The 72,089-nt window shown below is 41.2% G+C and overlaps 1 protein-coding gene and 1 pseudogene across 1 annotated transcript; both read right to left on the reverse strand.

Annotated features, from left to right (window-relative positions):
- Nucleotides 1-9,047: 9,047 nt before the first annotated feature.
- On the reverse strand, nucleotides 9,048-25,822 carry LOC110545705 (uncharacterized protein C2orf78 homolog; annotated as a pseudogene).
- A 1,285-nt stretch (nucleotides 25,823-27,107) lies between these two features.
- LOC110545707 (uncharacterized protein C2orf78 homolog) lies at nucleotides 27,108-35,912 on the reverse strand. The gene is made up of 3 exons (XM_021632006.1): nucleotides 35,906-35,912; nucleotides 30,132-30,887; nucleotides 27,108-28,996 (listed from the first exon to the last, which is right to left on the reverse strand). The coding sequence occupies exons 1-3, from the start codon at nucleotides 35,910-35,912 to the stop codon at nucleotides 27,108-27,110; spliced, it is 2,652 nt and encodes an 883-aa protein (XP_021487681.1).
- Between the last annotated feature and the right edge of the window lie 36,177 nt (nucleotides 35,913-72,089).

The following is a 72,089-nucleotide window of genomic DNA, read 5'->3' on the forward strand; positions in this document are numbered from 1 at the left end:
TAGCTTATGAGGTGAGCAGTGCTTTTTTTTGTCTCTGCCAGTCAGCATACCTGCCATAAACCCAAATCAGGGGGAATGTGGGACCGTGGCCCCTTCCTGACTTTCCTTGCTTTGTAGCTTATGAGGTGAGCAGTGCTTTTTTTTTTCTCTGCCAGTCAGTATACCTGCCATAAACCCAAATCAGGGGGTCGGCCTGACCTGGAATAAGAACCATGTGCTAGAAAATGAGATCAGACATATTATCTCCACTATTTACTTTTTTCTTTGTGTGTTTGTATGGTGTGTGTGTTTGTGTGCATATATATATATATATATATATATAATTATATATATAATTTATTTATTTATACATACCATACATTCCCATAAACACACATTTAGAGTGTTTTTAGAGTGTTTTTACTGCATGTATACAAGTGTACCATGAATGTACCTGGTGCCCATAGAGGCCAAAAGAGGATGTTGGATCCCTTGAAACTTGACTTACAGAGAGTTGTGAGTTGCCACACAGGTGCTGAAAACTGAACCCAGGTCCTTTCCAAGAGCAACCAGTGCTCTCAACTTCTGAGCCATCTCTTCAGTACTGTTTATATTTTTATCAGCACATATTATATACATAGAATAGCTCTCATACTGAAATTAAAATTTTTGCTTTGCATAACTGAAAAGGATGTTACAGTTGGAGAGCTATATACAACTGTGTGGTAATATGAAATCAAATACTTTATCTGGAAGGCAGCAAAAGTACATTGTGATATATAAATCCACGGGCTTGTGGATGGTCTCTGTAGGATTATTGGTTTTCTAGTATTACACATTATCATCTCAGAAAGATAAACAAAATCCTCATGATTAAAGGAAAAATCCAAATCTGACACCATTAGGCCAGTACTGTAGAATCCTTTGCATTTTGTTAGACTATGGAGGGTTAGTGCTTTCCCACATATCTGACCTGGAGATCCCTGCTTATGCAAGGCCTTTTTATTACCCTTTAGTTGATGAGCACAGAAGAAGGAATTTGAAAATGCATGGTGTTTTGCAAATCCTTATAGGACCTGCCACTGCCTGGAAGAGACTCTCAAGGGTGTGTCTGACACAGAGATGCAATATCTACTGCTTTGGATTCCTTGACTCAGGGCTAGCAGGGCTCTGGCCATGTACAGTCTTTGGGCTTTCACATCCTGATGGGTCAATGTGCTTTTTTCTCCTCTTCTGGGACTCATTAGCTTTTTTCTCCTCTTCTGGGACTCATTACAACACATGTGACACTTGGCATAGTACCGGGGCAATTGAGTACATTTACACTGTGGTATTTTGTTGTTTTTTTGCTGTGTAAATTGGATTGTTTTTCTGATTTGATGCTTAGTATGTTTACTCCTGGCATATAGAAAGATTATATATTTTGCATGTTGATTTTATGTCTTACTTCCTTGCTGAAAATGTTTATCAGTTCTGAGAGCTTCCTGGTATAGTTTTTACCTCCTACATAGCTATTATGCTAACTGAAAGCAGGGTCAGACTTCTCCCTTTCTGTTAATTTTATTATATTTTCTTTTCTTAGTGTTTTAAAGCTTCACATGTTATATTGAAAAAGAATGTTATGTAAGAAGTGGGAAATAGTAAGATCTGGAGAGGACAGGAACCCCACAAGGAGAGCAACAGAACAAGAAAATTTGAACACAGGGGTCTTCCCAGAGACTCATACTCCAACCAAGTACCAGGTATGGAGATAACCTAGAACCCCTGCACGGATATAGTCCATGGCAGCTTAATGTCCAAGTGGGTTACATAGTAATGGGAAGAGGGACTGCCTCTGACATAATCTGATTGGCCTGTTCTTTGATCACCTCCCCCTGAGGGGGGAGCAGCCTTACCAGGCCATAGACAATGTAGCCATTCCTGATGTGATCTGATAGACTAAGATCAGAAGGAAGGAGAGGAGGACCTCCCCTATCAGTGGACTTGGGGAGGGGCATTCGTGAAGAAGGGGGAGGGAGGATGGGACCGGGAGAGGGGGAGGGAGGGCCTTATGGGGGATACAAAATGAATAAAGTGTAATTAATAAAAATAAATAAATTAAAAAAAGAAAAAGAATGAACAGTGTAGGCAATCTCGTCAAAGTGGTGACTTTAGTGAAAAAGCTATTTTTCCTATTTAGTATACTTTTGTAACCTTTATTTATGTTGAGATATATTCCTTTTAGTTCTAGGCTCTTAAGTATTTTTTTTAAAATCATGAATGGATGTTTTATTTTGACATTGTTTTGCATATGTTGAACCAACCTCGTATCTCTGAAGTGAAGACAGTTTGATAATGGTGGATGATCTTTTTAACATATCATTAAATTTGATTTGCCTGCTTAGTGAGAATTTTACTTTCTGTGTATTAGGGAGACTGACCAGTGATTTTTTTCTTGAGACAGGGTTTCTCTGTGTAGCCTTGGCTGTTAAAAAACTCATGCTATATGTTACGCTAGCCTCAAACTTACAGAGCTCTGTCTGCCTTTGCCTCCTAAGAGCTAGGATTAAAGGCATGCACCATCACTGCCCAGCCAAATGTTTTTATTTATTGTGTTATTATTTGGTTTTTGAATCAGGATACAACTGGATTTGTGAGATGTCCTCACAATGGTGGAGCAAGCATTCTTAATCACAGAGCCATCTCTCCTGCCCCTCAAGACACACAGTTTCAAAAACTCTCCCACTGAGTCAGAGGCTTGCCAGCTCCAGACTCTCAATGAACTATTTTCTTGTTAAATTGGGAGCAATAAGTAATGTGACTGTGGGTTGAGACCTGGTCAACAAAGTGTCTAGATTTTACAGGAAAGGAGCTCTGCATCTCAGTGCTGGGGTATTCAGTGAGGTAGAAACCTGGTCAGAGACAGAGTCTTCAAGGAAACACAGATGAAGGTTCTCAGTGACATGGGAAGGGCTACCCAGAGGCAGGGCTGACATGTACAACCAGAATTCTGAAGAACCACCTGGTGATGACAATCATATCTGTGACCTAAATGATGAAGGACTGATCACCAATGGGAACAGTATCTATGACCTGACCTTAACCCCACAGAGAATTACTCACAGGCAAAAAAGGCATTTGCAGTCCAGCCTCTGAAGGACCACCAACTGACAGGACTAGCATGTGTGACTTGGCCTCACAAAGAGCTGCTCAGGGGTGTAACAGGTATCTGGGAGTCTGAGAAGGACATTTAGGCTTCAACAAACAAACACCATCTGAGATTCTCCCATTCAGCTCTCTGTTCTTCAAATTGTTCCTCCTTTATTTAATACCTAGTGTCAATTTAATAGCCTTGCTCTGTCCTGCTATGGCTTAATATGATTGTCTCGTTGCCATTTTTGAGAACAGATTACTTTGTTCTGGTAGCCATGGCAACTAATGGAACATAACAGTATAACAATAGCTAGGTGTATGATAATGATAATGGAATTGTCAGCACTCTAGTAGAAGGAAGAAAGAACCATAAGACTCTCATCTGGGATTCCAGCCGTTATTCTCTTCTGACCTCATACTCTAACTACCAGTGATCTTTGGCGATGTTGGAGTAAATAGAATTGGAAGGTTAACTGAAATTAGGACTGCATGATGTAGCTTCCATGAGGCCAGCACCATGATGGAGTGGAACTTTGTAGTGATGAAACTATTTTGTGGTCACCCATGCTCTTATTTATAAATAAATTCATTGGCTCAACAACTGAACTTTGGTGGAAGGAATCCTTAGTTTGGTGTTTAAGAGGTGCCCTATTCTCCCCCAGGAAAAGTTAATGCAACAAATTTTTGTTCAGTGTAGAAGGAGGAAAAAAAAAAACCAATGTGATGATGATCTTCTTTCATGAACATGGTATCTGTCCTGCCAGCTAAGTGTAAAGGGGAAAGGATTTTAAGCAGAAAGTGAAAGAATCTCTTTCATCCTGGCTCGTGATACTGTGAAACACAGGGTCAGATGGGATTAGTCTGAATGCTATGGCAACATGACACCTTCAAAATTACTATTCACACAATAATGCCCTCTAGTGATAATGAATTAGATGAAATCTCAAAGAATTCAAAATAATGCTTGTATATCTGAAGAACTCAAAGAGGACCTAAATAACTTCTCAATAAAGAGACAGAAACAAACAACTGAATGAAAAAGGAGGTTAACAGAGGATATGAAAATGCAACTTAATAAAGAGAATTAGGGAATAACAACTAAACCAAGCAAAAATCTCCTTGGAAAGCCTCAGCAGGAGAATGTGCCAAGGAAGATCACTATATCAGGGCTTGAGGACGGGAGGAAGTGAGACTTCCAGACCATGATGAAGTTGGTGGGATGATAAAAACAAAACATTTGGGTTCCATGGGATAGTAAAGCAGAAAGTTTGAGGTCTATAAGTTAGTACAAATAGGACATTGGAGGTCTATGGGATGGTATGAAACAACTATTGGCTTGGTTAGGCTTATGTCAACTTGGTACAAATAAAAGTTATTGAGGAAGAGAAACCTCAACTGCGACTGGCTTTAGACATGTCCATGGGGTATTTTCTTGATTAATGGCTGATGTGGGCAGGAAGAGCTCACTATGGGCAGTGCTACTCCTTGTCTAGTGGTCCTGGGTGTTACAGTGCAGCACATTGAGTAAGCTAGTAAGCAGCATTCCCTGTGATCTTTGTTTCAGTTTCTGCTTCCAGGTTCCTGCTTTGAGTTCCTTTGATGTAGCTTCTTTCAGTGATGGACTGTGAGCTGCAAAAATGAGATAAACCCTTTTCTCCCAAAGCTGCTTTTGGTCATCGTCTTAGTTGGGGTAATTTTTTTCTATGAAGAAACACCATGACCAAAAGCAAGTTGGGGAGGAATGGGTTTATTTGGCTTACACTTTCACATCACAGTCTATCATTGAAGGATGTCAGGCCAGGAACGTGGAGGATCCTCCTCTCAGATGATTTTAGTTTGTGTCAAGTTGACATAATACTAGCTAATTCAATTCAGTTGACCCTTTGTCATCTTGACACACACACACATTATTGTAAAGCCATAACCTCTCCTTTCTTTTTCATTTCCAAGATCTCACATTAATATGAACGTCACAATATAAAATATTTCAAATTTTAAGAGTTCCACAGTCTTTACAAATCCAAAAGTTCAAAGTCTCTTTAAAATATCCAAACTTTCTTGTAAAACCCAATGTCTTTGTAAAATTCAAATATATTTAAAAGTTTAAAGTCTCAACTGTGGGCTCCTGTAAAATTAAAAATAAATTACTTTCTTACTTCAAGAGTAAAAAAATTAGGAGAAGGGTACAGTCACAACCAGATCAGAGCAAAAGCAAACTCCCATCTGTGTAAGTAACATGATGTCTAATGTTTGGGAATCTGTTGATTCCAAAGGGCTTGGATCACTCCTCTGGCTCTGCCATAACTTGTCTTCTAAGCTCAGCAAGCTCCACCTCACTGCTGCTGCTGTTTTTGTGGTGATTCTGGCATCTAAGTTGCTAGGGTCTTCTGATGCAAGTGTGCTGTGCTTTCATCAATAGCTTCTTCTGGCCTGTCTTCATTTTGCAGAGCCTTAACTTTTCTCAAGGACCACTTCATGCTTTTAAAACCAGTACCCCAGGAGACTCTTACACTACCAAGTTTGGCTGCTAGAATGAGCTATGAACTTGGTTGCCTCTGGAAGACAGTTTCTGTGTGCTGACTCTGAGGATACACTTACCCAGAGATTTCACCTCGATAATGTTAGCCTCTTGTTAATTTAATTCTAATTTTTCAGTTCCAGATAACCGGCATCAATTGTTCCAGTAGAAGAAAGGTTTTACTCTAGTGTTTTTGGTCTCTTGTTAATGATAGTAAGTGATTCTTCAGTTTTGGCTGACTAGACATTACAGATTCTTCATACAAATGGCCTGGCAGAGTCCTTATTTCCCTCTAAAACCTTACAAACCAGTCCTCTGTAGACTATACTGCTCTCAACATTCTTATTTTCTTTTTCTTTTTTTTTTTTTAAGATTTATTTATTATGCATACAGAGTTCTGCCTGAATGTACACCTGCATGACAGAATAGGAAACCAGATCTCATTATAGATGGTTGTGAGCCACCATGTCATTGCTGGGAATTGAACTCAGGACCTTTGGAAGAGCAGTCAGTGCTCTTAACCTCTGAGCCATCTCTCCAGCACCCAACATTCTTATTTTCTAAGCTCCCACAGAACAGCTAGCTGAGCTCCCAACACCCAATGGCCTTTCTAGCCCAAAGTTCCAAAGTCCTTTCACAGGCCTTTCCAAAACAACATGATCATGTACGTCATAGCAATACCCCATGATCCTGGTAGCAATTTCTGTCTTAGTGTAGGTTGCTATTGCTAGGCTGAAACACCATGACTAACAGCAAGTTGGCGGGTAAAGGGTTTATTAGGCTCACACTTCCACATCATAGTGTGCTACTGAAAGAAGGCAGGGCAGGGACCTGGAGGCAGGAGCTGATGCAGAGGCCTTGGAGGAAGGCTGCTTATTGGCTTGCTCTTCATGGCTGGCTCAGCCTGATTTCTAAGAAAACCCAAGACCAGCATCCCAGGCTATATGCTTAACAACAGTGGGCTGGGTCCTCCCCATCAATCACTAATTAAGAAAATACACTACAGCTTTCCTACAGCCGGATGGTATGGAGGCATTTTCTTAATTGAGTGAGGTTCCCTCCTCTCAGATGACCTTAGCTTGTGTGAGGTTGACATAAAACTAGCCACTACAATCAGAGTCTTTATCACAGCAATAGAAACCAAACCTAGACACCAACTCTGTGAATTTGGAGCATAGAAAAAGAGCAAGAATTTTATTCTCAAGGCATTTCCAATAAAATCATAACAAACTGCTTCTAATCTTGGAGAAGAGATTTCTGGTTATGTACAGGAGGTATTTACTATTTTGAACACCAAGCAGAGATTCAGTGAACATCTTATCCCCATGTAACCGTATATTCAAAACACTAACTACATAAAACAAATGTGACATTGAAAGATGCAAAAGAGAAATGCCTGGTGGTATATAAAGGGAGCGCCATCAGAATAACAACATTGAAAAGTCAGGAGGGCTTGGAATAATATATTTCATGCTCTGAAGGACAACTTGCAACTTATTGAACTGTAGATAGCAAGTCCCCTGCCATACTTAAGTAAACTTCCCATGATAGAAACCGACAAGATTCAATCATGGTCACTAAATTAACTGTATAGAAGATACTAGAAGACTAAAACCCACGTCATGCTTATGATGGCAAGAATTAATACTCTGAAAATGGCTATTAAGTCAGTTGCAAGTTGAACAGTAATCTCCACAAAATAGAAACTTCTTCCCAAGTGTAGGGAAAAAATCCTCAAAACTCTGAACATTCATATCGGTACACAAAGTAACCCAGATACCCTAATACTGGGCAAAAATGTTAATGTTAATGGTGATATAACCATTTATGACATAAAGTAATATTACAAAGTGACAGTAACAATCAACATAGAACTGGCACAAAAGCAGACACAAATTAATGGTTAGAGTAGAAGACTGTGATGCAAACGTACACACAGCCAACTAATTTTTTGACAAAAATAGCAAGCATAGACCTTGCAGAAAAGGCAGAATTGTTAACAATTGTTGCTGGGAAAAGTTTGATGTTTCACTTGCAGAAGAATGAAACTAGATTCCTATCTCTTACTCTGTGTAAAACTCAAGGGCTCCTGAGAATTTCACGTAATATTTGAAACTGTTAGAGGAAAAAGTAAAGAAAGCATTTCAAATCCAGGGCCAAACAAAGACTGATAAGAACCTCTGTCATTCAGGAGATGATACCAACCATTACCAAGTAGAACCTCAAGAACTCAAAATGCTTTTGCCATAGAAACAATCAGTGAAGAGGCAGCCCAGAGAAAAAGAAGAAAGTCTTTATGCCTCTACCTGTGGTAGAAAGAGGTTTAATATCTAGAGTGCAAGGAACTAAAAATTTAAGGAACAGCAACCTAATTTATAACTGGGTTCACAAATTAAAAGATATTTCACAAAAGATGAAACTCACTTGGTCACAATGACACAAAAATCATGTTCAACCTCACTGGTCATCTAAGAAGTACGAAGGGTATATTGAGGGTATATGTCACCCTAGTCAGAACAGCACCAATCAAATCAAGAAATGACAAATAATGTCAATATAAATAGAAGAAAAAACATTCTGTCACTGGTAAGGATATATACTTTTACATCATATATGAGAGTTGTACAGGCTTGCAGAACCTAGCACAACAGATGTTATGCTGGAGGCACCATGCTGACCTTAGAACTTAGCAATTAGCCCTGCAATACCTCCCCAAATGGGAACAAAGACCTAATCCATCAGAAACCTTGTCCTTAGTTTCAGGATCTAGAAAAGTCCCTAAAAGGCCTTGCCTTTTGGCCTCTATAGTTCAGCTTCTTGCTGACCGTTCTTGCTAACTGAAGTGTGTCAATCCAGGATATAGTTTTTGTGCTTAAAAGAGCAAGGCCAGGGAGGCTTGGGGCTGCCTGAGTTGCACAAGTTTCCATGCAGCTGCTAGCCAGCAGCACAGAGTTTCTATTCAGCTTTAAGAGTGTCCAAGTGTTCTTTGCTAGAATTACCACACAACAGAATCACAATAAAGGTTCTTTACAAAATTAAAAATGAATCTTCATGACCCACTTACTACCACTCCTGGGTATTTACAAAAAGAATTTCTTTTTTAAAATTTATTTATTTTTTTAAATTAAATTACAGTTTATTCACTTTGTATCCCAATTGTAGGATTTCAATTCACTATTTTAGAGACGTATTCACACGTCAATGTTGATTGCAGCACAGTTGTATTTGGCTCTTACATTGAAGAGCCATAATATCTAGTCAAGGTTCTCTAGAGGAGCAAAACTGATAAGATATATCTATTCATCTATATATAGAAAAGGGAGTTACTAGAGTGGCTTACAGGATATGGACTGGTGAGTCCAATAATAGCTGCGTACCAACAGACAGTTGGTGTCTAGTAGTTGGTCTATCCATGAGGCTATCTCAGCTGGTCTTTAGTACACTCTGTCTGGAATCCCAAAGAACTAGGATCTAATGCAAGTGAAGGAATGGACTTGCCAGCAAGAGCAAGGGAAATCGGGCACAGAGCAAAGAGCTTCCTTCTTCCATAGTCTTCATATAGGCGTCCTATGTAAAAAGAGCCAGATTAATGTTGGGTAGCCCACAGCCCACTTCAAATGATTTAATAATTTTTTTAAATTAAGAAAAATTCCTCACAGGTGTACCCAGTAACACAGCAAGTTTTAGCTAACTTCTAATGTAGTCGGGTTGACACCAGAAATAGCCATCACAACTGTTCCAGGCAGCTACATTAGGGAAATAGCCCAGTGTCAACAACAGAGAAAGGGATAAAGAAAATGTGATGTGTAAACACAATGAAACATTATTTATTTATACAAAAATGAAATTATGCCATTTACAGGGAAAAGTTCATGTGAATTAAGCAGACTTGGTTAACTATATTTTCTTTCATTTGTGGGTCCTAGGTTATACTTGCATAAGTGAAATCCTATATGTATATGTTTCATGAAATTGGAGGCAAAGCTCCTAGCAGAAAAAATGATGGCAAATGGCTGTGGTGAGCGGTGGGAAATGCGCATGACTATGGTAATGGAGGGAGAGTGTGCTTACTATTCAGTATGCACTTTAAGATATACTGTGTCCGGTGACCAAAAAACTCAAGGAGAATAATTTTAATAGAGCTATAGCATTTTTGATTGATTTAATATTAAATAAGTATTTATTGAGTACTATTTCATATAAAATATGATATTGTACTTTGAAAACATAAAAATTAAAATATCAAAGTTAACAGAAACATCAGAAGACACTTGTTAGTCACAAATAAAATAACCAACTTAACACTTTTAAGGTGCTTTTACTAAGTATTCAAATATATGTGGATATAAATATTTTGTCTATCTATCTATATCTAGTCTTCTATATTCCTACATATGTATCTGTGTCTATAAATATTTATATATTCTTTTCTGTCATTGTATACATGTGTATCTGTGTATCTTTGTATCTTTCCTTGTCTACGTTGAAAAGCGCTTTGCTGCAAAGATCTGGCCAGCTCTCCCTTTCCGTAGCCATAATATCAAGAAACTTCTATATCCTTCTCCCCACTGAAGAAAAAGCTTCGGTTTCCCAAGAGTGGTGCACTTGCCAGAATTCTCTCGCTCTTGTTGAGCCCTTCTCTTCATGGCCTCCCTCTCTGGCCTCTGCTCTTTTGTGATGGGCTGTGAGATAACTGGCCCTAGAATGTCAAATTCCTTCATGGAATTGGTTGGCGGCTGAAGTCCTGCAACAGATACTGGGTTTGAGGTTTGGGAGGTGACGGCACCCTGTTCCTGGCAGCAGAAACAAGCTCCCTCTGGAGCGAAGTATGAGATGATGCTCTGTAGGGTGCAGGCCTTGAGGCAGCTGACTGAGGCACAGTGCTAGACTGGATGGGGTTGGTTATGTTAGGTCGTGTGCCACTGTTGGAAATTTGCGGAGCTGGCTTGGCAGAGGCCATCAAAGATGTGCTGGCAGGAGGTGGTGGGGATGTCCTGTGTGGAGAAGACTGAGCTGAGTGGGAATGAGGCCATGCTGGGTAAGTTGCAGTGGGTCTGCGTGAAGCCAGTGAGAGAGGCTTTCTAGAAACAGGTCTGAGGCTTTGGGAAAGGCAAAGGTACTAACTTGACCTTCCCAGGTGAGGGCAGCTCATGTTGGGATGAAGTTGGAAATCCCTTGTGAGCACTTCTCTCTGCTCTCTGAGCCTTGCCTAAGTTTTTTTCAGGGCCCTGGCCCTCATGTGGCATGTCCAGCAGTGCTGTGGTGAGTGGGCCTGGCCTTGGATCTTTGTGGCTGCTGGAGATTCCCAGAGGCCGGGAGGAGCATGTGCCAGCTTTCCTCTCATTCTTCTTCCCCAGTGGATGAAAGACCTGCATGGACTCCATCATGTACATGTCGAGGTGGGTTCGAGGCTTTTTAAAGCTGTTGTGGCTGAGCTCAGGTGGATTCCTTTTCCTCTTGGTCTTGGGCATGGTGGATTCCTCTTCTGTCTTGACTCTGTTCCTTGACTGCTTAAGCTCCTCTGTTTTCTTGGAGTTGTTTTTTTTTCTGGTATACTTGGTCTTGTCTTGCCTGTGTCCTTTGGCTCTGTTGGGCCTGCTGGTGCTGCTTTGGTAGCTTTGCCCTCCAAGTGCTTTGCCATATTGTCAACCGTCCTGTCACTGACCCCAGCACTGCCCACAGCCCCCTCTCCCTCACTGGATTTTGGCCTGAGGAGCTCCATCAAGCAGCTTGGAGGCTTTAGACTTATTCTTCCTCACCTGGACTGAGGGGATACTCATGGCTCTGGAGCTTTCATGGGCCTGGTCTGTCTATGAGGGTTTTGAATAGTTGGGGAAGGTGCTGCCTGCCTCCGGTGGTGTCTGCAAACTCAGTGCTAGATCCCAATTCCTTCTCCAGTGCCCCTAGCTCTTCCAGACCCAGGCTGATGATTCCCAAGCTGGTATTGTCAGAAGCAGGCTTCTGCTTTAGGCTCCCAGAATCAGTGCAGTGTGGAGATTGCTTTATGTCAGGGTGTGCTAAAGGGGAAGTGATGGGCCTTGAATTTTCTTTTTTCTTTCTTTTTTTTTTATGCCTTCATGGGCATCCAGAAGTGGTTAAAGCTCATTCAAGTTTTTATCCTCTCTTTGTTCCAGGCTTGGAGCTTGAGGCGAGGCCAGGAATTCTTAGGGACTTCGGATGGGGGCTGCTAATGACCTGTCCCCATCGACATGTGGTGTCCTCATCTGGAAAACCTGGGTATGGGGTGTTGCAGAGTTCTGGAGGATAACAGATGCCTGGCTTGAAGGTGGCAATCCCAGGGATATCTCCATTTCCAACACTAAAAAAGACTCAAGGAAGAAGTCAGTGCCTGGTAAGTGAGAAGCTTCCCTCCCTTTCCCAGCACCATAGCTCTCAGGCCCTTGAAGCAGTGGGGAAGGAAGTCCTCAGAGCTCTGCTTGACAGCAGCTCTGTTCGAAGACAGGGGGTAACTGCTCTGTTTTTGCTGACCATGTTATGTCATGTTTTCTCAGATGTTTTTGTCTTCCTTTGTGTTTGTGTGAAGCTTGTAGATATTGCCTCCATGGGTAGTTTAAAAAGAAGACACAGGGATTTGAACCTTGACCCTTCAGACTTTAAGGCTGATACCTTACTGACTAAACTATTCAGGTTCTCTTGCTTTCTGGCAGCCAGGCTGCTTTCTCTGACTAATGCTTCCCACTGGGTGACAGCAGGCTGTGAAAAATGGCAAAGGCAGAAGGAAAAATTCTTGACCCTTTTCTTATTGTTGCTAAAGAGGTAGCTGGCTAGAACTTATTAACCCTCTGTGAATCAGTGGGAAGAGGGAGAAAGAAGAAAAAACTACACACACACACACAAACACTCACACACACGATGAAGTAAAGGAGCTTCAATGCCTTTATTTTTGAATTTATATTCCTTCTCAGCAAAAAGCTCTGTACATAAGAAAGATCACCTCATACCTATAAAGATAATTAATCACCAAAACAGATGAATTCAAAGATAAAACAGGAATATACATTGCATCTTTTTCTACTACATATTTCTGCTTTGTGCCCATTACATGGGCTCATTGTAAGTTCAAGGTAACAGTTATTCATGATATAGTTTGACAAGGTTTTAAGGCTGACAGAGTCCAAGGGGTTACAACAAGATAATTGTTTACATGTCTTTCCATTAAGACCGAATTACCATTTTCCAGCTATATCTTAGTTCATAGTGAGTTCAGGATAATTACATCAGCCTTTAATTCTGCAGTTAGTTGTCTACTTTCTGTTCACGGTTATCTATTATGGTGTATACTGAGACCTGTGACTTTATCTCTAGAACTAGAGGGAAAGCATACCTAGGTTGTAAGTATGTCTCAAGTCTGTTCTTCCTAGTGAAGTTCATGTGTCAATGACAGGTCAAAAAAAAAAATCACGGAATTCCTAGCAGATTTTGCTATTGTGCAGGAGGGGTTGACAAATTACTTGAATCAATTTGGGAATCATTATCAAACATTATAAAATCATTCTCATATTGATTCTGCAAGAATCTGTGTGACAGCGAAGCAGTTACATCAGAGCATAGGCAATGAAGATGTTTTTTTATAATTTTAATTTTTTATATTAATTATAGTTTATTTACTTTGTATCCCAGCTGTAGCCCCTCTCATTCCCTCCCAATACCACCCTCTCTCCCTCATCTCCTCCTTACCCCTCTCTAAGTCCACTGATAGGGGAGGTCCTCCTCCTCTTCCATCTGATCCTAGTTTATCAGCAGTGAAGATTTTTCTATGCCATGCCAGATATATACGAGGGATGCAACAATGACAAGCATGGGAAGGCACTCAGCAGCAAGAAGTAATCTGGAGAGGAAGTCTCTGGGGCCTTGCCTTCCAGGACACACCCATCTTAGATTTTGCAAAAATGGTGGTCCACCTCCAGGAAGCTCACTGGGTTGGCTCAAGTCCATTCCTGCATGACTGGCCTCTGGCAATACAGTGCCTGTCACTTCCTTGGAACTTTGCTATTAGGCAGCTTACCTGGTCCATAATTTTCAAGAACTTAACTGACTTTGCCAACTTCTTTCAGTTTATGGCATTACTCAGATGCCCCCAGAGGCGTGGCTTTTTATGTGGTGTTGGTATCTAAGCCCAGTAGATACCAACTGGGTATCAACTGTAAGGCAAGCATTTCTCAATGGAGGCTTCCCTCCACCCCATGTCTCACAGACTTCTTATAAGTGATATGGAAAATTATATAAGAAATAGATCTTTGGGCTTGAGTATAATTCCGCAGTAGAGAGCATGTCTACATGATCTTATGTTCTTGGCCATGGGTCACCTCTGAAGTACCAGAGTAAAAACAAACAAAGCAAAACAAAACAAAACAAAAGATCATCCTGAGTGAGATATCCAAGAAGCAGAAAGACACACATGGTATATACTCACTTATAAGTGGATACTAGACATATAGTATAGGATAAACATACTAAAATCTGTATACCTAAAGAAGCTAAGCAAGAAAGAGGACCCTGGGTAAGATGATCAATCCTCATTCAGAAAGGCAAACGGGATGGACACTGGAAGAGGGAGAAAACAGGGAATAGGACAGGAATTTACCACAGAGAGCCTCTGAAAGACTCTACCCAGCATGGTATTAAAGCAGATGCTGAGACTCATAGCCAAACTTTGGGCAGAGTGCAGGGAGTTTCATGAAAGAAGGGGGAGATGAAAGATTTGGAGGGGACAAGAGCTCCACAAGGAAAGCAACAGAACCAAAAATCTGGGCCCAGGGGTCTTTTCTGAGACTCATACTCCAACCAAGGACCATGTATGGAGATAACCCAGAACCCCTGCACAAATGTAGCCCATAGCAGCTCCATGTCCAAGTGGGTACCCTAGTAAGGTGAACAGGGACTGTCTCTGACATGAACTCAGTGGCTGGCTCTTTGATCACCCACTCCTTAGAGGGGAGCAGCCCTACCAGGACACAAAGGAAGACAATGAAGCCAGTCCTGATGAGACCTGATAGGCTAGGTTTAGATGGAAGGGGAGGAGGACCGCCCCTGTCAGTGGACTTGGGAGGGACATAGGAGGAGATGAGGGAGGGAGGCTGGGATTGGGAGAGGACAAGGGAAGGGGCTACATCTGGGATACAAAATGAATAAATTGTAATTAATAAAAAAGAAAGAAAGAAAGAAAAAAAGAAAGAAAGAAAGAAAAAAAAAGAATCACCTTTGGCAAGCTTACCAATGGTACATGAGGTGGACCTAACACTGTCTCTACAATTTTAAAGGTGAGAGAATGCCATGAAATGTGCTTGGAACTTGGAGGAGTACTTCTTTCAGGACAGATTCTGAGTTGCACTGCTCTGGAAGAGGATTTCCACTTATGGAAAATTTAGTGTTACCAAAACAAAAGTCCTTGGTGTCTTCTAGAGCCCATAGCAATCAATGAGAAAGGATTTGATTGTAGTTTGTTAGTGCATGGGACTGAATATCTTGGGTGGGTACATGTGTGACTGTGATGAGCTCTATGGGCATCACTTAATGTAGGATGGATGGTAACCACCATGGCCTTGCATTCTCTGTCTTTATAGAGTTTGATGATTGGAATGGAAAGGCAGAACTAGACTGACCTGTCAGGACTCACATTCTCCCTGAATGGTAGAGCTGAGTCTTTGTGGAGTGCTTCCTACTCTTTCCCCTCCTGGCTCTTTACTCACCTTGAAGACTAGTATCTGGCATACTGTTAGCAGATATGGAACAGGACACAGCAGAGGTGGAGAGTGGTATTTGGAAATTTGTCGGCTGAATTTCTTTTATCACTGTTTCTGGTTGCCAAAGGCCTGACTCCCAGGATAGGGCACAGAACCATAGGCCTGCAGGCCCAGCTGTTGTGGTTATAGTAATAGACCTGGCTAGCCTCCTGGTAAGAAGGTGCCAGGCTCTATCCTTGATTTGGCATCAGTGGTGGTGTGGCATGGCATACAGTGTTGGATAGAAAAGGACTATGGCATTGGAATCTAAGACAGTGAGGATAGTGTGGTGTCCTGGTCGGTGATAGCCACAGTGAAGTCCTGGAGAACAGCTGCCCTCCCATCTGTGCTTACAGTGAGATCCTGCTTGAGAGCACCTAGATAGGAGAGTGCTGAGGTTGAGATCTGGCCCTGGTCAGTCAACACTGTCAACGTGGTCATACCAGCATGTTGGTAAAGGCAGGCACTGTCCGTGAAGGCTGGAGAGAAGTGTTGGAGACTGATGGCAGGAGCCCTGCTGAACTACAAGCTGGGGTGGAGACCCTGGGGAAGTTGCCCTCCCTTCCTGCCGAGGGTCTGGAGTTGCTCAGCACAGGCAGAGAGGGCTGAAGAGCAGTTTCACTCCCAAGGAAAGGTGCTGTTTAGAAAGTTTCTGTAGGAAGCAAGAGGACAGTGGGAAAATGATGAGACTGATGTTTTCTATCTTCCTGTGGGATGTGGTACTATATCTTAGACTCGAGAGTCTAAGACTGATGTTCGTTCACACATCTCAATTGCAGATGTTTAGATTGATTATTGGTACTTCATAGGGTGATACTCAGTTGATGAGCTGCCTGTTCTTTCTGTGTGGACATGGGATTCTTAGTTGATCTGGTTCACCCTTTGCTCCAATCTAAACACCATCCTTCCTTGCCATGCCTTGTCTTTCCCTCATAGCTTTACACTTCCTGATAACTGTGTCCTAGAACAGACATGTTTAGAGGTAGACAGCTTCTCATGGCTCTGCCTTTTTTCTATCCTATGTTGATCTTGAACCATCCCTGCATCCCTGGGATGAAGCCTACTTGGTCATGGTGGATGATGTTTTCATGTGTTATTGGAGTTGGTTTGCAAGTATTTTATTGAATATATTTGCATCAATATGAGGGAAAGTGGTCTGAAATTATCTTTCTTGGTTCAATCTTTGTGTGGTTTAGGTCTCAAGGTGACTGTGCCCTCATAGAATGAGTTTGGCAATGTTTCTGTTTTTATTTTATGGAATAGTTTGAGGTATATTGGTATTAGCTCTTCATAGAAAGTCTGGTAGAATTCTGTATTGAACTCATCTGGCCCTGGGTATTTTTTGCTTAGAATACCTTTAATGACTGTTTCTATTTTCTTAAATATTATAGGATTATTTAGATTGTTAACCAATCTTGATTTAACTTTGGTAAGTGGCATATATCAAGAAAATCATCCATTTTGTTTTGATTTTTCAATTTTATGGAGTAAAGGCTTTTGAAGTAAGACTTAGTGATTCTTTGGATTTCCTCAGTGTCTGTTATTATGTCCACCTTTTCATTTCTGATTTTTAAAATTTGTATATTATCTCTCTGCCTTTTTGTTAGTTTGGCTAAGGGTTTTTCTATCTTGTTGACATTTTCAAGAAACCAGCTTTTAGTTTTGTTGATTTTCTGTATTGTTCTCTCTGAGGTTCCCATTTATAGCAGGGACTGGAAATATAACGGAAGATAGAATTATTGATGGAAGAGTGAATTGTGGGTAGCCTATGATGTTCAGTTCCCAGATATGGATAGGCCTGTATTCATGGTAGTCTTAGAAAGGAAGTTAATTCAACAAGGACCCTAAGAGTGGTATAGGGTTTTAGTGTCTATGTTGATCCTGGTGGTCTGTTATTGTCATTGAAGTCCAAAAAGTTCCTGGCAGTGCCAAGCACTTCTGAGCAGCATGCATGTTGGGGCTGTAAGGTAGTAACCAATGAAGAGGGGACAGTGAAGTGAAGACCAAGGAAGCAGGGCCACCTCTATGTGTTGAGCAACAGCTTTGTATATACTGCATTTTTTCTTTGTGCATGAAGAGGGAGACTTAATGAGACTCAGAAGCAGATACAACTCTTAGGGACAGAAAAACTAAATTGTAAACTAATTGTAAAGCACACAAAGCTCCTCCCCCAGCTTAAAGAAGCACTGAAGCAATACTGGGGAGACACATTACAAACAGGTATGTAATGTGTCTCCCCATGCATGAAATGAAAGCATTTCATGCATGGAACACCAAAGACCTGGATGCCATGAATTGTATACCATGCATCCACAGCTCAGTTATCTGCTGTAATGCAACTAAAGCCTTATCTACTCCTATCCATTACTCAGTTTGGAACCCTGGGCCCTGGAAGTACATGATCTTTCTAGGTGCTAGAGAATATAAGAAGTGGAGCATGAACTGAAAGGAGGGGACTTCTAGGTATAGGTTTTATAAGGGACCACTTGTGTATGATGCTGGTGCATATGTGGTACAAGATTGGCTGGTCCATATAGTTAGTTACAGGACAGATAGGGCTATGTAGAGAGACCCATCTTAGAAATTAAAATTAAGTAAAAAATATACTTTTTAAAAATACACGTGTACCTGTGTAACATAAACACTCTATGCATCAGATCCCTGTGTGTAACAAACTCTGAAACTGTTCTAGCACAGATTGCACTTAGAGTCGAAGGAACAGGGATAGGCCAGTACTGATAGGACTTCAATCCCTCAAGTGATATTGGCAGTAGTTGACAAATGCTTTCTCAGGAAAATAAAGGGGTGCTTCCCAACAAAGGAAGCAGTTACTTGAGGGTATGGCATAGAGAAGGAGGGAATCTTTGCTATTGATACTGCAGACAGAGGAATATTATGTAGATTGCTTATAATTAGATAAAATATCTAAATTATAGGACACAAGGCAACACAATGTGTAAAGGGAAAATAAATAGACAGTCCTCAAATATTTGATACAAACTGAGCATGAACACATAAAAATGTTTGCATTCAGGAGGAATCAGAGAAATCAAATCAGTTGAATTCCAGGAGTTACCGTCCAATGTCAACCAGAAAAGTAATGACAAACACCACTGAGGGATTCCTTCCTGTGCTATGCACTGCTTGTGGAGATGCGAAGAGCGCCAGTCTGTTTGGATGTCAGTATGGAGGGTCCCCCAAAAGCCAAAACCTAGCCTGCCACATGGTGCAAGTATACCATTCCTAAGGACTCAACATGTTCATCGAGATGCTTGCCCATCACTGTTGATTGAACCAAGCTTGGTGTCCATCAACACTGTTATGGGTGAGGAAAATGTGATGTACATAGAGGGAGATATTTTCAGCCATAAAGACAATGATGTTTCCAGTTTCTGGCTATTACAAATAAAGCTGCAATGAACATGGCTGAGCAAATGTCCTTGTTGTATGGTAGAACATCTTTTGGGAATATGCCGGGGAGGGGCTATAGGTGGGACTTGAGGTAGAGCTGTTCCCAATTTTCTGAGAAAGCACAAGATTGATTTCCAAAGTTGTTGTACAAGTTTGCACTACCATCAACAATGGAGGAGTATTTCCCTCTCCACATCTTTGCCAGCATATGCTGTCACCTGAGTTTTTGATCTTAGCCATTCTGATGGGTGTAAGATGGAATCTCAGAGTCATCTTGACTGGCATTTACCATAACCCTAAGGATGTTGAGCATTTCTTTAAATGTTTCTCTGCCATTCAATATTCCTATGTTGAGAATTCTCTGTTTATTTCTGTACTCCACTTTATTTATCTATTTATGTATCCATTTATTTATTTATTTATTTATATTTTTATTAATTACACTATATTTACTTTGTATCCCCCCTTAGTTCCCTCCCTCCTCCCCTCCCAAACCCTCCTTCCTCCCCTCTCAAACCCTCCTTCCTCCCCTCCCAAACCCTCCCTTTCTCCTTCTTCTCCATGCATTCCCCTCCCCAAGTCCGCTGGTAGGGGAGGTCTTCTTTTTCTTCCTCCTGATCCTAGTCAATTAGGTCTCATCAGGAATTGCTGCATTGTCTTCTTCTGTGGCCTGGTAATGCTGCTTCCCCCTCAGGAGGAGGTAATTAAAAAGCAGGCCAATCAGTCCATGTCAGAGACGGTCCCTGTTCCTATTACAATGGAACCCACTTAGATACAGAACTGCTATGGGCTACATCTGTGTAGAGGTCTTAGGTTATCTCTATGCATGGTCCTTGGTTGGAGTATCAGTCTCAGGAAAGACCCCTCAGATTTTTTGGTTGTGTTGTTCTCCTTGTGGAGTTCCTGTCCTCTCCAGATCTTACTGTTTCCCACTTCTCTTGTAAAATTCCCTGCACTCTGCCCAAAGGTTGCCCCTAAGTCTCAGCATCTGCATTGATAGTCTGCAGGGCAGAGCCTTTCAGAGGTCCTCTGTGTCAGGCTCCTGACTTGTTCCCTCTTTTTGCCTTCTTCTCATGTCCATCCTGTTTGCCTTTCTGGATAGGAATTGAGCATTTTAGCAAGAGTCCTTCCTGTTGATTAGTTTCTTTAGGTGTACAGATTTTAGTAGGTTTATCCTATATTATATGTCTATATGAGTGAATATATACTGTCTGCATCTTTCTGCTTCTGGGATAGCTCACTCAGGATGATCTTTTCCAGTTCCCACCATTTAACTGCAAATTTCATGATTTCCTTGTTTTTTATTGCTGAGTAATATTCCATTGTGTAGATGTACCACAATTTGTGCATCCATTCCTCCATCGAGGGGCATCCAGGCTGTTTCCAGCTTCTGGCTACTACAAATAAAGCTGCTACAAACATGGTTGAGGAAATGTCCTTATTGTGTACTTGAGCCTCTTTAGGGTATATGCCTAGGAGTGGTATAGCTGGATCTTGAGGAAGCTCTATTCCTAGTTGTCTGAGGAAGCGCCAGATTGATTTCCAGAGTGGTTGTACAAGTTTACATTCCCACCAGCAGTGGAGGAGGGTTCCCCTTTCTCCACAACCTCTCCAGCATGTGTAGTCACTTGAGTTTTGATCTTAGCCATTGTGATGTGTGTAAGGTGAAATCTTAGGGTGGTTTTGATTCCCATTTCCCTTATTACTAAGCTAGTTGAACATTTCTTTAAGTGTTTCTCTGCCATTCGATATTCCTCTATTGAGAATTCTCTGTTTAGCTCTGTACTCTATTTTTTTAATTGAATTACTTGATCTGTTGCTGTTTAACTTCTTGAGTTATATACTGGATATTAGTCCTCTGTCAGATATAGGGTTGGTGAAGATTCTTTCCAAATCTGTAGGCAGTTGTTTTGTTCTGATGACAGTGTCCTTTGCTTTACAGAAGCTTTTCAGTTTTATGAAGTCCCATTTATTGATTGTTGCTCTTAGAGCCTGTGCTCTTGGTGTTCTGTTCAGGAAGTTGTCTCCTGTGCCAATGAGTTCAAGGCTCTTCCCCACTTTTTCTTCTAACAGATTTAGTGTGTCTGGTTTTATGTTGAGGTCTTTGATCCACTTGGACTTTAGTTTTGTGCAGGGTGATAAGTATGGATCTATTTGCATTTTTCTACATATAGACATCCAGTTAGACCAGCACCATTTGTTGACGATGCTATTTTTTTTTCCAATGTATGATTTTGGCATCTTTGTCAAAAATCAGGTGTCTATAAGTGTGTGGGTTTATTTCTGGGTCTTCTATTTGGTTCCATTGATCCACCAGTCTGTTTCTATGCCAGTACCATGCAGTGTTTTTTATTTTTATTTTTTTATTACTGTTGCTCTATAGTACAGCTTGAGATCAGGGATGGAGATACTTCCAGAAGATCTTTTTTATTACAGAGAATTGTTTTAGAGATTCTGAGTTTCTTGTTATTCCATATGAAGTTGAGAATTTGTCATTTAAAATCTGTAAAGAATTGTGTTGGTAATTTGATGGGAATTGCATTGAATCTGTAGATTGCTTTTGGAACCAAAAAATCTGGGCCCAGAGATCTTTTCTGTGACTAAGACTCCAGCCAAAAACTGTACATGGAGATCACCTAGAACCCCTGCACAGATGTAGCCCATAGCAGCTCAGTCTCCAAGTGCATTCCCTAGAAAGGGGAACAGGGGCTGTCTCTGACATGAACTTGTGGCTGGCTCTTTGATTACCTCCCCCTGAGGGTGGGGGCAGCTTTACCAGGACACAGAGGAAGACAATGCAGCCAGTCCTGATGAGACCTGATAGGCTAGGGTCAGATAGAAGGGGAGGAGGACCTCTCCCCTATCATTGGACTGGGGGAGGGATGTGGGAGTAGATGAGGGAGGGAGGGTGGGATTGGGAGAGGACGAGGGAGGGGGGACTACAAATTGAATAAATTGTTATAAAAATTGTATTGGTATTTTGATGAGAATTGTGTTGACTCTATAGATTGCTTTTGATAAGATCACCATTTTTATTATGTTGATCCTACTGATCTACAAGCATGGTAGGTCTTTCCCTCTTCTGATATCTCCTTTAATTTCTTTCTTCAGAGATTTAAAGTTTTTTTTTTTTTCCCATATAGCTCTTTCACTTGCTTGATTAGGGTGACACCAAGATACTTTGGTTTTTCTTTTGTGGCTATTGTAAAGGGGGTGTTGTTTCCTTAATTTCTTCCTCAGCCCCTTTGTCTTTCATATACAGAAGAGCTACTGATTTTTTTTTTTTTTGAGTTAATTTTGTATCCAGCCACTTTGCTGAAGGTGTTTATCAGCTGTAAGAGTTTCCTGTTAGAATTTTTGGGGCCACTTATCCATACTATCATATCATCTGTGAATAGTGACACTTTTACTTCTTCTTTTACAATTTGTATCCTCTTGATCTCCTTTAGTTTTCTTATTGCTTTGGTTCAGACTTCAAGTACTATATTGAAGAGATACAGAGAGAGAGTGGGTAACCTTGTCTTTTCTTCGATTTCAGTGGAATTGATTTAAGTTTCCTTCGTTTAGTTTGATGTTGGCTATCAGCTTGCTGTATATTGCCATTACTATGTTTAAGTATGTACTTTGTATCCCCCATCTCTCCAAGACTTCAAATATGAATGAGTGTTGGATCTTTTCAGATGCTTTTTTGTCATCTAAGGAGATGATCATGTGGTTTTTTTCTTTCAGTTTGTTTATATGGTGGATTACATTGATGGATTTCTGTATATTGAACCACCCCTGCCTGCCTGGTATGAAGCCTACTTGGTCATGGTGAATGATATATTTGGTATGTTCTTGGATTCAGTTTGTGAGTATTTTATTGGGTATTTTTGTGTCGATGTTCATAGAGAGATTGGTCTGAAGTTCTCTATGTGTGCTTGCCTACTTTTAGTTTTGTTGTAGTAAAGTTAGTTATTTCCTGTGTTTTCCTGGGTGTAGTTAGCCTTCTTGGTTTGGGTTTTTCCTTCTAGCCTCTTCTGTAAGGCTGGATTTGTGGATAGATACTGTTTAAATTTGCTTTTGTTGTGGATTATCTTGTTTTCTCCATCTTTGATGACAGAGAGTTTTGCTGGGTATAGTAGTCTGGGCTGACATCTGTGTTCTCATAGGGTTTGCATGATATCTGCCCAGGCCCTTGTGGCTTTCATAGGCTCTGTTGAGAATTCAGGTATGATTCTGATGGGTTTGCCATCGTATGTTACTTGGTCTTTTCTCCCTTGCAGCTTTTAATATTTTTCTTTGTTAATGTACATTTAGTGTTTTGATTATTATGTGGCAGGAGGATTTTCTTTTCTGGTCTAATCTGTTAGGTGTGCTGTAGACCTCTTGTATGCTTATAGATATCTCTTTAAATTTAGGAAATTTTCTTCTATAATTTTGCTGAAAATATTTTCTGGGTATTGTTGATGGGAATCTTCTTTTTCCTCTATTCCTATTATTCTTAAGTTTTGTCTTTTATGGTTTCCTTGATTTCTTAGATGTTGTGTGTCAGAAATTTTTTTGATTAAAATTTCTTTGATAGATGCATCAATTTCTTCTATACCTGAAATTCTTTCCTTATTCTTTTCTATTCTGTTGGAGATGCTTACCTCTGTAGTTCCTGTTTTCTTCCCTAAGTTCTCCCTGTTAGTTCACAAGTTGATGCATTAGCCTACTCCCAGGTTGCTTAGGTACCTGTGATATCATCATTGGCCACTGCCCACAGGGGCCCTGGATAAAAGGACCCCTCCTCTTCTCTCTCTTGCTCTCTCTCTCCTGCTCTCTCCTCTTTATTTGTCAGGGATCCCCCTTCCTCTCCCTCTACCATGTCTTTCTGCCTCCATCTCCATCCAATAAGCCTCTTTCATATAATATCTGTTTTGTGCATCATTTCAAAAAAAATAATAACACTTCCTACCCCGGATTTCTTCAGTTTGTGCTTTCTTTAATGTTTCCATTTCAATCTTCAGATCTTAACCCCTAACCCCTAACCCTAACCCATTGATTTCTTTACCTTGTTTGTCTGTATTTTTCTGCCTTTCATTCAATTCCTTCACCTGTTTGTTTGAACTTTCTTCTGTTTCTTTCAGTGCTTTATTTCCTCTCTAAAAAGTCACAATCTGTTTTACTGTACCTTCCTGTATTTACGGATTTTATTTGTTTCCTCCATTATCATCACCATAAGCATAGATTTAAGGTCATTTTCTTGCGTTTCAGTTGTATTAGGGTATCCAGGGATGCTTGCCTTTGGAAAAATGGGTTCTGGAGATGTCATAATGCTTTGGCTTTTGTTGATTGTGTTTTTAAGCCTGCCTTTACCTATCTCGTTGTCTCTAGCATTGGCTGTTAGTTTCTGGTGCCTGCTGGAGTGTGTATGTGTGTGTGTGTGTGTGTGTGTGTGTATGTGTGTGTGTGTGTGTGTGTGTGAGAGAGAGAGAGAGAGAGAGAGAGAGAGAGAGAGAGAGAGAGAGAGAGAAACCCTGGGCAGGAAGCTGGATGTTCCTGCAGGGGCCCTCCTTAGATTGGTGGGTATGGTCTTCTAATGGGGGTGGTTTGCTGAGGCTCTTCTCAGCTGTATGATCATGTGGACTAACTGGACTCCTCAGGAGCCCAGAGGCTCTCCTCTCGCCAGGGGAAGTCCCAGAGACAGATGTTCCACCACTGGCTTTCTTGTATTGAGATTAATGAGCTGCAACTGCCCAGACAATGTGCCCAGACACTGTGTTTGCTTTGTGAAGCCATCTTGAGCCCAGAGGTTTGGTTGGTCTCCCTAGGGAGACAGGTTGAGCTTTGGAGCAGCATCTGGGGCTATTCCTGTGGCTCCAGGCATCAGGAGGCCTGAAGTTGGTGCTTTGTGCCCCAGTACCCAGAAGGAATCACTGGCCCTTGAGCACAGCATGCAGGCTTGTGGTTAGATACTGGAGACCCCAGGCCTTTTGGAACCCAGGAACTTCTCTGGAGATTAGCTGGGTGACTTGAGGTTGGAACCAATGTTTCCCTCACTGGGGTGTTTTCTCTCACCTGGGACATACAGTCCCTGGCGTTTTGGGTTCCACAGATTGGTTTGTTGGTTGCTGTGCAATCACTGCTGCCCTGCTGATCAGAAATTGGCACCACCATCTTGGGTCTTTTCATTTTTTTGAGTTTTGTATATTTTGGATATCATTCCTTTGTCATATGTAGGGTTATTAAAGATCTTTTTCAAATCTGTGGGCTGCCATTTTTTTTTGTTGACAATGTTCTTTGCCTTATAGAAGCTTTTCAGTTCTTAAAAAATTATTTATTTTTAATTTATTTTACTGTTTTTTTTCCTTTATCCTCCTACCTTACTCCTCAAAAAGGGGGGCCATTTCCTACCAACCCACCCAATCACATCAATTCATACCAGGAATAAGTACATCCTCTTCCCCTCTGGCCTGGTGAGGCAGCCCCATCAGGGGGAAGTGACCAAAAATCAGCCAATAGAGTCCATGTCAGAAACAACCCCAATCCCCTTACTAGCAAAATCCATATGAAGCCGGAGCTGCCCAGAGGCTACATCTATTAGGAGGCCTAGGTCTAGTCCTTGTATGGACCTTGGTTGGTCCTTTAGTCTCCGAAATTCCCTCTGGGCTCTGGTTAGTTGGCTATGTTGGTTTTCTTGTGGAGTTCCTGTCCCCTCCAGATCCTTCTATCCTTGGGCCTGATAGTAGAGTTTAGGGACTAGGAAGCTGCTCACTTCTGCTGGCTGGGTGTTCCTAGGGACCTGCAGGCAGGGATATTCTTCTCCTGGCTGGGTACCAGGAGAAAGATTGGGTAGGATCTAAGCTGGCTGTTCCTGGGGACCCATAGGCCTGATGATCCTGTGGCTAGCAGGCCTCGTCTAGATGGAAGGTTATGGACTGGGACTTAGGGGGCCAGGGTGCAGCTCACCTCTGTTGGCTGTGTCCCCTAGCAAGCAGGAGAAAGTCTTGGTGGGCTCTAACATGGCTGTTACTGGGGACCTGCAGGGCTGGATGATCCTGGGGCCTTCAGGCATCTTCCAGAGTGAGTGTGCTTTCTTAATCCATGTGGGATCAGATCTTATTACTATGTGGTTGCTGGGAACTGAACTCTGAACATGTGGAAGAACAACCAGTGCTCTTAACTGCTGTGTCATCTCTCTAGCCCCACTCAGCTTTTTTTTTTTAATTCACTTTACACATGGATCACAGCCCCTTCCCTTCTCTACTACCAGTCCCTCCTTCCCACCCTCTTTTACCATTCCCCCCTTCTCTTCTTCTCAGGGAAGGGAGGCCCCCTAGCCTGCCTTCCTACCCTGCCACTTCATTTTGCATTAGAACTAAGCTTATTCTTTTCCACTGAGGCCAGACAAGGCTGCCCACTAGGGAAACATGGTCCAATATCAGGCAACTACGCCAATGTGATATATGTAGAGAGGAAATTATTTTTAATTGTCAACAAAGTGAAATCATGTTATTTGCAGTAATCTGCATCCAACTTCGTCCTGGTGAGATGGGTCAGCAGATAAGAACACTTGCTGTTCTTGCAGAGTCCCTGGGCTAAATTCCTGGCACCCTCAAGGTTTTCAATCTTCCTTCTGATGTCCCCTTTTGCTCTGTGTGGGCACTGCACACATGTGTTGCCAATGAAAACATATAGAAGAAACACACACACACAATATTAAATTTACGTATGTGATAAACATTTTATTCTAATAAATTCACCTTAGAAAATTAGTCATCCTGATATGTTTTTTTTTCTTATATGTGATCCTAGATTGTATATATGAAAGCCTGTATTTCATCTCATGAAATAGCAGGAAGAACTCTGTCCTCAAATAATGATGATTAAGGGCTGAGGTAGGAGCTTCAAAATTGGAGAAACTGTGGTAACTGAGTGTGTTCAGTTTACAGTATAAACTTTGGAATATGTACTATGTTCATTAACTAGTAAAATGAAAATAAAAGTCAGTGAGAATAATTTTATTACACCTATAGATTTTGATGAATTGCTTTACTATTAAATAAATATTATTAGAATATTATAACATATGATATATTTATATACATATATTACTTAATAATATGAAAGTTATAGCAAAACAGAAAGGCCTTTATATATACTATGGATTAAAGAACTTGTCTTCCAATATTTATAAATAGTAGAGAAAATGTTGGTTCACTTCTATAAACACAAAAATCTGGATATTCATCTATATACCTATGTCTCTATACAGTCATATAATGCTTTAAATTCCATATATACATCTCTATTGATGTCTATATTTATCCTTATGCATGTTACAAAGATCTGGCCTGCTCTTACACTGCATAGCCATAATATTGAGAAATTTCCACCTCTCTTTCCCTTTGAAGGAAAAGCTGTAGTTTCTCAGAGGAGGTGTACTTGGCAAAATTCTCTCGCTCTAGCTGAGCCCTTCTCTTCATGGCCTCCCTCTCTGGCCGCTGCTCTTTTGTGATGGGCTGTGAGATAACTGTCCCTGTAATGTCAACTTTCCTCCATGGAATTGGTTGGCGGCTGAAGTCCTGCAGCAGATACTGGGTCTGAGGTTTGGGAGGTGACGGCACCCTGTTCCTGGTAGCAGAAACAAGCATCCTCTGGAGTGAAGTATGAGATGATGCTCTGTAGGGTGCAGGCCTTGAGGCAGCTGACTGAGGCACAGTGCTAGACTGGATCAGGTTGGTTACATTAGGCTGTGTGCCACTGGTGGAACTTGGCAGAGCTGCCTTGGCAGAGGCCATCAAAGATGTGCTGGCAGGAGGTGGTTGGCATGGCCCGAGTGTGGTAGGCTGAGCCCTGTGAGAATGAGGCTGTGCAGAGTAAACTGTAGTGGGCCTGTGTGAAGCCAGGGAGAGAGGCTTTCTAGAAATAGGTCTTCCCTGAGGCTTGTCCAGGGTTGGGAAAGGCAGAGGTACTAACTTGACCTTCCCAGGTGAGGGCAGCTCATGTTGGGATGAAGTTGGAAATCCCTTGTGAGCACTTCTCTCTGCTCTCTGAGCCTTGCCTAAGTTTTTTTCAGGGCCCTGGCCCTCATGTGGCATGTCCAGCAGTGCTGTGGTGAGTGGGCCTGGCCTTGGATCTTTGTGGCTGCTGGAGATTCCCAGAGGCCGGGAGGAGCATGTGCCAGTTTTCCTCTCATTCTTCTTCCCCAGTGGATGAAAGACCTGCACGGACTCCAGCATGTGCATGCCGAGGTGGGTTCGGGGCCTTTTAAAGCTGTTGTGGCTGAGCTCAGGTGGATTCCTTTTCCTCTTGGTCTTGGGCATGGTGGATTCCTCTTCTGTCTTGACTCTGTTCCTTGACTGCTTAGGCTCCTCTGTTTTCTTGGAGCTGTTTTCCCTGCTCCACTTGGTTATATCTTGCTCCTGTCCTCTACCTCTCCTGGGCCTGGATGCTGCTTTCTCAGCTTTGCCCTCCATGTTATTGGCCATGTTGTCAATAGCTCTTTCACTGGACACAGCACTGCCCACAGCCTCCTCTCCCTCCACCAGGTCCCAGCGTTGGATTTTGGCTTGAGGAGCTCCATCAGGCAGCTCGGAGGCTTCATGTTCTTTCTTCCTCACCTTGTCAGATGGTTCACTAATAATTCTTGAGATGCCCTGGGCCTGATCTCTCCAGATAACTGTGGAGACTTTGGATTTGGTAGCTGTGGGATCTTGGAATTGTTCTAGGTCAGTGAGGGAGTTGAACAGTTGTGGAAGATGAATGCCCGTAACCAGGGTAGTGATGTCTGCAAAGTCGATGGTGGACATCTTCAAACTGTCCATTGTCTGTTGCTCTTCCAGACCAAAGCTGCTGCCCCCTATGCTGGCATTGTCAGAAGCAGGCTTCTGCCTTAAGCTCCCAGCATCAGAGCAGTGCAGAGCCTGCTCCATGTCAGGGTGTGCTAAAGGGAGCAGTGCTGGGTCTTGGTTTACTTTTGTTCTCTTATAGGCATCCGGAGGTATTGAAAGCTCAGCTTCAGTGTCCTCCAAGTTTTTATTCTCTGTTTGTTCCAAGATTGGAACTGGAGGCAAGGCCAGGAAATCTGAAGGGCTGTGGATGGGGGCTGTTAAGGACCTGTCCCCATCGACAGGAGGTGTTCTCATTTGGGGAACCAGCATGCAGGTGTTGGACAGTTCTGGATTCTGCAGCAGAGAGAGTGTCTGGTCTGAAGGTAACAATCCCAGGGATGTCTCCATTTCTACTCCTGAAAAAGAGCCAAGGAATAAGTCAATGTCTGGCATGTGAGATGCCTGCTTTGCCTTTCATTCACTCAGGTGCTGTGTGCGAGCTGTGTGGAAGGCATTCCTATTAGGTCTGCTTTAGCAACGGGGACATCTCCTCTTTTCACAGACAGCTGGTGACTGCTCCCATACTGGTGACCATGCCATGTCATGTTTCCTCATGCTTTTGTGTTCCTTTGTGTTTGTGTTGTGTGTGCATAGCCATCACCGGTAGGTTACAGAATTCCCTTGATGTGTGCTTCTCACTTTCCATGCCCCCTTTCTTTGATACAGTGACACTCAATTCCTTGGAACTTTGCTATTAGGCAGGTTACCTGACTGCCAACTTATTTTATGTCATTACTCAGATGCTCCCAGAAGCCTGTTCTTTTATGTGGGTTTTGGTGTTCAAACCCAGTTGGGCACTACTGTGGCGCAAGCTTTTAAAAAATTGAGGCTTTCCTCCAGACCCATGTTTCACAGACTCCTTTTAAGTTATATGAAAATTGATTTATGAAGTTGTAATATTTGGGCTTGGGTGTGACACAGTATTAGAGAATATGTCTTAATGATCTTGGTCTTGGATCACCTGATGTACCCCAGTAAAAGAAAAAAGCAGCAGCAGCTTTGGCCAGTGTAGCTATGGTACATGGGCTGTACCTAATTAGATCTCTACAATTTTAGGTGTAAGAGAATGCAATGAAATGTGCTTGGAATCTGTGTGGAATACTTCTTTCGGGGCAGATTTGAGCTGCACTGCTCTGGAAGAGGATTTCAACCCATGGCAAATCTATTTGTTATCAAAACAAAAAGTCCTTGGTGTCTTCTAAAGCCCCGAGCAATATATGAGAAAGGAGATGATTGCAGTTAGTGCGTGGGATTGCTTAGCTTGGTAATGACATGAGCTCCATGGGCATCTCTTAATGTGGGATGGATACCACATGCTATGGCTGTGCATTCTCTCTCATTATAGAGTCTGATGTTGGTGATGGAAACCAGAGCTGGACTAACCTGTAAGGACTCATGTGCTCCCTCTTAGTGGCATATACTATTGAAATGTACAGCTGAGTTTCCATGGAGTGCTAATCCCACTTCTTCCCTTCCTGGCTCTTTACTCACCTTGAAGACTTGTGTCTGGCAGGGTTTGAGCAGATGCAGAATAGGAGAAGGCAGAGGTGAAGAGTGGTATTTGGACATTCATTTGCTGAATCTCCTGTAGCACCATCTCAGTGTCTGGTTGCAGGGCAAAGGCCTGACTTTCAGGGTAGGACACAGAACAGCAGGTCTGCAGGCCCTGCTCAAGTTCTCCAGGTGTCAGAGGGTCCAGGCAGCTATGGTTGTAGACCTGGCTGCCCTCCTGATAGGAAGGCACCATGCCATATCCTTGAATTGTCATCTGTGGTAGTGTGGCATGGACAAAACTGGCAGACAGTGTTGGACAGAAAGGGATTATGGCATTGGAATCTAAAATTTTCTCATGCCCAGCTGTCACAGACAGTGAGGATAGTGTGGTGTCTTGGTCGGTGATAGTCACAGTGAAGTCCTGGAGTATAGCTGCCCTCCCATCTGTGCTTCCTGTGAGATCCCATGTGAAAGCACCTGGATAGGAGAGTGCTGAGGTAGAGATCTGGCCCTGGTCACCCAGCACTGTCAGCATGGTTGTGCCAGCATGTTGGTAAAGGCAGGCACTGCCCATGATTGGCTGGAGAGAAGTGTTGGAGACTGATGGCAGGAGCCCTGCTGAACTACAAGCTGGGGTGGAGACCCTGGGGAAGTTGCCCTCCCTTCCTGCCGAGGGTCTGGAGTTGCTCAGCACAGGCAGAGATGGCTGAAGAGCACTTTCAGTCCCAAAGAAAGGTATGGTTTGGAAATTTTCTGTAGGAAGCAAGAAAACAGTGGGAAAATGATGAGATTGATGTTTTCTATCTTCTTGTGGGGAGTATAGTGCTATTTCCAGTTTGTTCTGTCTGGGAGACTCTAAGACTGAAGTTCCCTCAACATCTCAATGATGTGTTCAGATTGATTTTTTTTTTTTTGTTGTTACTGTATGGGATGACACTCATTTGACACGCTGACTCTTCTTCTTGTGTGGGCTTGGGATTCCTAGGTGATTTAATTAAGCCTTTGCTCCAGTCTAGATACCGTCTTTCTTTGCCCTGATTTGCCTTGCTCTTACACCTGCTGTGATATTTCATCATAACTGTGTACTGGAAGAGAAGTGTTTAGAGGTGTGAGAGGCTTAGACAGCTACTCATGCCTCCGCATTTACCATGCAGTATGCAGATCTCACCCTATGTAAAAAGACAGGGTCTCTCACTTAGATACCACTGGCCTTCAAATCCAGAATGCTGTTATCATAGGTATCTGCTAGCACCACTAGGCTTATCTTTACTGTTTTTGTTCATTAAAAGTGATATATTAGTGATTTCATATGAGAATACTGTGTTTACCCAACTATCTGTTCCCCATTCTATCTCCTCCTGCAACCTTCCCACTGCTTTCATGATCTCTTATCATTTAAGTGGAACTCTTAAACACATGCGTTGGTACAATGTTCTTGTGAAATGTATACAATTTACTCCTGTTCATTCAAATGCTGATTTCTCTATCCCACTAGCCGGTTTCAATTTGGACATTGCATTGTGATGTTTCAAGTTTGTGTAAACATGCTACCTTTTGTTCTCTGTATTGCCAATAAAAACACGCAGCCACTGCTGAGCAATGGAGAGAATAGGATGGCAATACTGGTCTGGAGGGGAGGAGAAAGAAGGAGTGGGAGGAGAGATCCAAGAGGAGAGGACCAGGAAACATCAGGAGAAATGAACCGGACCTAATATATGACTCAAAAGCAAGTATAAGTGGGAAATCTGAACCAGAGGAAGCTATATGGGCTTGGAGATTTAGGATGCAGTAATTATTGCCCAGCATTGTGCTTTAGGTTGATTAAATAAATCCTAGTCTCTGTGTGGTGATTTGGGTATACAGCTGGTTTAACTGCTGTTTAACTAAAAGATAAATCAGCATTAAATATTAATAATCATCAATAAATGGTATAGTAATGTCAGGCAGAATTTACAGTTATATAGTTATATATATATATAGTTATATATATATAGTTATAGAGTTATATAGTTATATAGTGAGAACTTATATAGAAAATAAAACTATAGAGCACTTTCTTAGTTCCATTTCTTAAAAACAGAGCAAGGGCAGTTCCTAAACTAGGAGACCCCTGCAGGGTAGCAAGGCCTCCAGCAGGCTGAAGAAAACCAAAAAATGATACATACAAATGCCAGAGAGGCAGTTCCTTTAGGTAGATAAAAAAGTGGCTCTTTAACAAGCAAGTGAAAGACCTGTGTGAAAAGGTCAAGTCTCTAAAGAAAGAAATTGAAGGTATCAGAAGATGGAAAGCTCTCCCATGTTCATGGATCAGTAGGATTAACCTAGTAAAAATGTCCATCCTGCCAAAAGCAATCTACAGATTCAATGCAATTCCCATCAAAATACCAACACAATTCTTTAAGGAACTTGAAAGAACAATTCTCAACTTCATATGGTAAAACATAAAACCCAGAATTGCCAAAATGATCCTGTACAACAACAGATCGTCTGGAGGTATCTCCATCCCTGATCTCAAGCTGTACTATAGAGCAATAGTAATAAAAACTTCATAGTACTGGCATAGAAACAGAATGGTGGATCAATGGAATCGAATAGAAGACCCAGAAATAAACCCATACACCTACGGATACTTGATTTTTGACAAAGAAGCGAAAACCATACAATGGAAAAAAAATAGCATCTTCAACAAGTGGTGCTGCTCTACATGTAGAAAAATGCAAATACATACATATTTATCACCCCGTGCAAAACTAAAGTCCAAGTGGATCAAAGACCTCAACATAAAACCAGACACACTAAATCTGTTAGAAGAAAAAGTGGGGAAGAGCCTTGAACTCATTGGCACAGAAGACAACTTCCTGAACAGAACACCAACAGCACAGGCTCTCAGATCAACCATGAATAAATGGGACCTCATGAAACTGAAAAGCTTCTATAAAGCAAAGGACGCTGTCATCAGAACAAAACGATAGCCTACAGACTGGGAAAGGATCTTCACCAACCCTATATCTGACAGAGGGCTAATATCCAGAATATATAAAGAACTCAAGAAGTTAAATAGCAACAAATCAAGTTATCCAATTAAACAATGGGGTACAGAGCTAAACAGAGAATTCTCTCTAGAGGAGTATTGAATAAGCAAGCTTCTCAAAGCCAGACTCTCCTAAGACAGGAAGCTAAATACCTAGGAGAAGGGGTTCTTGCTGGTCTGAGAAGTAAACATTTGTGGACTCAATAACTTACCAGAGTGAGGAAGGGGTCGGGATCCAGTGAGGGAGGCAGAAAAAAATATCTTTCCCTGGAAGCAAGAGCCAGAGACGGATTGAGAAGCCTCAAGCATCTAAACTGATCTAGAAGGGAAGCTGGGTCTAAGAAAGTAAAGTCCTTAGGAAGAGATTTAGAGATTAAAGATTATTTTCAATGCTGAAAATGGAGGAAGACACAATGACTAAGTGCTTCTGGATACCATTTGAGTTTGTTTCTCTTAACATACAAATGATTTTTTTTTTCAGTGACAATTTCAGTTTTATATATCCTCTTTGGGAGAGATGAAGGTAAGAGAGACTTGGAGAAAGAAGAGACTGAGAAAATTGGTGCTAAATTAAAGGCCATAGAATAGAGGTTGGGGATTCTTTGAATAACAATAGAGAGCCGTCAGAGAAATCCAATCTGCAACTTACAATAACACCAAAAGAGATAGTTCCAGATGAGAAAAATCCACAAAGAGTTGAAGATATTGCAATATGACAGCCCGTTGAGATGCTGGAGAGAAAGTCTTCAGCTATAGGCTAACTTGGTCACACTGGATATTGAATGTGTATTGTAAAGGTTCAATTACTAGCTGAAGGTCTATATGCTAAAGTAGAAATGCAGATCCTGTCTAGTGTTGTCTTGGAACAAGATCATACAGTGGCTGGTGTGCTCCATTTTGGAGAACTGAGATATATGCACCATGCCATAAATTCATATTCAGAATTCAAGTGGGCTTTTGTCTTAAATTCTGGAGAGCATGATCCTAAGGTTCCATATTTGTTAGAGATGGTGAATGTTTTGGAGATGGGCTGATGGTGCTTCAGCATGTATAACCATTGGAATACAACAATATTTTAGACATTATGACATGACACCTGTTATAGCTATAACTTATAATCCTATAGGTCAAGCAGTTACGAAAATATCTAACAGTAATTTAAAAAAGATGGTTATAAAACAGAAGGGGAATATAATAACTCCCCAAAATAGATTAAATAATGATTTATCAATTTTAAAATGTTTAAATGAGATAAGTACCACACCTGCTAAGATACAGTGGCATTTAGAGAGGACTGCTGAATTAGAGCAGCATATAAAGGTCCTAATTCCAGAGTGGAGATCAGGGAATGTGCCACGCTGGTGGAGGGTTTTTGCGTATGTTCATATAGAAGAAGAGAAATTATGGGTTTCCTCAAAACTTATAAAAATCAGGAATGACAGAGAAGACCACCCGAAAATCTTAGCCACAGACAAGAAAAGAAATCAAGAAGACTAAACAGAAGAGGTAACATAAATTGCTGATCCCTTAACATGGGAACAACTCTGAAACTGACTGAAACATAAAAATGTCTCCAGCCAGAACTTCAACAATGTGTGGCTAATATCCTCATATTTTATTATGCCATTTTTTAAATGACATAGATAAAATTGGTTTACAGTTTGGTTTACTACTCAGACTGGCTTATGAAAAAAATGCCTTTCTTCTGCTCATACTAAAAACAGAAAACCATCCTTAATTGATCTGTGAATCCTGCACATCTCATACATTTACGATTTTAGGACATATAATGCTTGTGAGAAAGCATATGTTTTTAGAACAAATCGATGCCAACTGGGGATGCTAGATCAAACCTGACAGGATTCATTCTTCCAGCATGCTGAGATGTTGACACATCCGTTCCAAAATCTTCCAGTTCCAGCATTCTTGTTCCAGGCTCAAGTTCTTCAATTGCTGTTTCTCATGAAAGCCTGCTTCTAAGAGATCTTTGAAGAAAGCTACTCAACTGGTCCAGCATTTTAGACTGTTCCAAACAGGACTGAAATTTCTCAACATTTATTTTCTACCCTTTTATCTTTATACTTTGAATTTTTTTCTCAGCCCAGTTCCTGTGGGCCTGTCTTTCATGTAACAGCCATAATAGTTCTTTCAAATAATAACTGCCTTTTTGGTCTAGCCTAGATTCTATTATATCTAAGATAGATTGAGTACTCTAGAAGATGGCAGTCACTCATTTTTTTTTAAATCTGTTTGTATCAAGACAGAGCCAGTGTAGCCCTCAGTAGACTTGATCTGATCTTCCTGTCTTTAACTGCTACATGCTGTGATTACAGGTTTGCCAACATACCTGGCATGAATGATACATTAGAGCAGCACTGAATTTGAAATAGTATCAGGGAAGCAGTAGTGGAGGGAGACCACCACAGTCATGGTATTTCGCGAAGTGCTAGACTTCTTTTTATTTCTTTTGAATATCACACCCTGAAGAAGGGCCTGATTTCTGCCCTGTTTACTTGCCTCTTAAGATGCAACAGTACAATCTCACTGAGGTGGATAAAGTTACACTTGAGCGAAAACTGTCTGTCCAAAGTCACCTTATTAAGAACCCAAGCAAAATGTGACTCTCAGCTCTAGATAACTATATCTTTAGTTTCCATATTATTCCATTGATTAAGCAGATATTTAAAAATACTGAAAGATGTGACCACACAAACATTTCAAAGATTTTTTTTTTTCTTACCTGACATGGTCCGGGTAGGGTTGGGGTGGAGTAACAGTAATCCACGTTACAGTGGAGCAGGATAAAATGTTGTCTTTTTCTGATCAGCTGACCAATATCGCCTGAGTGTCCAGTATCAGAGAACACTCAACTGGTCACTGGTCACATGTGACCTGTAGATCCTAATTTGTTTACAGGCATTACCATGGAAACCCCAAGATTCTACCAGGTGCTGGTAGGTTGGGAGGGAAAATGATGTCGTAAATCGGGCAGTAGCCAATGGGACGATCAGGTTCTGAGCTAAAAGACAGGATTGGTTGGAGAAGATGCTCAAAGACTAACAGCAGCCATGAAGGATGAGGTGTGGGCTGGTTGAAAGGTGATGATCTTGGCATAGCAGTCTCTCATACCATGACTTTGAGCTTAGGATTTGGTGGCATGGTTCTTATAAGGTTCCTTGATGAAGATGTTTATAATGTGCTACGGTGTGTCACATCCCAACAGAATGTATCCCATCTGCACACAGTGTACATATGGAGACTAGCCTTGGGCAGGAAGGAGAGGGACATGTAGGTTGAGGTAACTCAGTTGAGAAACTGTTAACAGTTGATCTGACTTTTGAGCTGTCAGCCTCTGTCCATGACCGAAGGAAGAGAACAAAATGTTCTTTTGTGACTGTTGAAGGGCAGGGCTGAGTGCATTGAAAGCACCTTATAGGGGTTGATGAACTCCAAGATTCTTCTGTTTGGGTTTTTCATTAAGGATTCCTTTAGGCTGTTGCTGGCCGAGGTTGGATTTACATCTCTCTTCTCTGTTTTCATCCCTCCTTTGTAGGCTTTGATTCATGAACCATCTTGGTTGTGCATGTTTACATTAGTGGGTGCTATCACTGTGAACAACCAGAAGACATGGTCCTCTTTTCATCTTGCACATGCTTGTTAAATAGGTTCTGTCCTTATATGCGAACAGCAGAGCGAATGAACGGGAAGCTGGCTGCAAATTTCTCTTTCACCCTTTTGTTGCTGTTCTCCTGCCCATACTCTTCTGGATGTTTTTTTCTCCTCTTCTGTTGTTTTTCTGAGATTGGTTTGTGTCTGTAGCTCATTTTGTTTTGGAACTCACCGTGAATTTCCCTCTGGCTTCAGAGACCTAGACATTAAGCCTCTGCCTCTCTTTTTATAGATTCATGGTTGTGAACCACTGAGTCTGGCTGCCTTGTCACTTTGTATCCAAGTGAAAGAAATGTAGCAGTTACTATAGCTCCTTCCTCCTTGCAACAGCCTCTGTAGAATCTTGGGATTACAGCATTCTCTGTCATGCTTGGGTCTCAGCTCAGGCCAACTAGAGAGTGAGTGGAATAGTTGCAGAAAGAAAGAAGGCATTTTGTGTTACATGTTGCTGGATTACATGAAAAAGCAATGTTACTTTGGTTTATTTGTGATGAAATGAGCAACCTTTTTCTGATCACAATGTATTTTTCACAGAGAATATGTGTGGCACTTTGTCATTTTAATTTGTGTTGTATCTACCCATGCTGTCACTCACTGGTAGGTTCATAGACTATGGTGTTGGCATGGGACTAGCATGCATTCATACACATTTTTTAGTCTATCTGCCACACAAAGCACTAACTAATATGACAACGTTCATTAGTCTATTACAAATGGCCCTAGAACCACTTAAGCTGTCTTCTAGAAATCATATATGGTGTAAGAGTAAGAGCTTTCAACAGGAGCTTTCACAATGAACTAGTACTGTAGCATGGGTCTGCATGTCCACCTCAGTATGATTTTTAATAGTTCTATGCATTTGTCTGTAAATTTTATAATGTGATTGTAATAGCTTAGTATGACTCCATTGTGTAAAGGGAGCACACTGTTTATCTGTTTTCTGTAGAGGTATATCTAGTTTTTGGCTATTATGACTAAAGCAAAAAAATAAACATAGTTGAGCAAGTATTCTTATTGCAGAATGAAGCATCCTTTGGGTATATGCCCAAGAGTGGTATATGTGGATCTGGAGGTAGATCAAGTTCGGCTTTCTGTGATTTCAATATGTGGAAGGATGCACTCACACTAGCAATGGAGGAATATTCCCCTTGTTCTGCATCCTCACCAGCATGATCTGTCACTCATGTTATTGATCTTAGCCATTCTGACAGGTGGAAGATTGAATCTCAATATTGTGTTGATTTGCATTTCTCTGATCGTTAAGGATGTTGAACATTTAAGTGTTTCTTAGCCATTTGGGTTTCATCTATTGATAATTGTCTTCAGATCTGTATAGCATTTGAAGTTGGATGATGTGGCCTTTCGAATTCTAGTTTCTTGAGTTCTTTATATATTTTGAAATTTAATTCTCTATTGGATGTGGAGTCAGTAAAATTCTTTTCCAATTCTGTAGACTGCAGGTTTGTACAGCTGAAGGTGTCCTTCACCTTAGAGAAGCTTTTTAGTTTTATGAGGTGACATTAAAGAATTGTTGATGTTAATGAGCACACAGTCACGCAATAGGTGTTTTCAGTACATCATCTCCAGTGACGATGCAATAAATGATATTCCTCAGCTTTTCTTCTGTCAGTTGCAATGTATCATATCTGTTTTTAAGTTAAGGTCTGTGATCCACTTGGACTTATTTTGTGCATGGTAGAAGGTATGGTTCTATTATGCATTCTTCTACATGCAGGTGTCCATTTTGACCAGCACCATTTGTTGATGATGGTGTCTCTCCCTGCCCAGTGTGTATATTCTTTATCAAAATCGGGTGTCTATATATGTGTGGATTTATGTCTGGCTCTTTAGTTTGATTCTATTGATCAATGTGCTTATTTTTATGCCAATGTCATGCAGAATTTATTACTCTAGCTCCATAGTACCAGTTGATATCAGATATGCTCAGACCTCCAGCATTTCTTTTATTGTTAAGGATTGTCTTACATATTCTGTAGTGTGTGTGTGTTTCCATATGAAGTTGAGAATTGTCATTCCATTATCTGTAACAAATGTTGTTGAAATTTTCATGGAGATTGCCATGAATCTGTAAATTGTATGATGGCCCTTTTTACTGAGTTAATTGTTTTGGTTCATGAGCACGGAGATCTTTCCATCTTCTGATATATTTTTCAGAAACTTTAAGTTTTAGTCATATAAGCCTTTCATTTGCTTGGTTAATATTACCCCAAGATATTTTATTTTATTTGAGGCTATTGTGAAATGTGTCGTTTCCCTAATTTCTATCTCTGTTTATCAGTGGTATATGCGAGGTATACTGATTTTTCTGAGTTAACCCTTTTTCCAGCTCCTGTGCCAAAAGTGTTTTTCAGCTATAGGATTTCCTTGGTCACTTATAGATACTATCATATCATCTTCAAATAATGATATATTGATATCTTCTTTTCCTAGTTGTATCTACTTGATCGCCTTTAGTTGTCTTTTTGTTCTAGCTACAAGTTCAAGTTCTATATTGAATATGGAATAGGAAACTCTGTCTTGTTCCAGAAATATTGGAATTGCATTGAAGTTCTCCCCATTCAGTTGGATGTTCGCTATATAGGCCTGCCATAACCTGCCTTTGCTATGCTGAGATATACACTATGTGTTCCTGATTCTCTAGGGGAGATTTATTTTTATCAAGAAAAGGAGTTGGATTTTGTCAAAGGCCTTTTCCGCATCAAATGAGATGATCCTGTGGTTAAATTTTCTTTCATTTCGTTCATATGGTGGATTAGATTTACTGGTTTTCATATATTGAAGCATCCCTGGAACTCTGGGGTGAAGCCTACTCAATGGTGATGGCTGATGTTTTGGTTGCATTTAAAATTTTCATTTTGCAAGTATTTTATTGCATATTTTAACACCCATGTTCATAAGAAAAATTAGTGTATAATTCTTTTTCCTTGATGAGTTTTGATTTGTTTGGGTGTCTGGGTAACTCTGGCCTCATAAAATTATTTGGGCAATGTCTCCTCTTTCTGCAATAATTTGAGGAGTAGTAGCATTAACTCTTCATTAATAATCTGGTTGAATTCTGTGCTAAAACTATCTGGCCCTTGTCAGTTCTGGTAGAGTTTTAATAAATAAATGAGACCATTTCATGAGTGATTGTAGGTTTATTCCATTTGTTTATGTACCCTTGATATATCTTAGGTAGAGAGAAAATGATTCATTTCTCTAAAATTTTACAATTTGGTGAAGGACAGGATTTTAAGTATGTTTTCATGATACTCTGGACTTCCTCAGTTTCTTTTTTATGTCCACTTTCCTCCCCTCACTGATTTTGTGAGTTTGAATATTTCTCTCTGTGTTTTATTTAGTTTGCATAAGGGTTTGTCTATCTTGTTGATTTTCTTAAAGAACTTACTTTTGGATTCATTGATTCTTGTTTTGTTTTCTTTGTTTTTTTATTTCATGAATCTCAGCCCTGAACATGATTATTTCTTACAGTCTAGCCCTCTTTGGTATAATCTGATTACTTCTTTTTGTTCTAGAGCTTTCAGGTTTGTTGTTATGTTGGTAGTAGAAGATCTCTCCAGTTTCTCTACATGGGTGCCCCACAAGTTTGGGAATGCTCTTTATTCATTTTCTTTGAGTCCTAATAAGTCCTTAGTTAGTTAGTTTGTTTCTTTCTTCCTATTTTGATTTTTTTTTTCATTCAGTAGGCTGTTGTTCCGGTTCAATGAGTTTTTAAGCTCTTTTTGTTTCTGTTGTTGTTTATATCTAGCTTTAATCTGTGGTGGTCAGTATGCATGGAATTCAATGTTATTGTGTCTGTTGGATCTTGCTTTGAGTCAGAGTATGTGGTCAAGTTTGGAGAAAGTTCAATGAGGTACAGAGAAGAAGATACATACCTTTATGTTTGGGAGAAATGTTCTGTAAAAATATGTCAGGCTTGTTTGTGCCAACATGTCTGCTTCCCTGTCAGAGTATCCTGGCCTCTTGTGCACCTAGCTGGACTGGAGAAAGGGGAGCTTAGTGGGGCCTGGGTGTGTGCAGTTAAGGATCTTGGTCAGAGTTGAGTGCTGGAGAAATGAGTTGTATGGTGACAGCTTCAGTGTGAAAGCTCATTTAATTCGGTGGTTGATGGGGAATTAAGGCTATTTAAACCTTTGAAGTGAGTAGGAAGTATAGGGTTGAGAGTACATCATTGGCTGGGCCTGGGTGCTTGAGGATTCCTCATTTGCATAAGGAGGAATTCCAGGTGCTGTTGGACATTACCTTATAGATGGAAAAGAGGTGCCAATTCCAGGGCACTAGCGCTGTCTGTTGTCCCAGGGACAGCAGCAATTGGAGACTGCCAGCAAAGGTGAGGTCTGCCCAGAGCCCTTTGGACAATAGTTTTATGAAGATGGCTCAGCCTGCAGTTTTAGGGACAGTTGCCATTGGAGACTATTAGCAAAGGTGAGGGCTGTTCCGTGACCTCCATACACCAATTCCTGGGCATCAGCTCTGCCTGCGGTCCTGGGGGTGGTGAGCATTGGACAGTGCCAGCAGAGAGGCAGCAGATATCAGCAACTTCCACAGACATCTACAGAACTTTTCACCCAAACCCAAAAGAATTTACCTTCTTCTCAGTACCTCACAGAACCTTCTCCAAAACTGACTATATAAATGGTCACAAATCAAGTCCCAACAGATACAAGAAGACTGAAATAATCCCTTGTATCCTATCAAACCACTATGGGCTAAAGCTGGACCTCAACAACTACAGAAATAGCAAAAAGCATACACATGCATGGAAATTGAACAACTATACTCAATGTCAACTGGGTCAGGGAAGAAATAAAGAATGAAATTAAAGACTTCCTAGAATTCAATGAAAATGAAGTCACAACATACCAAAACTTATGGGACACAATGAAAGCAGTGCTAAGAGGAAAGTTCATAGCACAAAGTGCCTTCATAAAGAAATTTGGAGCATCTCATACAAGCAACTTAATGGTTCAACTGAAAGCCCTAGAAAAAAGGAAGCAGACACATTCAAGAGTTATAGATATCTGGAAATACTCAAACTCAGGGCTGAAATCAATAAACTTGAAACAAAAAGAACAATTAAAAGAATCAACAAAACCAAGATCTGGTTCTTTGAGAAAATCAACAAGATAGACATACCCTTAGCCAAACTAAAAGGCATAAAGAAACTATCCAAATCATCACTTCAGAAATGAAAAGGGAGACATAACTACAGACACTGAGGAAATCCAAGCAATCATTAGGTTTTACTACAAAATCCTATATGCTACAAAATTTGAAATGGACAATTTTCTTGATAAATTCCACTTACCAAAGCTGAATAAAGAATCAGATAAATAAATTAAATAATCCTATATCCCCCAAGGAAATAGAAGCAGTCTTTAAAAGTCTCCCATGCCAAAAAAAAAAAAAAAGAAAAATTCCAGGGCCAGACTGTTTCAGTGCAGAATTCTACCAGACTTTCAAAGAAGAGCTAATACCAATACTCTTCAAACTATTCTGCAAAATAGAAGCATAAGGAACTTTATCAAACTCATTCTATAAAGCCACAGTCACTTTGATACCTAAACCTCACGAAGACCCAACAAAGAAAGAGAATTTCAGACAATTTCCCTTATGAACATTGATGCAAGAATACTTAATAAAATACTCGCAAACTGAATCCAAGGACACATCAAAGATATCCACTATGAAGTAGGCTTCATCCCAGGCATGCAGGGGTGGTTCAATGTTTGGAAATCCATCAATGTAATCTACTGTATAAACAAAGTGAAAGAAGAAAACTCATATGTTCATCTCTTTTAGATGCTGAAAAAGCATTTGATGAAATCGAATACCTGTTTATGTTTAAAGTCTTGGAGAGATCAGGGATACAAGGCATATACCTAAATATAGTAAAGGCAATATACAGCGAGCCTATAGCCAACATCAAACTAAATGAAGAGAAACTTAAATCAATCCCACTGAAATCAGGACAAGGCAAGTCTGACTGTTCTCTTCATATCTCTTCAACATAGTACTTGGAGTTGTAGTTAGAGCAATAAGACAACTAAAGGAGATCAAGGGAATTCAACAAGAAACAGAACAGGAGCCTACCATAGAGGGCCTCTGAAAGACTCTACCTAGCAGTGTATTAAAGCAGATGTTGAGACTCATAACCAAACCTTGGGCAGAGTGCAGGGAATCATATGAAAGAAGGGGGAGTTAGTAACACCTGGAGAGGACAGGAGCTCAACAAGGACCAAATACAGCTGGGCCCAGGGGTCTTTTCTGAGTCTGATTCTCCAAACAATGACCATGAATGGATATAACCTAGAACCCCTGCTCAGAGGTAGCCCATGGCAGCTTAGCATTCAAGTGGGTTTTCCCTAGTAAGGAGAACAGGGACTGTCTCTGACATGAACTCAGTGGTGGGCTCTTTGACCTCCCCCACTCGAGGGAGGGGCAGTCCTGCTAGGCCACAGAGGAAGACATTGCAGGCAGTCCTGTTGAGACCTGATAAGCTAGGGTCAGATGGAAGGGGAGGAGGACCTCCCCTATCAGTACACTTAGAGAGGGGCAGGGAGAAGAGGGAGGGAGGGTAGGATTGGGAGGGAATGAAGGAGGGGGCTACAGCTGGGATGCAAAGTGAATAAACTAATTAATATAAAAAATAATAAAAAACAAATAAGAAAAGAAAAAGTCAAAGTATCACTATTTGCAAATATAATAGTATACATGAGTGACCTCCAGAATTCTACCAGGGAACTCCTAAAGCTGATAAACACCTTCAGCAAAGTGGCTGGATACAAAATTAACTAAAAAAATCAGTAGCCCTCCTGTATACAAAAGAAAAATTGGCCGAGAAAGAAATTAGGGAAACAATACCCTTCATAATAGACACCCCCCACTCTAGCCCCACACAAACCCAAAGTATTTCAGTGCAACTCTAATCAAGCAAGCGAAAGACATGTATGAAAAAAACCTTCAAGTCCTTGAAGAAAGAAATTGAAGAAGATATCAGAAGATGGAAAGACCTACCATGCTCATGGATTGGTAGGATTAGTATAGTAAAAATTGCTATCCTACCAAAAGCAATCCCCATCAAGATACCAACACAGTTCTTTACAGACCTTGAAAGAACAATTCTCAACTTCATATGGAAAAACAAAAAGAAAATGCAGAATAGATAAAACAACCCACAATAAAATATCTTTTTTCCCACCCCTTATCTCAAACTGTCCTATAGAGCAACAGCAATAAAAACTGCATGGTACTGGAATAGAAACAGACTGGTGGATCAATGGAATCAAACTGAAGACTCAGAAATAAACCCACATACCAGTGGATACCCGATTTTTGACATAGAAGCCCAAAACCATAGAATGGAAAAAAGATAGCATCTTCAACAAATGGTGCTAGTGTAACTACATGTCCACATGTAAAATATGGTAAATAGATCATATTTATCACCCTGCACAGCATTAAAGTCCCAGTGGATAAAAGACCTCAACATAAAACCAGAGACACTAAATCTATTAGAAGAAAAAGTGAGGAGCCTCGATCTCATTGGCATAGGAGACAACTTCCTGAACAGAACACCAACAACACAGGCTCTAAGATCAACCATGAATAAATGGGGCCTCATGAAACTGAAAAGTTTCTGTAAAGCAAAGGACACTGTCATTAATACAACATGGCAGACTACAGCCTGGGAAAAGATCTTCATCAACCCCAAATCTGACAGAGGGCTAATATCCAGAATTTATAAAGAACTCAAGAAATTCGACACCAACAAACCAAATAATCCAATTAAAAATTACAGATCCAAACAGAGAAATCTCAACATAAGAATCTCAAATGGTGGACAAACACTTAAAGAAATGCTCATTGTCCTTAGACATCAGGGAAATGCAAATCAAAACTGCTAAGATTCCATCTTACACTCATTAGAATGGCTAAAATTAAAAAAAAAAACTCAAGTGAAAAGATATGCTGGAGAGGATGTGCAGAAAGGGGAACCCTCCTCCATTGCTGGTGGGAGTCCAAACTTGGACAACCACTTTGGAAATCGATCTGGCGCTTTCTCAGAAAACTGGGAGTAGCGCTACCTCAAGACCACTCCTTGGCATATATCTGAAAGAAGCTTCATCATGCAAGAATGCCATTTGCTCAGCTAAGCTCATAGCAGCTTTATTCATAATAGCCAGAATCTGGAAACAACCTAAATATCTCTCAACCAACGAATTGATACAGAAATTGTGGTATATTGACTCAATGGAATGCTACTCAGCTATTAAAAACAAGGAAATCATGAAATTTGCAGGCAAATGATGGAACTAGAAAAGATCATCCTGATTGAGGTAACCCAGAAGTAGAAAGATGCTCATGGTATATATTCACTTAAAACAGGATATTAGCCATATAACATAGGATAACCATACTAAAATCTACTGACCTAAAGAAGTTAAACAACAAGGAGGACCCCAGGGAGTATGCTTAGTTCTCATTCAGAAAGCAAACTGGATAGACACCAGAAGATGCAGAAGAGAGGGAACAGGAATGGCGCCTATCATAGATGTCCTCTGTAAGACTCAACCAGCAGGGGAATGAAGCAGATACAGAGAATCACAGCCAAACTTTGGGCAGAGCACAAGGAGTCATATGGAAGAAGAAAGGGATAGAAGGATGTGGAGGAGACTGGAGCTCCACAAGGGATTAAGAAAGCTAATAATCTGGGCCAAGTGGGGCCCGCAGAGACTGATACATCAACCAAGGATAATGCACGAAGAGGACCTAGAACTCCTGCTCAGATGTAACCTGTAGGCAGCTCAATCTCCATGTAGATTCCCTAGTAAGGGGGGCAGAGGATGTCTATGGCATGAACTAGGTTGCCTGTTCTTTGATTACCTCCTCATGGTAGGATTACCTTCTGAGCCAACAGAGGAAGAGGATCTAGGCAATTCTGATAAGACTTGATAGGCTAGGGTCATGTAATAGGGGAGGAGGACTGGGGTAGGATGGGGAGAAAATAAAAAGTATATTAAAAAAGAAACAAGAAACTTCAGTTTCGGGCGGGGGAGGGTAGAGCTGTGGATATCATAGATGTCTGAACTGGAAGAAAATCCCATAAAATCCTATAGCAAACACGTCAAGTGGCTTAGAGGAAAAGATGGACTCAATAGGTCGTCAGGTAAAGACTGTGCTCACTGTTGTCCCTGGTGGTGTAAAGTTAGCATAGTAATGATTACTGAGCATAAACGGACTCAGGATCACAGACACACTTCCTGGTTAGTCTGATACCAGTTATATGTGAGATTGACCCTAGCAGCTTACATGTGCTAGGGAAGTGTTCTGCTACTGAGCTCAAACCCTACCCTCTTTTTTTGTGTTTTATGTTGAAGCCAGGGTAGATTGGCCAGGCTAGCTTTGAAGTGTGATCTCCCTGTCTAAGCCTCTCAATTATCTCCTGCCAACCCTGAGATATCTCCCTGGATCTTGGACATGGAAGTGGCCAGCTTGGAGAAATACTAGCCATCAAAGTTGTAGGGGTCATCAGAATGATACTTTACTTGCCCACGTGGTGGCAGTGTAGCATCAAGGATGAAACAGGGCTGGTGGCTTCTTCCAGAGTTAGGGAGTGATTTTCCTCTATACCTGTTAAAAATCAGGGTTAATGGGGAGAAGGGAGCTCCCCTTTTCTGAGGGAAAGGGAGAGGAAAAAGGAAATGGGGTGAAAGGGGGGTACTGGGAGGAGAGGCGGGAGGGAATACCCTTGAGATGTAAAGTAAATAAGCTGAAAAAAAAATCAGGTTTATCCATGACTTCTCACAGCTGGTCCTTGTGAGTAGACGCTAGGAACTTCAGGATCAGAGTTATTTCTCTGTAAACGCTGTAGCTGGATTTTGATTTAACACCTCAACTGAGCCATGTGGCCTCAATGAGACAGTAATTAAAAGGAGAGAGAAAGGAAGAAAAGAGGCGTGGCTGCAGATGATACTCTTGTCTTGGTGGCTGCTCAAGGGAGTGGAAGGACAGGAGGCCATCCATGCCAAAGGACAGGATGCACAGGTAGATTGCAGTGAGTCTGACACAGGGCTCCTCTGATAAATGCAAGAGGGTTGACTGGTCATTCTGATTTTATCTTATGTTTATTTTTTTCATTAATTTTGAAAGTATCTTTACCCCCTTTTCTATGTAAAACTTTTCTCCCCAGTGACTCTGTTATCACCATGGAGACAGAATCATATCTGCAGAGTGCCTCTGTATTGAACAGTATGTGTGATCACTATTGAGCATTCTGTGTCTTCATAAATTTAAGGTGCCAGAGTCATTTTCCTGTAACAGGTAGAAATTAGACAGAGGGATCAGAGTCACTTAGGGAAATTGTTAACAAATGATATTATTTATTTATTTTGGCACTTAGTGTGTGTATGATGACATTTATTGGTGCAATCTAGGCTGGGATTTTTTTTTTCTCATTATCACCATGGGAGACAAGTTCTTGAAAGAGGTCATTAAGACAGGTGGTATGGCAGGGCCCACAATGCTGAGGTAGAAGAGGGAAAGGTTCAGATATCAATGACTGAGTGGCTGGCCTCTGCTCAGTTAGGTTCCTAACTGGTGTGATCTTCGGGAACATTACAAAGTGCCATTTGGTTTTTGAATCAGGATACAACTGGCTTTGTCAGATGTGTTTGGTCCTCATGATGGTGCAGCAAGCATTTTTAATCACAGAGCCATCTCTCCTGCCCCTCAAGACACACTATTTCAAAAAGTCTCCCACTGAGTCAGAGGCTTGCCAGCCCCAGACTCTCAACAAACTATTTTCTTGTTAAATTGGGGGCAATAAGTAATGTGACTGTGGATTGAGACCTGGTCAACAAAGTGTCTAGATTACAGGAAAGGAGCTCTGCATCTCAGTGCTGGGGTATTCAGTAAGGCAGAAACCTGGTCACAGAGTCTTCAAGGAAACACAGATGAAGGTTCTCAGTGACATGGGAAGGACTACCCAGAGGCAGGGCTGACATTCACAACCAGAATTCTGAAGAACCACCTGGTGATGACAATTGTATCTGTGACCTAACCCATAAAGAACTATTCACCAATGGGAACAGTATCTATGACCTGACCTTAACCCCACAGAGAATTACTCACAGGCAAAGAAGGCATTTGCAGTCCAGCCTCTGAAGGACCACCAACTGACAGGACTAGTACCTACTGACTTGGCCTCACAAAGAGCTGCTCAGGGGTGTAACAGGTATCTGGGAGTCTGAGAAGGACATTTAGGCTTCAACAAACAAACACCATCTGAGATTCTCCCATTCAGCTCTCTGTTCTTCAAATTGTTCCTCCTTTATTTAATACTCAGTGTCCATTCAGTAGGATGGCTCTGTCCTGCTCATTTCTATTATAGTATGGCTAAATGTGATTATCTTGTTGCCATTTTAAAGAACAGATTACTTTGTTCTTCCAGCCATGGCAACTAATGGAACATAACAGTATAGCAATAGCTAGGTGTATGATAATGATAATGGAATTGTCAGCACTCTATGGTAGAAGGAAGAAAGAACCACAAGACTCTCATCTGGGATTCCAGCCGTTATTCTCTTCTGACCTCATACTCTAACTACCAGTGATCTTTGGCGATGTTGGAGTACATAGAAATGGAAGGTTAACTGAAATTAAGACTGCATGATGTAGCTTCCATGAGGCCAGCATCCATGATGGAGTGGGAACTTTGTAGTGATGAAACTATTTTGTGGTCACTCATGTTCTTATTTATAAATAAATTCATTGGCTCACCAATTGAACTTTGGTGGAAGGAATCCTTTGGTTTTTAAGAGGTGCCCTATTCTTCCCCAGGAAAAGTTAATGCAACAAATTTTTGTTTGGTGTAGAAGAGAAAAGAACCAAAGATAAATTTGGGGGAGCTGGTAAAATGGCTCAGATGAGTTTTGGAGAGCTGATAAAATAGCTTAGATGAGTTTGGGTCAGTTGGTAAGATGACTCAGTGGGTAAAGGTGCTTGCTTTCAAGCCCGATGACCTTTGGTGAATTCCAGGGAGCCATATGGAGTGAAAAGGAGATTAAAGACTGTTCTCTAACTTCTGCATGTGCATTGAGGCATATTAATATACGTGTGCATATTTCTGCACATGTGCATAAATAATGTAGTAAAAATGAAAGGATGAGTTTGGGGTTTGTTATTTCATGGCTCTTGCTTTAATAAGGCATTCAGCTGAGGCTGAACCGTCTGAGGAAGAAGCACCTGCAGGGGAAAGCTTTATGTAGCTACCTTTCCCTGCATGGGGAAATTAGTGTGCCTTGCTGTGGTTGTAGTTGTGCAGGCCTTGCTATGGGCAAAATAACCTACAACTAAGTCTGAACCTACTGGAGGTGGTATGTGCATGTGTGTTTCCAGGGAGGCTGTCTTTCTCTGTGTGATATGAATGTTGTGTCTTCTTGGTGAATGGGGTCCATTAACTGGAACATGAACTGCGGTCACCAAGAGTAACATGTATGGCACAACACTACTGCCAAGCCGCTGCTGAGGTCGTGTGGCTGCCACTATGCATAGTAAGACATGCATCTGAAGCTGAGGTGGGTGCCCAGCAGAAACTTGCTTGCGTAAGGAGGGAATTAAAGAAAGAGAGTTGTGGCTAGTGTCTTCTGTGTTATCTTCTAGTCAGGCTAGAAAATTGGAAAAGAAAGAGAACAAGGTGGAGGTGTTCTTTTTGTTTCTTATTGCTGATGGCAGGAAGGGAAAGAGACTACAAACTAGATCTGAGTTAAAATTCTATCCTAGAATTCCAATGCTTGGTATGAATGAGGAAAAAGGCAAGGTAAAAGTGACAGAGGCTGTTTCTCAGGTCTGACGTTTAAGACAGGAAAGGGAAAAATCCATGATTCAGCATTCAGATAGACTTGTTTAGGCTGGTGAGATGGCCTGGTGCCTAGGAGCTGTCACTGCTTTTGCAGAGTACTAAGCTTGGCTCCCAGTGCGCATGTACTCATCTAGTTCTGACTCCCTCTTCTGTCCTTAATGGGCACTGCACCCGTGTGCAGACAACACACTCATATATGTAAAATTTAAAATATTCCCAAACAGTGAGGCCTTGAATGTTTTGTACACTTTCACAGGTTAATTCTGACTTAATGTTTCTGTTTGTAAATACCAGGAATTTGAGGTAAAACTGTTTTGTATACTTGATGAGAGAGTACTTCTGTATGATTATGGGTTTTACTAAAGATTAACATGTTTGTTGTTCCAGGCTAGTTTTTACATCAGCTTGACACATGCTAGATTCATCTGAGAGGAAGCAATCTTAAAAAAAAAAAATGCCTCCATTTTTTTTGGTCTATAGGCAGTAAACCTGCAGGGTATTTTCATAATTAGTGATTGTTGAGAGAGGGTCCAGCCCATTGTAAGGGAAGATATGCCTAGGCTGCTCATTCTGGGTTTCATAAGAAAGCAGGGTGAGCAAGCCTGTAAGAGGCACTGCTCCATGGTCTCTGCATCAGCTTCTCCATCTAGATTTCTGTCTTGAGTTCCTGCTCTGATTTCCTCAAATGATGGATGTAATATGGAAGTGTAAGTGTAATGTTCCTCCCAAGTTGCTTTTGGTAAAGATTAAATCACTGGGTTGCAGGATATTTAGGAACCAGACTTGGGTCAAGCTGAATCTCATTTCCTGTGGCTGCCTTTCATAGACTGAGAGGTTCTTTCCACCCTGTTGTGGGAGAATGCTCACAGACTGTCCACCTAGTTTGGGGGCTACTTCTCACACAATACTGAAACGTCATCAAGATCTATACACGACACAAAGAAGGCACAGTTGTTAGGTATATAAACAACAATTTTATCATTCAATTTGAAGAACAGATGCACAGCAGGGAAATCATATCCTGTTCTGTGATCCAGGAAAATATCTCCTGTGATTAACAAGGTCTCATAACCCAATGGTAAGGGAGCTGCTATGGTTTTATTGAATGGAGGGTATGGGCATCTGCATTTGCATTCTAAACATTTCTGTTGGTGCCCACAGATTGGTGTAGTTGTTTGTGCTGCTGTAGCTGATACAGTCTGCCTCCGTGCTGGCCATCTTACATTTGGTGTTCTTTTTTTTTTTTTTTACCCCAAACAATTTTATTTTATTTTTTTAACTTTTATTTTTTTAATATTAGTTATAGTTTGTTAACTTTGTATCCCTGCTGTATCCTGCCCCCTCTTTTCCTCCCAATTTCACCCTCCCACCCTCATCTCCTCCCTGCCCCTTTCCAAGTCCACTGATAAGGGAGAACCTCCTCCCCTTATATCTGATACTGGTTTATCAGGTGTCTTCAGGACTGGCTGTAAACTTTACATTTGGTATTCTTTGTTGATGAAGAGAGAATTGCTTAGGCTACTGGGATTAAGTGGATTTTTTTTTTTTTGTGGTGAGATGGCAGGAGGGATAGCATGTTTTGAAAAACTCAAAGTAAATTAAAAATAAATACATGCCAGGCGCAGTGACACACACCTATAATCCCAGCACTTGGGGAGGCAGAGACAGGTGGATCATTGTGAGTTTGAGGCCACCCTGGTCTACAAAGTGAGTGTAGGACAACTAAGGCTACACAGAGAAACCATGTTTCAAAAAACCAAACACCAAAAACCAAACCCAAACAAAACAAAAACATAAAAGCAAAAACCAAACCATACTGTAGGTTGCCTAATGAGTGTCCTGAGTGTAACATACTTGAAATCTGTAGAGCACAGATAGTGCATAGAGGTGAAGGTACAGGAACAGGCCTGGATGGAGCAGGACACAGCCACTCAAGTAATCCTGGAAATAGCTGATAAGTGGTTTGTCAGGGAACATAAGGGGTCTTTCCCACCAAAGGAAGCAGTTAGTTCAGGGAATGGCCTAGAGGATAGGAACAAATCTTTGCCATTGTATCTGCACAGAGACTTAACATCTAGTTCATTTGCAGTTAGATAAAATATCAAAATCATATGAAACAAGGCAACTCAGTTTGTTGAGGCACATAAAAAAACAATCCTCAAAGATTTAATACAAAAGGAGTGTGAATGCATAAACGTTGAGATTCAAGAGGAATCAGAGAAATGTACAGTGAAACTCCAGGAGATGCCATCCAAGGTCAATTAGAAAAGAGATGACAATCACAGATAAGGGCATGTGCAGGAAAAAAAAAAAAAAAACAAAAAACGCTATACACTGATGGCGGGGATGTGAAGTATTATAGCCTCTTTGGATGTCAGTATGGATGGTCCTCCAAAAGCTCATAGTGCAAGTGCTCCATACCTCATAGCGCAAGTATACCATTCCAAAGTTAAAGTCCAAAGTTAAAGCCCCAATGCTGATTGTAATACTGTCTGTAATACATGAGGGAACCAAGTTTGGTGTCTCAAAACATTGTTATGGGTGAGGAAAATGTAATACATGTAAAGAGGGAAATATTTTCAGCCATAAAGAAAATGAAGTTATGTTATTTACAAGAATCTGCATTCAACTCAGTCCTTTGGAGATGGCTCAGCAGGTAAGAACACTTGTTGATCAGCAGACTCCCTAGGCTGAGTTCCTAGAACACTCATGGTGGCTTTCAGTTTTAGGTAATTAAAAAACCAGAGTTCTGATGCTCTTTTTTACTCTGTGTGCACTGCGTACATGTGTTGCCAAGGAACATATACAGAAGATACACACACATAAAATAAAATATTAAATGAATGTATTCTAAAATGGATACAACTTGAGATAAACATATTAATGTGATTGAACCTGTCTCAGAAAAATAGTCATCCTGATATTTTTTTTTTCTCATAGGCGGGTCCTAGATTGTATATAATGAGAGCCTATGTTTCATCTTATGAAATAACAGGAAGAGCTCTGTCCCTAAATAGTGATGATTAACAGCTGGGGTGAGAGGTTTGAAGCATGAGGAACTGTGGTAACAGCTCAAGTGTGTTCACTTTACATTATAAATTTTGGAAAAGGTACCATGTTCATTGACTAGTACAAAGAAAATAAAAGTCAAGGGCCGCTCCATTTTCTGGGACTGGAAATGATCAGATGGTGGCTGGCCTCTGGTTTTCCTGGGTGATAGCAGATCTCTGGGGATTCAGGGAGAAGTGGGAGTCTCTGATGGCTGCTTGTCTCTAGGGCTGCAGGTGGGGATGGGCACCAGGATATGGGGCTTGCCGGATGCTGTTGTCTCTACTGTATCTTGATGGTTGTTGCTGCTCTCAGGTGGCAGGGGTTCCCCATGGTTGCTGGTCTAGTATGCAGGTGGAGATGTGGCACAAATGATGGTGCTTGGAGCACACTTCATTTCCCTAGTGGTTTCTGGTCTCTGAAAATGGAGCATACTAAAGGAGGTTGGGCATGGATGTCCCTAGGCAGACTGTGGAAGCAGGACTCTACAGCTGGGCTGTAGCAGGGCAATAGCCCCTGGCCCAACTAAGAGGAACATCTGAAGGCGGCAATGTAACATCCACCATAACAACCCTGTTTGGGTGCTATTCACCCAAACAGCTTTTCATAAGAGAAATGAACAAATGAACATCAGACTTGTTTAACCTACTGTTATAGGACATTAAACTTAACTCTGAGAGGTGCAAGTTGTCAGTTAGGTCTTTGTGTAAGGTAGCAAGGTGAGGGTAGAGGACCAAAAGCTTTTCTCTGGGGTTATCATCATTTGTCTTGGTGCCCATTCATACAAAGCTAGGGTTAGACAGTCAGGAACACCAGGTTCAAATCTGAAACAAGCACTTCCTACAAGGACCCCAGAGAGACAGCCCCAGGGCAAAGTGATACTCCTTGCCTTCTGGGACATGGAAGGCTATGTGGCTGAAGAGCACTATACAAAGTCTGTACAAAGTGGTTGTACGCAGAGACTGAGAACTATCTCTAGATGATCTCCCGCAAGACAGGGACGTATTCCTTTCAGAAACTTCTGAAATGCATAGGTAGGATTTTTCTTGGCAGTAACCTCTGAGTGGGTGATTCTATTTAGTGATATTAAACGCTATAGGAAAGTACACACTAAGAAATACCAGCCACTCACTCTGATTTAATGCTGCATGTCTCTCTTCTGTTTGGTAGAGAGGCCTTTGGATTTCTTCTGATGCTTTGTCTTCTGGTGAATAAACTATTCCAAGACCACAGCCTAGTGCTGTAGATGGCTCGCATAGTCTTTTTGGCTCAAGTTGGGTATGCTCTTCTTCAGGAAGGTCAGTACAAAGGCCTCAGTCTGCTGTGTTCTAAGCTCCTGATCACAGACATGATGGTGTGGTTCACAGTTCTGCTCTCAGACTGTGTATCCTCTTATAACCCATTTCTGAGAGCTGCTATCTTTGCTCATCCATCTTTCTATCCACTCAAGTGCACAAATCTCTTCTCTGCCAAGTGTTTGCTACACACGACTGCCAAGACGTAAAAGAAACACTCATATGCTAATTGTGACAATGTACCACACTGCAGCTATGTCAAATACTGACTTTCTGTCCTGCTTCTTTGATGTTACTCTACTGAGGAGTCTAAATCCTTTGTAAGGCAAGACTTCTGTAATCCTGTGGGGAAGGAAGCTTGAGAAATGGATGATTCAGGTTATTCAATCAGTCATAAACACAAGGCCAGCTTAATGTGGAAGAGAGCTGAAGTTGGTAGAGAAGTGAACTAGTCCAGCACTAAGGAAAGCTGTCTAGGGGTTCCAGGAAGGTCAAGTTCTTTAAGGAGGAATTCTGAGAATGAGAATCAGTCCCTCTTTCTTGCTTTTTAGCTCTGTGAACCCTGTGGGTCTGCTCTTGGAGAGGTCTGCCCCAGTCCCACTTGCAGGCAAAAAATGTGATGTGCATCTTGGGTGCTAGTCAGTCTCAACAGGACACAGCAATGTCAAGTTACACAGATTCCTAGGGCAGATTGGGTGGAACCTCTTCTGAGTAGCACCCAGTTCTGAAGACACTATAGTTTTATTCACCACCTCTCAAGTTGGGGCAGCAACTATTCATCACTGGCAACAGCTACCTTATTTGGCCAACCCTCTTTCCTAAGGACATACCTCTTTCTTTTTTTAATGTTATTTTTTTCTTATCAGTTACATTTTATTAACTCTGTATCCCAGCTGTGTCCTGCTCCCTCATTCCCTCCTAGTCCCTCCCTCCCTTCCTCATCTCCACCGTGCCCCTTTCCAAGTCCACTGATGGGGGGGGGGACCTCCTCCCCATTCATCTGATCCTGTTTTATCAGGTATCTTCAGGACTGGCTGCAAAGCCCTCCTCTGTGGCCTAACAGGACTGCTCCTCCCTTGGGGGGTGGGGAGGCCAAAGAGCCAGTCATTGAGTTCCTGTTAGAAATAGGACATACCTCTTAACCTGGGCATTTTATGGGCTCTTTTGCACCATCCAGACAGCAAAGACAAGTCTGAAGCTAACTGCCAGCTTTAGGTTAATGTATCTATAGTGCCTGATACCTTCTCTGTGCTAAAGGAAGGGAGTGAAAATAGAGAAAACACAATCTTTGAAGTAGTTCAAAGTAGGGATGGCTAAATAATCCATCACTGATATCAGGACAATTTAGTTCTTTTAAGTATATATATGGTCCCTCTTTCATGGGGAAGAAAAATTAACTGCACTTATTCAGAGAAGGAAGAATGGGTTTGTAAGAAAATTTCTTGGATGATCCCTTTACTCTGTAGTATTGGAGGATTACATTCAGTGGGGTTTAATGCATATGAGGCAAGTTCTTCACCATGGATCCATAGCCTCAGTATTCTTGGATTCTGGTAATTTATATTTATTCATTTATTTAAAGACAAGGTTGGCTTTGAACTTGCTATGTATCTCATAGTCCTCACAGGCCTCAAACCCACAACAGTCCTGTCTCAGGATTCTAAGAGCTAGTTGCTGGGGTTATACACATACACTGCCATGCCTATCTTAGATATTTTTTACTCTTCCCTCTGGCCAGGTTTGTTCTAGAAATTCCCAGGGTTTGGTTTAAAAAGAACACTCAAGTGGTCAAGGGCATCTCAAAAAAACTTACATAATCAACTATTTTAGGCCCATAGGGGCTCATAGAGACTGAACCACCAACCAGAGAAAATACATGGGTCATACTTAGGTCTTTTGCATATATTTTACAGATGTGCAGCTTAGTCTACATGTGAGACTCCTAACATCAGGGGAAGGGGCTGTCTCCAACTCTGTTGCCTGCCTTTGGATCTTGCCATTGGCTTCATTGTCTAGCCACAATGGGAGATGCTACTGCAACTTGATATGCCAAGGGGTGTTGATATTTATGAGAGGCCTCCCCTTTTCTGAGGAGAAAGGAAGGAGGTCATGGGGGTAGAGGAGGTAAGAGGGAGGGACTGGGACAAGAGGAGAGAATGAAAGCTGATATCACCATGGAAATAATTAATGAAAAAAAAAAAACAAACAAAACAACCAGCACTCCTAAAAGCTTATCATGTTTAAGAATCACTGGGATCTTACTAAATCATCAGGTCTTTTTTCTTTTTTTTGTTTCTTTTTTAATTACAATTTATTCACTTTGTATCTCAGCTCTAGGGCCCTCCTTGTTCCATATCCTTTCTCTCCTCTAATACTGCCCCAGTGCTTACTTCCCCTTCCTGGCACATCGCTTTTCTGTTTAAATACCAATGTGCCTCAGCAGATTTTTACAGGGGGCAAGGGTGAAAAGCCAGCCAGTAGAGAGAAGCAGGCCCTTGACAGCAGTTACCAGGTAGGTAGTAGCTAGATCTGGCCAAGGCCTTGGATCCACCTTTTTTAGTTTCTGTAAAAGGACCCTGGGGAGAACACAGGCTCAATCCTGACATCTATCCCTAGCTTGTAGACTGAGTCTGCAGATTCACACTCCGGGCCTCGGTTTCTCTTGTGTACTGTGAGCCAATTCCCTGAAGTTTTCATGGGGCTCTGCTGTGACAGGTATCCCTGATTCATTTCACAAACCAACTTCCAGTTGCTGTCCCTGTATACTCTCATCCTGGCCCAATTCCGTGTCTCTTATGCCATTTACCTTTCATTGTTGGACCACTTCCGGTATGCTCTGATGACGTCAGCTTCATGCCTCACACAGTCTTTTCCTTCCTTCACTTTGTTCAGCGGCTTTCACCCACCAGGACTCTTTCTTGTTTAAATTCCCCATTGTGCACGAGTAACAACGTCTTTATACACAGCACACAGACTTGCTCCTGCCTCTGTCAACAGACTGTGACCACATATTTAGGATATGGTACCTCCTGTGACGCCATCCATGTGTGCCTGTCTCTGGCAGCACATGCGCCTTGTGGGAGCTCGGCAGCTGAAAGGCCCGCGCTGTGGCGGGTGGAGTCTGTTTTTTTGTGCCTCTTGAGTTTGTCAGTCTACCTGGCTGGAGCAGTCGGGTTGCCAGTCAGGATTAATGAATTATATAAGGAGAAATGGCATAGAGAGGAAGCTAAGGAGGGCACAAGTGGGCCGGGATATTGGAGGTAATGGCTGTAGCGACGTCTTAGGATTACTTTTCCTTTTTTTTTTTTTTTCGATAGGGACCCGCTGGGTGGCCCTGTGTGGCCTATAATTCACTCCTGATATTACTAGTCACATTTCATAACAGTAGCCGGGGATTTAGTAGGTTTATTTTTTGGTGGCGGTTGTTGTTTGTTTGTTTTGGTTGTTGTTTATTTATTTATTGCTACTAAGTACTTTTATGACCCCGTTTAAATTTTATGACCTTGTTTTAACCTATGAGTTAAAAAAAAGATAGGATTAGCTGGTGTCAGGAGCAAGAAGGTAGGTATGCCTGGGTATTGTAGTTAATATAACAAAAGTTATATTTTATTTTGTTGATGGTTATTACACAAGGTTCACACCCTAAATTCCTAACTACAGTCCTAAGCTTAGCTCTTCAAGTCTCCTCACCTGTATGACTTATCTTAGCTGAAGTTCAAGTCCAGTTTCTAACAGAACTCTTAGGTTGGAGGGTCAGGATTTGAGGGAAGACTACAGATGTGCAGAGCAGAGAGCATTGCTCTGGGTTCTAAGACAGTCTGGTTATCTTGACTGAGTGACATCCCTGGGTTCTGGTTATCAGGTGCAGCCTTGGATGTAGTGGGTTCCCTGATTAAGCTATTCTTACATGTTGAATAGGCTTTTGTTTTTTTCCTATGCTCATTACAGCTAGCTTTGATGGTCTCAGAATGTTTAGGGGTTTTCTTTCTTTTTTTTTTCCACTCTGAAGACAAAAGTCTCCCTGTGTAGCCCAGACACTTGCTATATAGCTTGAAAGTGTAATAGTCCTATCTCAGCTTTTGGAGCACTGGAATTTTTTCTTACTGCATCCACTCCAGAAAGCATTCTTGAGACTGAAAACATTAGTTTCTGTCATCATGATAAAAGACAAAAAGTGATTCTCATGGCTATAGATCTGGTACACAAAGGCTCAGCCCAGTCTTCTCTGTAGCCCAAGTTATTACGAGTCTTTTAATGGACCGTTTTTAAATACCTAGCATAGCTTTGAGTATCTGCAAGTGTTCCCTGTGATTCTCAGATTACAGTAGAGTAGTTGATTCCTCAGAGCAACAGTGAAACCACAGCTGCCTGCTTACTAAAATCTTTGCTTTTTTTTTCCAGTTTCTCATTTTTTTTATTAATTACACTTTATTCACTTTGTATCCCCCATAAGCCCCTCCCTCCTCCCCTCCCAACCCCACCCTTTCCTTTCTTCATGCATGCCCCTCCCCAAGTCCACTGGTAGGGGAGGTCCTCCTCTCCTTCCTTCTGATCTTAGTCTATCAGATCTCATCAGGAATGGCTGCAGTGTCATCTGTGGCCTGGTAAGGCTGCTCCCCCCTCAGGGGGAGGTGATCAAAGAGCAGGCCAATCAGATTATGTCAGAGGTAGTCCCTCTTTCCATTATGATGTAATGGTAAATCTTTGCTTTTTAAGAATTGACACTCATTTTGTCATCTTTAGAAAATAGTGTATGAAGAGAGATGCTTATTAGAATTTTTGTGATTGTTGTTTATGATATTGAAATACTGGGAACAGTATTTGACAGCAATGGACTGAGCACATGAACTATGTGCTTATTTATTTGGTAAATTAAATTTATCACATGGGTCATAGAGTGCACACCAATAATCCTAACACTCAAGAGGCTGAGGCAGAAGGATAGAGAATTTGAGGCCCTCTTAAGCATAGACATTGAAACCCTGTTTGAAAAAGTAAACAAATGAAAAGTTTCAACAATTCTGATTCCTAGGCTTCCTTTAGGAGAAGGAATTACATAGCAGAAGGATCCCCGGAATCTCTATTTTTTTAAAAAATATATTTTATGTTCATTGGTGTTTTTCCTGCATGTATATTTATATGAGATGTCAGAAGCCCTGGAAATGGAGTTAAATACAATAGTGAACTGCTATGTGTTTGAAAATGAACTTGGGTCCTCTGGAAGCCTAGCCAGAGCTCTTAACCTCTAAGCCATCTCTCCAGCATCTGGAAAAGTGCTCTTCATCTGGAAACCATCTCCTCAGCACCCATAATCTGTATTTTTAAAGAATGTTCTCAGGTGAGATGTTCTCATAACAGATACAATGGGGTTTCCTAACAGGTTAGGTAGTCACAATTTTTAGGACAGTTGTAGAAATATAAGTAAACCACATCTATAGAGACAAATTATACAAATATATTCAAAGCTTTTACAAATTGGTAGAGAAATAGTTTTTTGCTTATCTAAAAAATTTAATATGATGAAATGACACCTTAATTTTTTCCTTTTTATAGCAATGAATGGTAAATTTTGCATCATGGATATGCATATATATTTTTCCATACTGAATCTCTGAACATTCTGTGAGAATGTGAGTTTCATTGACTTGTTAGTAATTTTACCCACCTCCAACAACTTACTTTAGAAAACTTGAAGTAGGATTGGTGAGACTGCTCAGAAGGTAAATGTGTTTGCCACCCAAATTTGACTCCAGAGAGTTGACCTCTGACCTCTCCACCCATGCTGTGGCGTGTGTTTCCCAGCACACACACACACACACACACTCCAATCAGTGCCAGTATGCTTCTAGAGCTCGCATCTTGCTACATTTGCACAGGTGCCTTTTGTTTGCTTCCTTTAAGACCTTGAGGATGTCATATTGAAGACTGAAGAACAGTTTTATATGGAAACTCAAGAATAAGCTTTAGTTATTAAACACCCGAGTATCTGAGAATCAGGACACGACTTGGATTAGTTACTTTCTTTCACAGTTACTATGTGTGTCTGTTGGCATGTGTGTGCCACAGCACATGTGTGAAGGTCTAAGGACGGCTGTAGGAGTCCATTCTCTCCCTTCACTGTGTGTGTCCCTGAAATGGAATCCCTGTCATCAGGCTTGGCAGCAAGCACATTTACCCACTGTTTTGGTTAGGGTTTCTATGCTGTGAAAGACCATGACCAAAAGCAACCTGTGGAGAAAAGGATTTATTACTCTCAAATACCCCGAGTCTCAGCCCACTGAGGGAAGCCAAGGCTGGTAAGGATGGGGGAATTGATGTAGAGACCATCTAGAGGTCATGTACATTGCTTGCTCAGCACCTTTTCTTTCTTTATTTTTTATATTAATCACAGGTTATTTACTGTGTATCCCAGCCATAGCCCCCACCTTCATTCCCTCCCAACCCCACCCTCCCTCCCTCGTCTCCTTCCTGCCCCTTTCCAAGTCCACTGCTAGGGAAGGTCCTCCTCCCCAGCACCTTTTTTTTTCTTATTTTTTTTAAAGATTTATGTATTTTATGAATATGAGTACTCTTTCTTAAAGCACGCCAGAAAGAAGGAGTCAGATCCCATTAGGGATGGTTGTGAGCCATCACATGGTTTCTGGGAATTGAACTCAGGACCTCTGGATGTATAGCCAGTGCTTTGCCATTAACTTTTCTACCATTTCTCTAGCGTAGCCTGTTTTCTTATAGACCCTAGGTCCACCAGGCAAGGGTTGGTGCCACCTACAATGGTCTGGACCATCCCACATCAATCACTAATTAAGAAAATGCCCTGTAGTTTTGTCTGTAGCTGGATCTTCTAGAGGCATTTTCTCAATTGAGGCTCTCTACTCTCAGATGAGTTTAGCTTGTTTCAAGTTGGCACAAAACTAGCCATCAAACACACTGAACCATCTCACCAGTCCCTTAGTTTCTTGCTGCCGTGACACAATCACTGACAGAAAAAAGGGACGAGAAGTTTATTTTGGTTCATGTTCAGAGATCTGCAGTGTATCACAGCAGGGCAGGCATGGTGGAGTGGCTCATTTCATGGTAGTGGGAGTGTGTGGCAGTGGCTGCCCATGTCATGGCTGACCAGGAAAAACAGAGTGGCCAGAACCATGTCTGGGCTATAACTTAAAGGCCACTCCTAATTATTCTCTTCTTCCTGAAGGTTCCACAGCCTTTGCAAATGGCACCACCAGGTAAGGAACAAGTGCTTAAAAATGAACCTCTGGGAGATATTACGGATTCAAACAATTTGTTCCATACATGAATGAGATCCATTTATCTAATGGCTTCTGATGACAATGGGAATTACTTTCTATGGCCTCTCCCTTTACTTTTGGATTATGGAAAAACATTTCTACTGGATTCCTTGTCACCACCTCAAAAAAAAAAGAGTGGTTTGAAAGAAATTATCTCCAAGTATGTGATAAGAACGAGAATACCTTTTTAATCACAAGAATTGTAATATAATATTTATTCACTTTTTATTTGATTTTTGCTACATGTACCTCAGCTTGCCAAGTGACAGGACTAGAGGATATCATTACCATGCCCAGGTCTGTGTTTTTTTTAAATGGTTATATTTATATTTAAATGGTTATATTTATATTTTAAATGGTTATATTTTTGTGCTTTCTCACAAGAATAAATCTTGTGTGTAACATCTTGAGAACATCAGAGGGTGTGTATTTCTTATTCAAAATGTTTGGCACTAGAAATGGGGACCTGGGGAATATTGCAATGGACTTGCTGATTGGACAACCCTAATCTGAGAACTTAAAGCTGGGAATTGATCTGAAATCTGAAGGTTTTTCAATATACTTTGGATTTGTGGTAGTTTTGGATATTCGATTGGGGATTCTCCTGTGCTTGGTTTATAGGCTGGCTTGGTCACTCTGTAAGCCAGCACTGCTTGACAGACAATACCTAGCTTTATTGGTGCCCTTAAGCAAAACAAGGCAAAAGTGTCAGAAGCCATTCTGTTAAAGGTATGCTCATTAGGCAGGTGGGCTTTCTGAAAGGGGATCCAGTATTTTGTAAGGTCTGTACCATGATACAACCCAGAATTGCTTCCTGTCTTTGACATTCTTTGTGCACTGCTGCATCTCTCTATACTCTGCTATGGTGTGAGTCATCACTTTCTGGGTATTTACACACTTTGATTGAACAAACTTTCTACGGGATCTTATTATAGATGTGCTGTTGTTTAGATGAATTAACTCCTGATTATGGAATTCCTGACTTGATTCAAACAATTTTAAAGTTAAATTGTTTTAGAACTTCTAAAACAACTTTAGAACGTTTATGGCTGCAATAAATGCCTTTGTGGACCTCCAGGTGCCTCACTAGGAGACAGGCTTAAGGCAGATTTGTAGCCTCATTATAGCTTTCACTCATGAATCCTGATATATACCGTAAATATAGGCAAGTTGTTTTAAACTTACCATGAACCCAAATGATAAGCAATGTCTAATTAAGTACAAGCCTTGATGTCATTATCTACAAACTGTTCTGTTGTAATTCCTTAAACCTTGTCACATATGGCATTAAATCTGTCATTTTAAATTTTCTTTTTTTTCTTGGAATGAAAGACAGATAAGATTATCGCCCCAAAGACAGTTGACAATGTGTAGTCAAGTCAGTCCTAATTGAAAAGATATCTATTCTTGAAACTCTTAGACCCTTTTAACCGTTAGGCCTTGTCCACCTTTGTCACTCTGAACTCATTATGAACTTATGTAATAGATACATAAATGAATGTTTAGTTTTAAAACATGTAACCTGTTGTATTTTTGAATTCAGATGTTTTTGTGATTAATTGCCTTTTTGACTAGGAGGTAATTCCTTTTCTGGGAGTTTTGTCTCAGAGGTATAAAGACTATATACAATAAAATGGCAAGAGTCACACACACTGTTGGCAGAAGCCGGGTGGTAGATGAAAGCTGGCTGGAATCTGCTTCATCCATGAGTTGTAAATATGTATTTAGATATGTGCTTACATATAAATATATGTTTGTCTGTTTTTGTACATATGTTACATGAGTGTATGTCAATTGTCTGTATGTAAGGAGCTCCTTTTGTATTGTCCATGGAATGTATGCATGCATATATACAGGTCTGTATGTCTGATTGTTTGTCTGTGTGTATGTATGGGCTGATGCTATGGAACTGGCAGCCTAGCTTGCTGCAGTTTCTGCAGAGGCGACACTAGCTAAAATCAACATCATCTCATATGTAAGTTTGTAGGAACTTGTTGAAGTTAAATTTCTTAACTTCATCCAATTTTTTTTCCCTTGAGCATGTGTGTGTGAATGGCCTTTGCTTACTTTCTCCCAGTTTTTCCTTTTCTTACCAATTTACAAACAAGTTAACAGCGAGTCAGGCTCTGACTATTGGCCTAGGACAAGCAGGAAAAGTTTACTTTAGCCTGTGGAGGCCTCACTGGTGACCTACTCTGTGCAGGAGCTATTCTCAGATCAAAGAGTCCCCTTTTTACAACCTCTTGTAGTTTTGGTTAGAGGCTGTTTTTACAGTCCTGGCTGCAGCAAAAACAAACAAACAAACACAAACCAAAAACAACAACAAAAAGGTGGCCAGTTAAAGTTTTTCCTTCAGTAACAGTGTAGCCAGTCTCTAGACCTAGAGAAGGAATCCTGGGCTCCCTCCCCTATTTCTTTTTCTTTCAGTCATCTTTCATGATTGGTTTCTGATCTGTTGCCTGAGCCATCAGCTCAGTGACCCTAGAAATAAATTGAACAGGGGAACTTAGCATCCTGTCCCAGATCCTACCTGACCCTGGAACCTTGCCAAAGCAGACAATTGGACCTAGAAGACTTTAACACAAAAGAATGTGAACCTTTGGTCCTGCTTTAAATTTGATCCAAATACTGGCAAGTGGAGCTGGAGGGTTTGGATAGAGGAGAAAATAGACACAGTGGCACCAGCATTCCTCAGTGTGGTTGTTTATTTTTTTCTGGTATGTATGTATGTGTGTTTACGCATGTGTGTGCATACTATAGAATGTGTGTGGCAGTCAGAAGACAACTTACAATAGTTCTTTCCTTCTAGTATGTGAGTTTAGGATATTGAACTCAGGTAGTCAGGCTTGGCAGCCAGCTCCTTTACTACTGATCCATTTTGCTGGCCCCTAGTTTAATAGTGTCACCAGAAGCCACTGGGAATAACATTAGACCCTACTTCTCTCACTTTATTTTGTTATACCCCTTAATGCTAGGATTGGGACCCAGGTTTCCTACTTGTTAGGCCATAGCTGGACTATTGAGTTGTACCCCAGCTCAACATTGGACATTTCTGTTTGGCCAACCCTTTCCTGTATTGAATAAGCAGACATGTTGGCAACAGAAGTTGCAGGCCTGACTGCATGCATCCCCTGCTTAAGAGGTGGCACCATGCTTTACTATTTGGAATTATCAACATGTCATGTTTAGCCCAACATCAGTTTTTGAAGTGCAACTCCGTAGTCTTTCAATCTGTTAAAGTCACTCTTCAAAGCTATTTTAACCCCATGTTTTATAAAATAGAGCTTCAGTAGATTTCCTATTCCATCCAGGGGCTCATGCTGTAGCTCTGGCTGTTCTGTAACTCATTGTGTAGACCAGGCTGGACTTGAATAGATCTGCCTACCACTACCTCCTGAGTGCTGAGATTAAAGGTATGAACGACTATACCAGGTTTTCAGTAGGTTCTTTAAGTTAGCTGAAGTGTGTTGCTTTAAGCTGACCACTTTGAGTAAAGCTTGGTTTGTTTTTTAATGAGGAGTTGACATAAATGCAAGGCTCTTTAGATTTGGGAGTTATCCCTGGGCATTGGAGGGGTTTCCAGGGCTCTCAACATAGGCTGCGTGGGCATGCACTCAGTGTACTTGCACTCCCCTTTCTGACAAGTTAAATGTCGGAGAAGTAACTGCTGGCTGCAGGCCTCAGGGTTCCCTGTGCATGATTCCATGCCGGTTCATTATACTAGGAAGTGGAAGAGTGAAAGGAGTGAAAGCAAAACTAAAGTTTAGCTGTGCTGCTTGTGTCCTAACAGCTAGTTGAAATGGAAAGACCTACCTCTCCTTCAAGCCACTGCAGACCTGGAGCTACTTAAGTTCTGGAAGAAGAGAGCCCCACAGTACAGCTGCTTACAATAGTTGAAAAGGCATGTCCTTTCTGAGAGGTGGAAATACCTTTAGCTTGTCCTGCCTCTTCTGTTCTTTAATGTGCAGCATGCAACTTAAAATTATAAAAGCAGTATAGAAGAATATCTGCAAAAGGAACATAGAAGAAAAATATGCAGAAGGAAGTAACTGCAGGTTAGATGAGGGGTGAGCAATGCAATCAAGAAGCAGGAAATGGCAGGATAGACCAGCAGTGAACAATGCTATCAGAAGCAGGAAAGTGCAGGTTAGACCAGGAGAGAACAATGCTGTCAGAAGCAGAAAACTTTAGGTTAGAACAGGAGAAACCAGAACAATCAGATAGAAAGCTGCAAGTTAGACCAGGAGAGGAAAGAGCTGTGGATGTCCCAGACCAGGAGAGGAAAGAGCTGTGGATGTCCTAGATGTCTGAACTGGAAGAAAAGACCCATAAGACTGTAGCAATCACAACAAAAAGCTTAGAGGAAAAGATGGACTTAGTACTTGAACAAATGTTACAGAAAAAGAGCTGAAGACTACTCATTGTTCTCCCTGGCGGTAGTTACATGTTTACTGAGTATGAATCCACCCACAATCACAGACACATTTCCTACTTAGATAAACAGTTATATGTGAGATTGACCCTAGAAGCCTACTTGTACTAGGCAAGATTTTTGCTCCTAAGCTCAAAGCCTACCCTCGTTTTTATTTTTATTTATTTATTTTTTGAGCCCAGGGTAGGTTGCCCAGGCTAGCCTTGAAGTTGCGATCTTCCGATAAAGCCTTTCAACTATCTTCTGCCAACCCTGAGATCTCTCCTTGGAGATCTTGGACATGGAAGTGGATAGCTTGGAAAAATACTAGCCTCAAACCTTCAGGGGTCTTCAGAATGATCCTTTAGTTGTCCACTAGATGTCGGGGTAACATCAGGAATGAAACAAGGCTCCTGCCTTCTTCCAGAGTCAGGAAGTGATTTCCCTCCATGCCTGTTAAAAATGAGGTTTATTTAGGACTCCTGAGGATCACAACTGGTAGGAGCTGGGGACTTCAGGATTAGTTATTTCTTTGTGAACACAGTAGCTGAATTTTGATTTAACACCTCAGCAGAGCCAGGTGGCTTGAATGAGACAGTATATAAAAGGGGAGAGAAAGGAGAAAAAGAGATGTGGCTGCAGATGACATTCATTAGTTGGTGGCTGCTCAAGGGACTGGAAGGACAGGAGGCCATCCATGCCAGAGAACAGGATGCACAGGTAGATTGTAGTGAGTCGGACACAGGGCTGCTCCAATGAATACAAGGGAGTTGACTTATCACTCTGGCTTCATCTTCTGCTTACTTTTTATTTATCTTTGAAGTTATCTTCCCCTTTTCTATGAAGAAATTTTCTGCCCAGTGAATTTGTTATCACCATAGAGATACAATCATACTTGCTGAATGTGTCTGCATTGAATAATGTATGTGCTCACAATTGAGCCTTATATATGTTATGAATTTAAGGTGCAAGTGGGAGCTGAAGTCACTTAGGGAAATTGTTACCAATTAATATTATTTATCTGTTTTGGCACTTAGTGTCTATATGATGACATTTATTGGTGCAATCTAGCCTGGAATTTTTTTTTTCTTCTTATCACCATTGTCACCATTGGAGACAAGTTCCTGTGAGAGTGTATTAAGGCAGGGAAGATGCCAGGGTCCCAGAGTGCTGAAGTGAAAGCGGGGAAGGGTTCAGGTATCAATGACTGAGCAGCTGGCCTATGCTCAGGTAGATTTCTAAGTGGTACGATTCCTGGGAACACCATAAAACGTGATATTCTCTGTCCTTATCAATGTAGTGACAAGCAAGCGATTGTACCAGGGAACTGCAGGACCCAAGATCCCATCAGCAAAGAGGATAGTCCTTCCATCAGGCAGAGTTTCCAGGAGGCTTTCTTCAGGGTCATATTGTGAAATGCAAAAGTGTCTGGAGGGGTTAAGGAATACACCCTGCCATATCACATGGTAAATCTGTAGCCTGTGTCAATGAAAGTGTCAGGATGTGAAGGGGAGCAGGGAAGTAGGTAGAGATAAAAACTGGGGTGGGGTGGGTTGAAGATCAGACTAACTACATACACTGGTTCCAGTAATATCTCTTCTAACTAATAAGTTAGAATTCTGTCTGAGTAGGACAGAGCTCCTGGGAGCTTCATTTATCTCAGTTGGATATAAGTAGGGACAAGTGTTTTGTTTCCTTTCATTTTGGGAATAGTCCAATTGGGGTGGACCCTACCCAACCAAGAATCCCCATAAAGGATTGCAGGATGACAGTATGTGAGGGGCACAGAGTGGGAATCTCATTTATGCGTGGTATTTCCCTGAAATGACCTCTTTGGTTTGCCTGGCTGAGGCAAGCCTGCTGAGTTCTGTCTGTTCTAAGCTGAGTTCTGCCTGGCCCAAGCACTGTACTTTTCAAAGTGTTTCCTTTCCTTCCCTGGAGATGCACTCTCTTCTAAGTCACAGAGCTCACAAAGAATTTATCATGATTCTTCCAAGGTGATAAACTGTTAATGCTGAGAGCCCAGCAGAAAGCCAGCCCCCCAAAGTATAAGAGCTATATATAAATTCATTCTGATGGTCAGAGAGGCTCCCCTTTCTCTTTAATTGGGTAATTGATCAGTAATATTGATCAGAAAAAATATGCCTTTTGACCATATTTCTGGATGGCAACCAATGATGTGAATTTTCAGTACATGAATTTTGCACTTGGTGCTAATAAGAAGGGATGTGTGATGGATCAAGGCCTGGGACCTAAGACAGACACACTCAGCATGTGTCCAGTAGATTTTCTTTTGCTCACCTAGTTAACAGATAAGAAAGTGGGAATTCATCCCTGGTAGCTGGGTCCTGAAGACAAATGTTTAGAAGAAGTTGCTCCCCAATGTCAACTGACTTTATGTTCTCTGGGCTCCAGTGAGGAGAAAAGGACAGAGCAGAGCTGGCAGCAGCCTCTGCCCCTTCTGTTCCAGACGGGATGTGAGCTACATCCTTTTAACACCCAGTGTTCCTTTTCTTTCCCAAGCCCTACATTTTGTCATCATTGTGAGAACACTTAAGTTGAGAGATGACAATCAAAGTATCAAATATAGAAAGTCAGAAATTGTTCAACAGCAAGGGCAAAAACAGGGTTTTAGTTTGAGTGCTGACTCCCCATGGTTCTCGGTGTGTGAGTTTGTGTGTGTGTGTGTGTGTGTGTGAGAGAGAGAGAGAGAGAGAGAGAGAGAGAGAGGAGAGGGGAGAGAGAGGAGGGAAGAGAGAGAGAAGAGAAGGGAGGATGTAGGGAGGCTTGTAAACTATCATTCATGAGGAAACGATAGTTTTTACAATAAATTCATTCATTTATTCATTTTACATCCCAGTCACAGCCCTCTTTCTCCTCTCCTGGTCCCACCTTTCCACTCTCTTTCTTCTTTCCCCTCTCCCCTTCTCCTCATCAGAAAAGGGTACTCCCATTATAAACCCACCCAGCCCATCAAGCCACATCAGGACTTAGTACATCCTCTTCTCTTGAGGTCGGGCAAGGCAGCCCAGGTAGGGGAAAGTATCTAAAAGCAGGCAACCAAGTCCATGTCAGATACAACACATGCTCCCCCTGTTGCTATGGGACCCACATAAAGACCAAGCTGCCCATCAGTTATATAAGTGTCTTGGGCCTAGGTCCAGTCCATGAATGCTCTTTGGTGCTTCGGTCTCTGTAAGCCCCTATAGGTGTAGGTTATTTGATACTGTTGGTCTTCTTGTGGAGTTCTTGTCCCCTCTGGGATGTTTTATCCTTCCTCACACTCCCCCCACAAAAATCCCCTAGGCCTACCTAATGTTTGGCTGTAGGTCTCAGCATCTATTTCATTGCATTGCTGGGTGGAGACTCTCAGAGGACAGTCATGCTAGGCTCCTGTCTTCAAGCATAACAGAGTATCATTAATAGTGTCAGGGGTTGGCTTTCTCCTATGGGGTGGATCTCAGGTTGGTCCAGTCAGTGGTTGGCCATTCCCCTTTTCTCTGCTTCATTTTTATTTGTGCACATCCTGTATGCAGGGTAGACTTGGGGTTGAAGGTTTTGTGGGTGGGTTGGTATCCCCCTCCCTCCACTGAAAGTACAGCTTGGCTAGGAAGTATCCCCTTCCTAGCTAAGAAAAGAAGCTAAGAGTTGCAGCTAGTCACAGCTAGTCACCCATATATCCTCCCAGGAGCCTACTCTGTCATAGGTCTACAGCTTATCTCAGAAATGTCCACTCCCTCAGTTTCCTTTCCTTCTCCCTGCCCTCTCGCCTCCCACCCCCACTTTTCCCTCATCTGATCCCCACCCTCATTTTCTTCCCTGAACCCTATCCCACACTCTTCCCTGTCTGCATCCACTTTTGACATCCATTAGATTTGCCTTTCTGACTGGGATTCAAGTATCCTCCTTTGGGCCCTCCTTGTTACTTGGCTTCTTTGGATCGGTGGAATGTAGTATGTTTATTCTGTATTATATGGCTAATATCTATTTATAAGTGAGTCCATACCGCATCTTTCTGGGTCAGGGTTACTTCACTCAGTATGATCTTTTTTAGTTCCATCAATTTGCTTGCAAATTGCATGATTTCCCTTTTTATAAATGTGTAAATGTACAACAATTTATTCATTCTTCAGTTGGGAGACAACTGTTTTTTTTTTTTTTTCCTCCAGTTTCTGGCTATTACAAATAAAGCTGCTATGAACATAGCTGAACAAGTGCCCTTGTTGTATGGTGGAGCATCTTTTGGTTATGTGCCCAGGAGTAGTATAGCTGGGTCTTGAGGTACAACTATTTCCAGTTTTCTGAGAAAGTGCCAGATTGATTTCCAAAGTGGTTGTATAAGTTTGCATTCCCACCAGTGATGGAGGAGTGTTCCCCTTTCTCCACAACCTCCCAGCATGTGCTGTCACTTGAGTTTTTTGATCTTAGCCATTCTGACAGGTGTAAGATAGAATCTCAGAGTCATTTTGATTTGCATTTTCTTGATGACTATGGGCGCTGAACGTGTCTTCAAGTGCTTCTCAAACATTAGAGAGTCCTCTGTTGAAAATTCTGTTTGGCTCTGTACCCCATATTTAATTGGATTATTTGTTTTGTTAGTGTAAAATTTCTTGAGCTCTTTATATATTTTGGATATTAGCCCTCTGCAGATGTAGGGTTGGTGAAAATCTTTTTCCAATATGTAGGCTGCCATTTTGTCATATTGACAGTGTCCTTTGCCTTACAGAAGCTTCTTAGTTTCATGAGGTTCCTTTTATTAACTGTTGATCTTAGAGCCTGAACTGTTGATGTTCTCTTCAGGAAGTTGTCTTCTATGGCTATGAGTTCCAAGCTTTACATCACTTTATCTCTATTAGATTTAGTTTATCAAGTTTTATATCTCTTCCACTTGGACTTGAGTTTTGTGCAGGATGATAAATATGGTTCTATTTGCATTCTTCTGAATGTAGACATCCAGTTAGATCAGCACTATTTATAGAAGAGGCTTTCTTTTTTTGCCTTTCATGGTTTTGGCTTCTTTGTAAAAAATCAGATGTTCATAGGTATGTGAGTTTATTTTTGGGCTGTAGATTGATTCCATTTGTCAACTTGACTATTTTTATCCCAATTCCATACAGTTTTTATTACTATTGTTCTGTAGTATATCTTGAAATTAGGGGTGGTAATACATCTAGACTTTTTTTTTCTCAGAATTGTTTTAGCTATCCTGGGCTGTTTATTTTTCCATACAAAGTTGATGGTTGCCCTTTCAAGGTCTGTAAAGAATTATGTTGGAAATTTGGTGGGAATTACATTGAATTTGTAGTTTCTTTTGGTAATATGGCCATTTTCACTATGTTAATCCTATGAATCCATGAGAACAGAAAATCTTTCCATCTTCTAATATCTTCTTCAGTTGCTTCAATGACTTGAAATTCTTGTCATACAGGTCTATCTCTTGCTTGGTTAGAGTATAGCATGATATTTTATATTATTTGTGGCTATTGTGAAGGGTGTTGTTTCCATAATATCTTTCTCAGCATATTTTTCCTTTGTATACAGAAGGGCTAATGAGGGTTTTTTTTTTTTTTTTTTTTTTTTTTTTTAGTTGATTCTGTATCCACCCACTTTGCTGAAGGTATTTATCAGCTGGAGGAGTTCTCTGGTAGATTTTTTTGGGTCACTAATGCATACAATCATACCATCTGTGAACAGTCATAATTTGACTTCTTCCATTTCAATTTGTATCCCCTTGATCTCTTTTAGCTGTCTTATAGCTCTAGCTGGACTTCCATTAATATATTGAAGAAATACAGAGAGTGTGTGCAGCCTTGTCTTGTCCCTGATTTTAATAGAATTGCTTTAAGTTTCTATCCATTAAATTTGATATTGGATATAGGCTTGCTGTATATTGTTTTAACTGTTTTTGGGTATGTGCCATCTATTCGTGATCTCTCCATGACTTTTAACATGAAGGAGTGTTGGATTTTGTAGAATGCATTTTTGGCATCTCATGAGATAATAATTTTTTTTTGGTTTGTTAATGTGGTGGATTATATTGATAGAATTTTGTATATTGAACCACCCTTGCATGCCTGGAATGAATCCTACTTGATCATGGTGGATGATATTCTTGTTGTGTTCTTGGATTCATTTTGCAAGTATTTTATTGAGGATTTTTGCGTCAATGTTCATAAGGGAAATTGGTCTAAAATACTCTTTCTTTATTGGGTCTTTGTTTGATTTAGGTATCAGGGTGACTCTGGTCTTATAGAATGAGTTTGGCAATGTTCCTACTGTTTCAATTTTGTTGAATACTTTGAGGACTGATAGTATTAGCTCTTCTTTGA

The sequence above is a fragment of the Meriones unguiculatus genome, chromosome 14, assembly GCF_030254825.1.
Source record: "Meriones unguiculatus strain TT.TT164.6M chromosome 14, Bangor_MerUng_6.1, whole genome shotgun sequence".
Classification (NCBI taxonomy): domain Eukaryota; kingdom Metazoa; phylum Chordata; class Mammalia; order Rodentia; family Muridae; genus Meriones; species Meriones unguiculatus.

Bases quoted from the DNA above. Each gene is read 5' to 3' on its own strand.
- LOC110545707 (XM_021632006.1), bottom strand. The intron at 28,997-30,131 runs GTGAGTAAAGAG...GCTCTTTTTCAG, and splicing joins GCCAGACACAAGTCTTCAAG to GAGTAGAAATGGAGACATCC.